This window comes from Miniopterus schreibersii (assembly GCF_964146895.1).
Source record: "Miniopterus schreibersii genome assembly, chromosome: 17".
Lineage (NCBI taxonomy): Eukaryota > Metazoa > Chordata > Mammalia > Chiroptera > Miniopteridae > Miniopterus > Miniopterus schreibersii.
Genome location: NC_138117.1, coordinates 2,811,581 through 2,883,376, shown reverse-complemented (window position 1 = coordinate 2,883,376; position 71,796 = coordinate 2,811,581). Strand labels below are relative to the sequence as shown.

Sequence of the window (71,796 nt, the reverse complement as noted above, 5' to 3'; positions counted from 1 at the left end):
TAAAAATAGCTTGTATTTCTCCAAATGTTTATCATACCAAGCTTTACAGTAATCACTTTACACGTATTTTCTCATTTTTGAGCCATAGAAAACCCTGAGGAGCTCCTGAAGATCGATCAGAGAGAATCTACTCAAGGTCATAAGCACTAAGCAGCCAAGCAGAGTTTAGATGTAAGTGGTTTGAATAAAACCCTCGTCACCACCATGATTTACTGTTGGTTAATAGTCTACTATTTCTCATAAGCCAAATATCTTACAACTATTGCGACGGTCTCTGACTCTTTTCCTCTATTAAAAGTGCTCCTTGGAATTGGGGCTGTTTCAGTCTTATTCTCCTCCACTGACAGAACATCTGCTCTGCGCCTGGAAGCTGGCAGGATTAATCAGACCGAGCGATCCAATGATAAGGACTTGGAGGCCTCTGAAGACCTCAGCATTCGTCCAGATGCATCTGTAAAGATGTAAAAATAGGCATTTGTCCTTGTATCCATCACAGAGCATCTGGATTAGAGGATCTGAGGGGAGACGTGGGAGACGGTTTTTAAAGCTCCACGTGCGATAAACGCTTCTGGTTTAGAACCACCCAAGGCCTGCGGAGTTGTGCAGGACTCAGGCCTGCCCCCGTGGTGGTGAAATGGCCCAGAATGGAACCCGCAGCCGCCCTGGGAGCCCAGGGCCGGGGGCGCTCGTGGCTCTGTCCTTGGTGCTGAGCTGGCTCCTTCGGTGGCATCTGCTTAGTCCGCCTGCTCAGGGGCTCTGCTGAGCTCGGTGTGTGGGCATGAACGCTCCGCTGGCATTTACCACGACAGCTTTTCCCGACCCTGCACTTGCACTTAAAACATTTTTTTGCTGGTAATCCCTGGCTCGGTTACGTCTAGATAGCATTTACCACGGAAAAGAATTGGGATTAATTAAGTGTAATGGCAAGACGTTAAGGTGAATATATTGCTAAGAATCAGATTTTCTGTGACCAGAACCTCAGTCTAAACAGATAGTAGGGTGCATGAGGACCACCTGTGTGTCTGTGGCAACAGTTAGGCCCCTGGGTCACAACCTCGGGGCTGGAACTGAAGCACGTACGCCACGGTTAAGCAGCGCTGCCTTAACAATAAAAATGACGGGTCACTATGGGTCAGGCTCTCCTAGAACTTGACGGCTGTCCTTTCAGTGTCAAAGCTTGTTTTCTAGGTAGAAACAAGGTTCCCCTGGGAGTTTTTCAGCAAAGGGACGCATGGACACTGTTACTTTACTTCTCTTTTCTGGTTTTATTTTTTTGTTTTGTTTTTATGAGAAATTTGATAGACAAATAGATTTGGTTTGAGCTTTGGGGCTGTTAGATTAGGAAGACGAAAAACAGCTGAAAGATATCCGCCAGTTCAGAGCAGGGCAGTTACCTCTACACAGCCCTCACCTTCCCTTGGTTATCAGGCCAAGACCCAACCTGTCGTGTTATCCTTGGGAGCATAATTTCAACAGTGATCGTAAAATGACATGCCGTAGCGCTGTGCATTAAAGCGCACGGCTTCGTCATTGACCCGTGTGACACACGTCAGTGCGTGTAAACCCAAGGCCCACCTCTCAGACCCTGAAGTCTCGTCGTGTGCAGAGCGATGGAATTGGGACCTGTCCTCGGGAGCCATGAGGACAGGAAATGCTTTGAACCTTTTAAAAATGTAGCCATCGGATCCCCTGTTAAACTGCTTGAGTCACTGCAGAGAAGGTAGGAAGCTAAACTTCTATGAACATATCCCAGATAATCACTAGACGACAGTCACAGGCCGACTTGCGGCCCAGGGAGCATCAGCCCCCGCAGTCGTGCTCAGGCGGGAGGACGTCCTGTTGGCACCGTCATGGGCCCCGAGTCCTGAGGGGTCTGCCTGAGCGAGAGGGCCGAGCCGTGCCAGTGTCCAGGCTCTGAACTTCCACCACTCCTCAGGGCGAGGGATGCAGACACAGGGCATCACCCCTGCTGTCGGAAAGCCACCTAAAAATACTGTGCTTGCATTCCACACGGTGAGCTCCGCCTGTGGCGCTTCTCGGGGCACCTGACGGTGTAAAGGGCTGAGCCTGCTGCTTGTTACAAACGCTTCCGAGCACATGTGTTTGGCTTCCCACCTTTCCCCTTCACTCCTCACTGAGTTTTCAACTGATGCAAACACAGTTTAAACTACTACTTCTGCTTGCGGGTTGGCAGTTTTATCCATTCACTGTAAGAGGTGCCGAACTGGGCCTTGGGAAAAGCCTGGTATTTGGTACAACACTTTCCCAGATGGATCCAATGTGTAATAAATAAGTGAGGACCGCTTAGGTACAGAAATCGGTATTCCGGCATAATCTTATCCAACTACTTGTTTTGTCTGCCTTTTCTATAAGACCATGATTTCAGAAGGGCCGGGTAAGAGAAGTGTAGCTTTACCGTTCCGTGGGGTCTTGTAAATCTGTCCTGTAGTATTGGACCAAAAACCTATAATTCAGAAGCTGACGTGACATAACTAATATTTTTCCTTTCCCCCTTCCTTAGGGAGGTAAAAGGGGGGAGATGGGTGCACCTGGTAAGATGCCTTACTTTCCCTCTCTTTTACCTAAATTTGGTAAGGTGCCCGAGAGATTTCTATTTAGTTCCTTTTGAAATCTGTTCCTTTCCGTCTAAATTAGCCGTTTCCTCTGAACAGCAGCCTGAGAGAGAAATATCGTTGAATAATTCTTTTCCACGCCTGCTCACTCTCGGAGCCAGAGCTGACTAAGCACGTGAATGATTAACACCCCTGTTTATTCAAAGAGCTTTATCATTTGCCATCAGTCTCCGCCGACCCCAGGGGCTTCCTGAGCACGGCACACTCACTGAGCACACGGACAGTTTAATCTCATCGGAACTAACGGATGTCTAAGAATGGGGACTTTTGGCTAAAAAAAAAAAAAATCTCAATATTTAGATAAAATTGGAGAGAGAAGCCAACAGTAGAGTTTCTCATGGATTGCTTATTTATCTAATAGATTTAATGCTCTGACGGCTTCTCTCAGAGTGAATGAAATCCCATCATTATAAATAATTAATGTTTCTCTAGGGCAACACTAAATCTAGCTATCATTTGAGGATCCAAACACGCAATAGAATCTAATAAAACACATGCCTCAATATTATTACTAAATCAAAGCCAAGTGAAATGTCATTGGATACGAGCCTCAGGAAGATGCGTGGTGTGAGTGGATCAATTAGAAAGAAGGAAGGACGCATGGATTTTTTTTTCTTGCATAGGTCTTTACACGGAGACTCACTAATGCGAATTCTTTTCATCTTGCAGCAAATCGAGATCTGCATGGCCCTCAATTTTTCTATTTAAATAGGTAGCATATTCCCTATGACTTCTGTAGCTCATGGTAATTTCGCATACGGAAAATTGCAATATCCTTCATATTCAACGTAGATCATTTTCCCGGGGAAAGCTATCTAACATTAACCTAATAGTACACTGTCTTGCTTGACAGGGGTCCCTCCTCAGTCTCTTGTGTCTGCCTGCACTTTTCATTCTGAAGGAACGACTGATTGATATAAGGAAAGAATGGCAAAGACATTTACCGTAACTTCCAGATCCTGAAAAAATTGGTCCGTACCCAGGAGCAAATTACTAGCATGTTTTCTGGTTAAATCAAATACTGGGCAGCTAGAGTTCCAAAAAGGGTAGTCGAGTTTCTCTAAAAGGCAATAAGCACAAATCTCTGTTAGAAATGCTTAATTTTTGGTATAATTAAATTGCCAAATTATTTTATTGTATAAATGATAATTCTCTCCTTCCCATTCTCTATGCGTGCAGAACTTTTATAAGGAGCATGCAGTCTAATGGCAGAGCTTCCCCTTCACGACATTCTGAGTTAGTGCCAATCGCCTGAGCAGCTCCCAGACATTTAGCTGCGTGTGCGTGTGCGTGTCTGTGCACACACATGCATGTTCAGAATATTCTCCGATTGACTCTTTGGATTTCAGGGGATTCTCATCAAGATTGTGAAACCGATTTAACTGAGGCTGCCCTTCTAGGAAGTTTTCTTTAATTGCTCACTCCCTGTATAAATCACAGCTTTCTGTCTGTCATTTCTCAAGGCCCGGCTGCGAATCCAAACCAGGTGACTGTGTGGATATGTTGGAAACACACCTGAGTTTCCATTTTGCTCAGGGCAGTGATTATTAATGTGAGAAAACTGTAGTCATACGAAGTGGCCAGACCTTCGGCAGAATTTATTGCTTACAGCTTTGAGGTCCCCTGGCCTTTACCAGCTGCTCTCCACCTGAACATAAAGAACAGAAACATCCCCCCTCCATTCATCTTTCCCGGACTTGTTGCTTATGGGACTCAGATGTCAGGTGACAGGGCTGGGAAGCGGCAGTGAGAGTCCACCTGCAGGGCCCTGGGTTCCTCAAAGAGCCCTTGTTCCGACTCGCGCGGACACTAGCTTTTAACCACGTGCGCGCTTTCAATCCGGGGGGAGGGGAATTGATACAGAAACTTGGGGTTTTTTTAGTGTGTGGTCTTCCGTTTATTCTAGGACGAACTGGTAATGAGCGGGAGACTGGCGTCTCCTGAAGGGTCGAAGGGCTCTCTCGTCCAGGGGACAGGAGTGCGGTCGGCAGTTCTTTTTCTGTCCGGTTTCTGCAACTTTAAAAGCGTTTCCTAAGCCCCGAAGTGTTGTGACTGGTGCACGTTAGGCACTAAGGAAAGGTTGCTCACCAAATGAACGGAAAAACGAATGAATGAGAACAACATCATCTGTCCGAGCTCTCAGGGGCCGTGTCAGTGGTTAAGGGCAGCGGGCTCTGGAGGGACAGGACCCGGCTTCCAATGACGGCTCCGCTCCTTGTTGGCTTCAGGCGAGTCCCTTAGAGGCCGAGTCTTCATTTCTTCACTCGTAAAACGAGGTAGGAAGGATTAAATGAGGCAGCGTGTGCCTGGCACGGTGGCTTTCGTCTTCCCCTCCACACGGTCCCCGGAGCGGAAAAAGGCCGCTTTCCCTAAGAGGACAGAGGAGCCGCGCCGGCGGGAGGCGAATCTCGGTAGCACTGAGATCGGATTTTCACCCGGCCGGGCGTGACTCAGCGGTTGAGCGTCGACCTAGGATCCAGGCGATCAGGGTTCGATTCCCAGTCAGGGCACATGCCCGGGTTGCGGGCTGCAGCCGATCAATGACTCTCATCACTGATGTTTCTATCTCTCTCTCCCTCTCCTTTCCTCTCTCTGAAATCATTAAAGATATATTTAAAAAAAAAAAAGATCGGATTTTCTTTTACACGTAAACCAGCGACCAGCCTGTGCCGAGGACTCTTCCCCAGCTTCTCTTCCTCTCAGGACCTGCACCTGTTAGTTATTGACGACTTTCAGTATCTACTGTCATTTAATTGGGCCTATGAAGCATAACATAAAGGCCTCACGCCTGCAGGAGGAACCGTGGCTGCCACCCGGCGCTCACTCGGGAGCAGGCCCGTCGCCAGACAGGCCACCGTTCCATTTACACCGTGGCAGAAGCCAGGCGGGGCCTAATTAATTCGGGTTGTTTTCATCTTGGCTCTACGGGACGGGTCTCTCCATAGAAACAATGTGTAAACAAGGAGGACCCAGGAAATGATGTTCAGGATGGACGGTGGCCGGGGGAAAGGCGTCGAGGGAAGGCCCGCAGCACCGCCTCCCGGGGAGACTAGGCGGGAGCGAGGACGGCTCTGGGAATAGACGCACCGCAGCAGAGACAGCTCTTCAGAATGACTGGCGGGCCGCACCTGGTGGCGACAACCTGAGGAAAGTCGTCAAGGCGGTTATTTCGCACCCGATCCGTCCAGCGAAGCTGCAACCCCCTTGCCTGTTGTGAGCGACACGCTCCTTAGTCTCGAAATGCCAGTGTGGCTCGCTCGGGGTTTTTCTCTAATAAACAATGACTTCAACAGCAATTATGTTGTGGTAACATCATCAATAATTTAATCAGAGACAATTAACTCAGTGTATTAAAGTTTCGAACATGTGAGGCTAAGGTTCAGTGAACTTATGAGATGTGCTCTGTCCCAACATTAAAGCCTATGTTCTGTTTTTAAAATTTTATTTTATTGTTGAGAGCATGACAGATGTCCCCCGTTTTCCCCTCTTTGCCCCCCTCCACCCGTCTCCCCCGCCCCAGGCTTTCACCTGTCTATTGTCTGTGTCCATGGGCTGTGCATTTATCCGCACCGATTCTTTGGTTAATCTCTTCCCGCCTTCCCTCTGAGGTCTGTCAGTCTGTTTCTTGTTCCATGTCTGTGGTCCTATCTCGTTAAAAGCTATGTTCTTACCACTAGTTAGTTATTTCAGAAAAGCAAACCAGCTGACAGTAAATCAGGACAATGTCCTATTAATAAGGTATTGGCTGCTTTATCATGACGTACGTAGAATTTCCCAGTATTTCTCTAAACTCAGTCATTTCTTCTGTAACTACTGACGTTCATCATCACCCGTTCATTTCCTTCCGTTACCCCTCGCGTGCCCTGGGTTTTTCTCTTCTCACTTTCCCAGGCCTTTCAGATCAAAGACCCCGCTTAGTTATGTAGCTGTCAATTTCCTGAGGCTAAGCCATAGTTTTATGAACTTTTTAGATCTTCATCGGACTTCTGTGTTAAAAGTTATGTTATTTGATTTACCCACTAGGAACACTTTTCCTGAGACATATTTGCAATGTGGTGTTTCCTGTGAGCTGTAAACAAATATTTGCAGTGGGTTCGCTTACCCCTGGGAAACAGGTCAGGTTTTTGTGACCCACACCACCGGACGGGTACTCAAGGGTGAATTGTGCTTCGTCAGCAAGTATTAATTCAGTGATAATTACATGCGCAGTGAAGACAAGGTATGGGATTTCAGCGGGGAGCCTCGCTCAGCAAAATAAAATGTTCTTTGAAACTTTAAATTGTGCAAAAACAATGCATTTCAGACTTTAAATTGAGGCTGAAACAATTTCTTGACCTGTAGCTTTGGCATATTTCTTCTTACCCTCATCTCTACCTTTAGATACTGTTTCCTGGCTACATGTTTTAGGAATCACTGGGAAAACCTTGACAAAGGACAGCTGTTTAGATGATACTGTTAAGTTTTTGTTAATTTCTCAGGTATGATAATTATGACTGTAAATAAAAACTTCCTCACCCGTTGGGGATACATACTGATCCTCATGACGCCTTTCACTGGCTTCCACATAGTTCATTTTCAAAAAAGAAACATGCACCCGTTTATAGCTACGTTAAGCAGACGTGGCAAAAGTCACCCATTACCGAATTTAGATTTTTGAGTCTGTGGATAACCCCTGTTCCTTTAAACATTTCAACATTGTAAAACATATACTATGAATTTGGAAACAAAAAAATAACATTTTTTGTGTCTTATGTGTTAAATTTTCCCCGTGGATACACACATGATTTAATCTCTAGCAAGTCAGTAAAAATCCTTTGTCGGAGGATCCTTTGTATGTTCCCTTTGGAGAGGCTCGGCGGGCCCCGGATCAGCGTGTGACGCGACGTGAGCTCATTCGGATGGACGCGCCCCCCCTACCCCTAGAATTTGTAACGTATGCATGAAATTTATGTGGTGTCAGCAGAGTGATGGATGTTCCCAACACCCCGAAGAAATCAGAGACATATGTTGCGACGCTGAATCTGCAGACGGCCACGGAGGGAGAAAGGAGAGGGCACGGCCGTGGAGCCGGGGCTGCAGGCGGAGGGCAGGGGCCCAAGCGCAGCGAGCACTTGCCCAGGTGGACGCGGGGATCGGGAAGCCGGCGAGCGGAGGCGGCAGGGTGCGTGGGAGCCATGTGGCCCGGGAACGCGCCATATGGTGCTGAGAGGTGGCGAAGGAAGGGCAAGGGCCCTGGAGAGACGATGACGTTACGATGACATTTACGAAGACCAGACGGAGGTCGGCGCCGCGGGAAGTGGGTGGCATGCCTATCGCGGTGAGCGGGCCCCGAAACGGCGCGGCGCGGGGCAGTGAGCCAGGGAGTCGGCTGGAGCCTTCGGCGGGGGTTTTCGAGGTCAGGAAGAGGCAAGTGATTCGCAGGCGGTCACCTTGGAAGAGTGGAAGCCAGCATTTAGGGAAGTTGGGAAGGAAAAAGAACCCGCAGAAGGGCCGGGGGGCAGCGGGAGAGCTCTGTCCGCTCCGCTGCTGCTCAGAAAAGCGTCAGGTGCCTCTAAGGACAAAATGCTCATTTCGGATTTCAGAGTTTTTGCTGCATGGCCTCCTGGAATTAGGAACGGCAAATTATTCGTAGACCGGTGCCCTATGTGATTTTTTTCTTGTGCCTCATGTGCTCTGGGAAATAAGTACTATTACGTCCATTTCAGCATTTTTTAATTTTGCTTTTGGAAGAAGGTTGCATTTGAAGAGGTGTTTCGAAGTAGGCATCCGGGCTAGATCCCAGGCCCCAAACAGAACCTGAACGCGTTGTGTTCAGGGTCCCTTCTGTAGCCTCCGCCTCGTGGAGTTAAGGATCTCTCCTGACGCTCGGCGAGCGGCGCTCAGGCAAAGGAGCCAACGATGTGGCTGGAGAGGTGCCTGGGGCCGCCCGCGCTGTCCCCCCGCGGCAGACGTCGCCGCTCCGCAGTGGCCGGCAGTCCTGCTGAGCCCCGGTGGGATCGCTTACGAGGCAGCATTTGACGCCATCAGCAGCAGTCGGTGGGGGCTGACAGGGGTGGACATAGTCACATGTGATCTTAGTGAACCATCAAGAATTATAAAATAAAGAGAAAAAATGGCAGAGACAGTCAGTCACACAGAAGACAATGTTCGTGCCGGAAATTCTGAAATCACGGAAGCCTTGGGCTGTCGTTCCTCGAGTCAGACGATGTGGTCAATGATTATCTCGTGCGTGAGCTTAAAGGGGAGATTGTGAAACATCAGTGTGGCCAATAGTCACGTTTAAACGTGAACTATGACAAACTGTTTTGGGGGAAAAAGTCAAGAAACAGGTCAGAAAGATTAAAAACACACAGGATAAAACAGCAAAACTAAGAGGAAAGCGTGTGTGAGTGAGAGTGTCACAGGTGAGAGGGAGGATGGCCTCTCTCCATGGCTAGTGAGAGAGGGGTTCTTGGGGTACCGCTGGCATAAGCATTTCCGGGGGCCCCCCTGGGAGCCCGAGATGTGGTAGCAGCTTTATTTGCCTGGAATTACACCCTCAGTTTCCAAAGTCCTGTTTCCCGTAATCCAGTCCTGGCGGATCTGCAGCTGGGGACTCAGCCGAGCTAGAAGCAAAGCCCGTGTCCGGAGTTTCCGTTCCACGGTGGAGCCGGGTCCAGGACAGCATCAGGCTAGTCCCAGTCCATCGGTCCATTGTGTGGGGGCCGCATGGCTCTGAGCCACGTGGGCAAGTGCAGGGGAGCCAGGAGAGTGCACCCCCGCAACGAGAGTCCCAAGAGTCCTGCATGAACCAGGAGAGCAAACTCCTTTGTTCAGGTGCTTACGTATCTTAAATCTTGTGGCGCTTGCGGCGGCCACGCCTGCTCTGGCCAGTGACGTGTCCCCAGGTGTGACTGAGAGGCAAGGACCTTTCCTATGTCACCCAGACGTTATTGGGCGTGCCTGTAATATTTGCCTTCCTTTTGCTCCCTTTCAGTTATTTATAACTGGGTTAATTACAACCGTATCAGAAGAAGTGAGACAGGTAGAGAAGAGTCAGACACCATAATCGTCTGCTCCCAGTGAAAGCAAACATCAACGTCTTTCTGAATTTCACAAAATGTCTGTGATCCTGTACTCAGGCACTGGCCCTCAGCCCACTGAAGATGCTTAGGTGATCCTGCTTTAAAGCAACATTCACTTCGAAGGTCACAAAAAATATGTATCCATCCGCCTGGTCACACAGACTGGAAATTAGTTTTTACATTAAAAATAACACACACACACACACAATGCTTTTAATTCTTTTTACTAAAGTTTATGTTAGACGGGCCAGGTACAGAAACCTGGGTACAGAGACTCACCAGGGCAGGAAGCCCCAGGGCCTAGCCGGGGGGAAACTGGGAAAACAAGAAGCTTGTCCCCAGGGTAACCTGTCCTCCCCTGGCTTATCTCTGGTCATGCGGTTTAGACCCCCTGAGCTTTTCCTCCCTAAAAATAACATCTAGGCCTCAGCTGTATTTCAGCGGCAGGCCCAGAAAAGCAGCAAAACCAGACCAGTGTCACCTGGCTGCCTCAGACCAGCTGCACTGACTAAGGAGCCCCTGTCCTGGCACCGGCCAGTCAGCGGAGACCAGGACCCTGAAAGGGCACCTGGAGAGCTGACGCCTCTCCTATTGAGACCCTCCCCTGAGACATCCACCTGCAAGAAAGAGAGAAATAGGCTCAGGCCAAAGGACCCCGCGCTTGCTCCCCACGAGGGGAGCACGCCAGCACCCTCTCCATCTCTCCGAGGGGCCCCCACAAGGCTGCAACCAGGGGAGCAATGGACAGCAGCAGCTCGTCCTGGGCTTGTCCCTGAGCCTGTCCCCTTCTCTCTGCGACTGCTCGGGGCCCCCCAGCAGCCCAGCCTGGGCTCCCCTGTTGCCTCTTCTGTGATCTTCTCGTCTCACTGTCCCAAGTGTATTTTGGTGCCCCCATGGACCCAGTACCCTGTGGCTCAGCGCTGTGGGGCCCGTCCCTTTGGGTGTCCCGTCCCTTCTGATAAATTTAATTGGTCTTTGTCCGCCGTCTGCGATGGCTATGTAGCTGCCTGCGCACCACCTACCTTCACCTTTCAGTTTTACTTTCAAGTAAATTATTTACAGCCGATAGCTTTCATTTGGCCTGGGGGAGGGGCTCTGAGACGTGTGGTATTCCGCAAACACTGCAGTGTGCTGAGGGCTTGATCGTGCTTGTTCTTCATTCACTGAGCCCGCCACTTGCGGGCATGCATTAGTCACCCGCACCCCTCAGCTAAAGCAAGCAGGGCCGTTTGTTCTGAGGAAGGGGAGGGAGGAAGGTTGAAACGTCATCAAGGGTGCCCCTAACATGTCTCAGAATCTTTTGCAATCATGCCTATCATGAAAGGGCTACTAAATGTTGATTTGAGAGTCTCAAATGACTATTTTCACGCCTTCTACCACATGAGAAGTATCCAAAAACCGTATCCCGATAGCAGTGAGAGGCGAAGCGGGGCACGGATTCTTCCCCTTATCTGGCTGGGATGTGGGCCTCCCACCACTGCACTGAGCCGAACCCTGACAGCCTCGCCGTTCACAGGCTTAATGGAAGAATTTAATAACCCGTCTGCCGTCCTGGTGTTTTCCGGTTGCTTAGGGCTGGCTGTCAGCAGCACATTTGGCCGCGGTGGGAGAGGTTAATTAGCGGGAGAGCCGCAGAGTGCGGCCCGGAGGGAGCGAGAGCCCCGCGCCCCCAGAGCCTGGAAGGCAAACAGAGGCCTTGGGAGGTACTGACTCTCTCCGTGGGGGGATCGTCTCTCCGCAGGACTTGGGTTCAGACAGGGGCCAGCACCTTGCTGCCTCCACATGAGCGACACGGAATCAAAGTGCCCTGAGAGTGTCTGTTGGTTAAAGTGGGGACGAGAGATCTGAGGAGCAGCCAGAAAGCCGGGACAGCTGTGTTGCTCTCCATGGGGAGAGGCTATTGAGGGCTGCGAGCAACGGCCTCGCGTCCCCCGAAGCTTACATTTACTCGGTCTCCTGCCTTTGGGAGAAGCCCCTTGTTGTTAAGGACGGCTATGGAATTTAGCACTTGTTTGATAGCAGATGCTTTATTTGTGGTTTTATTAACCGATGTCACCCCAATAAATTCAATAAGAAAAGAAAAAATAATAATGAAATGATTCGCTGGTGATCACAAGTATGCTGTGGAGGTGAAAGTGAACACTTCACATAACGTAGATTTTACAGAGGGGCCCATCTTCAAGGGCGTCTCAGCGCCACACGTACTGGCAGGCTCATCCCTGGTCCTACCTTTGAAACTGAGGGGTTGGGAGCTGGAATGGCAGAATACATACATATATATATATATTTTTTTTTAAATATATCTTTATTAATTTCAGAGAGAGGAAGGGAGAGGAAGGGAGAGAAACATCAATGATGAGAGAGTCACTGATCGGCTGCGTCCTGCACGCCCCCGACTGGGGGTCAAGCCTGCAACCCGGGCCTGTGCCCTGACCCGGAATCGAACTCTGACCTCTTGGTTCAGAGGTTGACGCTGAACCACTGAGCCACGCTGGCCGGGCCAGAACTTAGATTCTTAATTGACCATTAGGGGCTCTGTTCCTGTGTCCTGTGCTGTCTTAGGTGATGTACCAAGTGCTGACGTAGGCGGTGAGGGTAGGGGGGTAAACATGACCCACTTCCTGCTCCCAAGGCGCTCCCGGCTGCTTGGCGGAAAGCGCTGGATGGATAAGTCCCAGACAAAGTGTAGCTGTAAGCAGGTGGGGAAGTACCAGGTAGGAGGGGGAGTTGGACCCTGGAAGGATATGTCAAGAGAGGACTGAACTGGGTTGACGAGGCAGAGAAGGGAGAAAATAATATTTCAGGCAAACGGAACAACATTCACAAAGCACTTGGCATGAGCCAGCCTGGTGTATTTTGGGATCTCTTAATAAAGAGGGTGGGGAGTCAGCATGGACTAATTGTGAAGTGATTTATATGTATTTAAAGAACTTAGATTATTCCTGTAGGAGATTGGGAGTTAGTAAAAAACTAAGTGAAACAGAACTATTATCCAATTTGTATCCTAGGAAAGTCACTTCTGGTGAAAACGTAGATCGTGGGTTATACCAGGGTATACATGCAAGGTATTGTGATAACTGTTATAGGAATTAGTTGCTCATTGAAGAAAGGTCTGCAACATTGTCTTTACATGAATTGTGTAATGAGACATTTTTACTCGACCTATTCTTTTGAGATCTTAACTGTTTTGTGCACATGTGTGTTTAGGTCTGTGGGGGTGAACTTTTGTAATAAGTTCTTTCCCAGAAACCTTTAAACCTGTAATTTTCTAGCATTATTGCCCTAAGCAACAATCAGAAAATTAGAATTAATGAATATTTCTTCCACTTGATCTTTTAAATAAGGCACCTCAGTGTAACTGTGACTAAAATCATTCTGGCTTCTGTGTTACTATTAAATAGAGTAACTGCCTCACTGCACAATAAGAAGTATCTCAGAAGACGATGTTGTCCACTCACTGTGAGGGATGGATCTTTGGGTGTATTTTTCCCCCTGGAATTGGGGACAGGCTACACTGACTCACTGATCCCCCTGTGTCCAGTGGCAACTTTGTCTGCTGATTTTTTTCATATGAGAAGCGAACCCGAATCCTTTGAATTGAACATTTATTTTCTGGGTAAATTGTATGAGTTCAAAAGAGGAAAAAGTCAAGACCTTAGATTCATCAGCCTCATATTTTAACCCACTGAACTGACCTCAGTCCAATCTCATAATTTCATATTAATATACTACCTTACTCTTGAAAACACCTAAGACCAAAATATTTGTCTTATGTTTGTGTAAATTATCCCACAAATATTTTGTGCAAACTATGCTGGTCTGAGTGACACAGTAGGTCCCCAGCCTTGAGATGGAAAGTTTTTAAGACAGGTATCCTGCTGTTCCAACCCTACATTGTATAGTATAATACCCCTTTCTTAGAACTTCCTAGATATCTTTAAAACATTTGTAGTCTTTACATTTGATGCACAGGAGAATATAAAATAAGACAGAGTAATGAGGTTTTGCACCAGCGTACTTCAGAGTGCAGCACATAAATCACCTCCCTCATTGTCATCACCTCTCTCATCTATAAAATGGGGACACTGAGAATACTATGTACATCTCACAGGAATGCTTTGAGTATCAAATGAGATAACTTATGCAAGAACAGCCTCCCTGTAAAGGACTTTATCTAGCCACGCTAATTGTTTTTACAATAGAAGAACATCCAGGGGCAACATTGTACATCTACTTGTCCAAATAGAAAAATGTCTTGGCAGAGGGTGGGACCATGTGAAGCGATGGCTAGATAATGCATGTTCAGTTACATGCAGGGGAGAACTCCCAACAGCATTGCCAAAGCATTTCTCCCTTACATTTGTGGGTAAGAGAAAAACCAGAAGCCCCTCGCCTCAGTGCCACCCATGTTGGGAATGCACCTGGCCTTTGCCCGACACAGCTTTAGGGGCACAGAAAAGACCGCTGAGCCCCAGAGCACACGATCTCAGAAGCTTAAGCATCCTACCTGTTCAGCCCAGCCCCGTGTGCATACAAGAAAGGGCTGGAACAGTTTCTTTTAAGTGCATGTATTAGGATCATGGAAATGTCTTTATTAAACAAAAAGAGTTCCAGGCATAAAATCTACCCCTGAAAAGCAGCTGCGTGGCCTGAAGCAGCAATTGCACTTTTCTGTGTTTCAGTATCTTCATCTGAAAAATAAGGGCCAGGATTTTAGATTTTAAACGCAAATTATAGGGCCATCTTTAAAAGCCGTTTTAAGGTAATTCATAGTCAAGTCGCAGTCCCCTCAGGACCAGCAGCCTTTCTCAGTGCCACCCTTTCAGATCTGTGCTGTATTTCTCACAAGGCCAGCCTCTGGGCAACCACAGGGCAGGCTGTGCAATTTGACCTATGCAAGGCTGGGATGTATTCCTGAGAAGTAATGGGTAATTTGACCTAATTTAGCTGGAGCCTCTCGTGAGATGTGATGAGATTACCTATTGAGTACAATTATGGAGGGTGATTTGGTGCCTCTGACCTGCAGTCCGCTTGAAACTCGAGTCAGATCATCTCACCTGTAAAATTTCCCTGAGGACGTCCAGATAATGATTTTAAATGTTAATTACTACACGTAGTCGATGCTCTGATAAAATTTAGAGCATTTTGATTTATGATACATATTAAGAAAGGGAAAGAATTAAACTCAGTACATTGAAAGGATATAAACATACTTAGGAGGTTTCGGCACAAAAGGAAAACCGTGAAGGCCTTCCTTTCAACACTAAGAAAAATAAAATAAAAAAGATTCTCTGATTTCTCTGGAAACATGCAATAACATGCCCCCCTTTTAAAAACAGACACACACACACCAAAAAAAGTATTATAAAAAGAAAAAAATACTGTGAGAGGCTAAATGTTACCCCAGAATATGGCAGCATTTGCACCACAAAGCTGCTAAAGACTCAAGCACGAGGCTTATAGCTTTTCTTTGCAGCACGGTTGCTTATCAACGAAGCGTGGATGTCGTCTAATTAGCATAATGGGTAATGTTATAACTATGCCATCATTTTGTTTACTCTGGCACATTCTGCTGAGGTGTGTGGGCAGTAATATGTGTGTTGAAATATCACCCCCTTGCCGCAGGGGCTTGTTAACCACCCCCCCCCCCCCCCCCCCCCCCGTTTATTCTGCCTTCCTCGCATCGCTGCCCTGCGTGGAAAGGTGAGGAAAGCGTTAAGGGTGTGTAGCCAGGAGAGAAAAGTAAGGAAAATAATGAAGCTAATCGGGAGCTTGTGGCCACCAGCCCGGGAGTGGGCGCTTTTGCACAAGCACAGTAGGGAGAGTAACACTCCCCAGGCCAGAGCGTTCAATCTAATAAAATGATGCGGGAAATGGATTTCCAGCAGAATGCATTTATCACGTGTGGTTTGACCCTGTTTTAAGCAATTGAAACAAGTTATATCTCATTTTGGAAAACTGAAACTTAATCCATGAAGGCTCAGTGGGGTTTTCCTAAAGATCCGTTACCAACGTGGTACCAAAATATTTTTTTTGCTCTCACCTTTTAAGTGAGGCCGCAGTGAGGATGGGAAAGTGATACTGGCTACTGGGCCTTCTCGCCCCCAGCTCTTGGTTTTAGAGGCACGAAGGATTCTTTCTCCTGAGGTCTCAGAAGGACCAGGCGGGAGGTGAGACGTTTCCAGGCCATTAGGACCCTGTGTGATCCTTTCCAGCGTCTTCAAAGGCAGGGAGGGAGCAGAGGGCTTGATCTTCAAACCAGCGCATGTGGCTGTTCCGTGACGCAGAGCAGCTTGCACAGGTGTTTCGGGCCTTCGACGTTTTCTCTGTGCTCAGGCTGTTTCCAAAGAGAAGGTGTGGGCTGAGCGCTCCCAACGGTGCCACCAGAAGTGTCAAGCGCAGGCAAGCAGATGCCGGTGTCGCGGTCGCAGCCAGTGAGTGTAATATCTGGTTTTTCATAACTGCTCCTCTAAGCGCACAAGCAGAACAGAGTATAGAGATCAGTAAAACAGGGCGAGAGACGCTCTGTGCCCTCTTACCCGCCGAGCTCTCCAAATGACTCCGCATCTGCCTGTCTGCATTTCGTGAGCTCCGGGTAGGACGCCAGAGGCTGCTGATTTGCACACTGCTCCTTAAAAGCACATCACATATTCTTAGCTGAGGTTGAAGACCTGCCGGGATAAACTCTGGCCACCCAAATGAAATAGGCAGGTTGGAAAATTAGTGTCCTAATTGTTTTTGTTAATCTTTCTTAAATGCATGTATAGCTCACATTTACTTTAATGTTTCATATTTAGAAGGGTTTATGGGGTCTTCATTTAGAAGTTTGGTGATATTTTTGTGACCAGAAATGGGCTGTAGGAACTTCACTCTTGCTTATATCAAGGAGCCTACGGTGAAATCGGTTCTGTTATGCCTAGTTTTGCTTAAAGGAGCAGTTTCCAAGAACCTATTGATGACGTTAGGTGAGGCCTTACAAGAACTGAGTAGGAAGAGTTGGGGAGAGGCAGGGACTGAGAGATTTTCACTTTATTCTGTCATTATCAGAAGTAAAAGAACTATTTTATCCATCAATACTATAGAAGGGACAGATTTAGTCCTACTATGAGCAGTTTGCCAGAGTTTGCCTTGAACAGAAGCTATTATTTCACATCGATGTTTCTCTCGCTCTCTCTCCCTTCCACTCTCTGAAACGCACTGGAAAAAATATCCTCGGGTGACGATTAAAAATAAATAAACAAACAACCATCTGATCAGCATTGGCAGATTTAGCAAATAAAAATTACTGTTTATTCAAAATTCAAAGTTAACCTGGTGTCTGTATTTTACCTGGCAACCCTACGTCAGATTCGTTCCCTGTCACCACAGTCTTCAGTGTCCTTGATGTGGCACAATCAGTTATGTGCCACATAATTTATACCTGTAGTTAGAAAACAAAACAAAAATCAGGATTTAGAGCAAGGCATTAATTCAAATTCTAACATCCCACTAACTTCCCAACACTTAGTGTCTTTCTTAATCTGCAAACCACTAGCACATTCCTCGTCAAACCCGATGGAGAAAGGGGAAGACTGAATCCCGTTCCATTTACATTGGCCCGGCAGCTCCTCCGAATTGCTGGGCACTTGATGATTTTTCAAATCCTTCCTCATGCTTCCTCCACCCAGCACCACGGCAATGTCCGGGGCCAGATGACTCATGCTTCATGGCAGCGTAGCCCTCTCCACCCCTGCCACCCAACTCCAAGGAGCCTTTTCCACGCGTTCCTTGGTAGTAACCACTGGAAATGTGTCCACAAGCCATTTACAAACTCTTCCCCAAATGAGTCTTTCGGGAAAAGAGTCTAAGTTGTTTACCAACTTCACAAAGTTCTTCTGTAAATAATCCAGTTTCAGTTTTGCTTGTGATCTGCTTTTCCACTTAAAGGGCAGAATCAATAGTATGTTTTGTTATTCTGCTTAAAGGGGGACACCGTTAAGAAGTTTAACAGAGGCCTCGTAGGCCATGCAGCCGTCGCCTTGGGCTCCGTAGATGTCAATTAGCTCCTCAATGTTCCCTTTTAGACAGATGTTCTCCAGGAAAGTTGCCAAAACACATGCATATTCTGTTAGCAGCAGAGAAGTTAAATAGAAAGCCACTTCCTCCTCTCCCTGAATGCGTGCTTGGAAATCAGAGACTATAATTAAAAGCATATGTGACATTTTCACAATATGTTAGGTTGGTGGTTCTGATGATTATCATAAGGACCATATTTGATATGGTAGAACATGCGAAAATGTTTATATACTTTTACGTGATGGTTTAACAACACATATAAACATTTAGGTACAAAAGGATTGTAAATTCTGTTAAAGGCATGGAGTTACTGTCAAAAAGAGATAAATTTTAGCGACAGTCCCTCTATTTTTGGCAAACCTTTTGTCACAGGACAAAAACTGTTTCAAAAGTGAAACTGAAAGGAGAGCCCAAATTGTGGAGGTGAGACTGAAATGTGTCAAGTAAGCAGAATGTATTTCATCAGAGCCATCTTTTCGGGCTTTGCAAGGACCCGAGGATCCGGGGAGCAGGGCGGGTCCTAAGCTCAACTCTCGCTTCTTGCTCTGCACCTGTACCGTGAAGAAACGGGGACGGAGGTGGTGGGAACTGCCCGGTGGTGTTGGGGCAGAAATATTAATCATGCTGTTAGCCATGATTTTTAGCTTTAGTTACAAGAAATACTACACAGGCTCCGTTAACCGTGATTGTCCTTTTCAGATTAGAGAGCGCGCTTTCTAACCTGGCTGGGAACTGGCCTTGGAGTGCCGTCCCTTCCCCTTTCATCGTGGAAAGATAACACCTTGTTCCAGAAACAATGGGATCCCGAGGGGCAGCCCTTTTTGACTCCCCAGCCCGCATCCCCTCCACCCGGAGGTGGAGGTTCCCTACTGCCTCGCAAACCCCGAGCCCGAAATGAACCATTATATCCATTCTTAATCCTTTTGTTACTCCCCCACGCCTGTAATTCCTTTTGCCCATGTAACCTTTGTCCTTCTACCCAACACAAGCAGGTAGAGCAGATTCTATGTGGAGGACCTGCTGCTCTCCCCCACTGCCGGCATTATTGGAATAAACACTCATATACGATTCAACCCTGTCTCTGCTTAATTGGCTGAAGCAGTGACAGGCAGCCCGGACCCACTGCGTCCGGTGTCAGTGTCACAGAGCAGATGCCTTCCTGCAAATTATCAAGAACCTACTACATTCCAGGCGCTCTTCATACATGAATTCCAATCCTTACAACAAACCGTCTTGTACCTTAAGAACAAGAAAACCGAGTGAAAAGCTTTAAGTAGCTTTCCCACTGTTATTTACCTGGCTAAAGGTAGAACCTGTAGTAACAGCCGTACCCGGGCCTGAGGGTAAAAGCTTCTGTTTTCCAGGTCTGTCTTGGGGGGGGGGGGGGGGAGGCTGAGGGTGGGCTTAGTCTGAGCTTCCCCTCCAAAGTATTAGGGGTGTTAAATTAATTAAACTGAGGCGGCTTTCATGCCAGGGCTGCCTAAATAAGCAAACAAAAATCTACATCTGTAAATGCCTCAGGGTAATGAAATTGAAACCCAAGGAAAATCAGTCAAAAGCAGCCAACTAGGCCTGAAGCTGTAGCCAATCAATGCTTTTCTTACACTCTGCCTCTTCTCTACAGAAATCCCTGCCCAGGGCCCGTGGGCAGAACGCTACTAACCAGTTTGGCACGGCCTGATTCCAATGATAAATGCCCAAAGGAACTCTTAAAAATTTTTACTATGCCTCAGTTTATCTTTTAACAGGATGAAGGGATTTTGTAATTTTTATATCTGTGACTTGTACATACTTTGTATTGCTTGCTAGAAAGATGGCAACTAGTAAGCAAGTGATACTTGAGCAAATATATATGTCATCAGTTCATAAAATGTCCAAGCTAGAAAGCCTTCGACGGACATCTGGCCCGTTCCTTTCATCTTAAAGCTGAGGAATCTCAGGTCAATAGCTGTGTGATGTGGGCTCAGCCACAAGGAGAGTCGGTGTTGTGTGAGTACCACCCTCTGACGTCCTCGCATCTCTGATTCTGGGGCAGGGGGCTGGGCGCAGGTAGTTCGGGTTTTGCTGGTGGTCTCTCAGTGTTCATGTGTGTCCTTGGGCTGTGACGTCAGTGGGAGTGCCCTGCCATGCAGCCCAGTAACCACTGCAGAGATGGAGGCCTCTTTCCCAGGACGTCTAAGCGTGGATATAAGCCCATTAGGAAAGTTTCTCCTAATGGGTTTTGCGTGTTTGTTTTGTTTTGTTTTTTTGCTTAATGTAAGATCAGTTAATCAAACTCAAACTGCTGCAGCTATTGTCAGCTATCTCCTACCTAATTGGCAGTGTCCACTGGAGGGAGCCTCTGTAATCCCCAGTTGTGGCCACAGATGAACTTTGTGGTTGGAGGGAAGTTAAGATGCCTCGAAGTCTAGACACAGAGACTCATCTTTAAAGGTGGAATAAGAAGCTATAGAGAGGAACAGTTATAAAAGCACAGCTCAGGAGTCTGCTGCACTGGTAGCGACTAGGTGCCCCCTCCCCCCCCCCGGGCTCCCTTCTGACTTAAATTATCTGAAGCAACCACTTTGATTTGTAGAGAGATGGGAGTAGAGATTGGCTTCCTCCCTCCCTCCTGTTCCTCTAATGCATTTAGAAATTTGGTGATATCATGGGATCCAGTTTCACTCTTTCTAGCTGTGAAGTAGATCACAATTAGCCATTATAACTGCAAAGTAGGTTTTTAAAAAATCACAATTGAGAGAGTGTTTTTTGACACCGTATGGTTGGGATAGTGACAGGATACATCCCAAAGGCAAAGAGAAAAGTACCCAGGGGCAGAACATTTTCAATAAATCCACCTTTTCCCTCTCCAACTTCCAATTTCCAAGGCTGTTTAGGACAGGAATTAATGCCAGTGCTCAAGGAAGGCCAGAACCGCCACCACTCTCCCAGGGAGCGGGGCACCTGTGCAGAAGGTGGTGGGTGGTGTCCAGGGCTCCTGATGTTTGCATTGTGCCCCCAGTGAAGAATGTTTCCAATTCCTTCTCTTTAGCCGAGTTGCTCCTCAGGTTCCCACTGCCCATGGTCTTCTTTCTTTCACTCTTTCCCTATTAAATGCATCCACTGGGAAAAGGCTAATTAAAACAAGATGTGAGAAACAGCCTCAGCAGATGATTCCTTAAATCCCCAATCGCACCTCAAAATTAGGCCTATCAGCCCTGCCTGCGTGGCTCAGTGGTTGGGCATCGACCCATGAACCAGGAGGTCACAGGTTCGATTCCCGGTCAGGGCCCAGGCCCGGGTTGCGGGCTCCATCCCCAGTAGGGGGCGTGCAGGAGGCAGCCGATCAATGACTCTCATCATTGATGTTTCTCTCTCCCTCTCCCTTCCTCTCTCTGAAATCAATAAAAACATGTTTAGGAACCAAAAAAAAGAACCTGAAGCTTAGGGAAGCTGCAGTCAGCTTTCAGAGGTAGTGCTCACGGGCTCCAGCTGTCTGCCTCATGGTCCTCGGTTCCTCGCTGGCTCTGAGACCGGAGCTGCGGCTGGGTCTCGGGTGCTCCGTTGTCGCCACCCTTCTGCCCGGGCTCGCACTGTATTTGTTGCTTCGGTCCTGACACCAGAATTGTTCCAATTCCGACAAATCCTTTATCAGGGAATTGTTGCAGCTCCCTCCTATCTCATTTGTAGCCACCAGATTCTAACCATTTTAAGTTTCTATTCAGCACAACACTCACAAATTAGGAATCAAATAGGGAAAAAATAAAAATGCGATTTACATTGTAACTCTGAACAACGTAGTACACAGGCCTCATAGCCACCCAGGGCGCTGCAGAGCTGAGGCCTCCCGGGCTCCGGCGGCACTGCGTGCCCCTGGGGGGAGCGCGGGGTGACTTTTGGTTTGGTTTTGCAGTGTTGAGTCTGAGAATATCCATCCTCCTTTCTCTTGAATTGACGGCCCGGTTCTTTCGGCTTCTCTCCTTCTTGCCTGAATAGCAAGTCTGGACACTGGTAAGTGGTCAGTTCCAGGCTACCAGTGGAGACGCTGAGCTTGGACAGCACGCATAAACCTAGCGTTTGGAGGGGCCGACTGGAGGCTCGGTTAACTCACGGGATGAGTGATTTCGTTTTTAAGTAGCTACTCTTCCAAAGGCCCATTAATAAGACAAGTGCTTAAGCTCCGATCCCACATTTGACTCGGTCCCAGTGGGGCACCAGTGTTTTGTGTGTTTTTTAAAATATGTTTTCCCTGATGTCAGAGAGAGGAAAGGAAAGGGAGAGAGAGAGAGAAACACCAGTGATGAGAGAGGCATTGACCTGATGCCTCCTGCATGCCCCCTGCTGGGGATGGAGCCTGCAACCCGGGCATGTGCCCCAACCGGCAATGGAACCCTGAACTCTTGGTTCCTGCGTCGATGCTCACCCACTGAGCAACACCAGCCAGGCTAGGTGGTTTCCTAGACTTTAGGTTTCCTTCATTATGAATGTATCAATAGAATATTTTGGTTTGGTTTTTCTTTTAACTGTCACCAAATCAACTGCTTAATTAATTTTTTTAGGTCAACAAACTCCTAGGAGCTACCAAACCAGAATAGAACAGGCAAAGACAGGCTAATTATTCTGACATCAGAAACTGAAAAATGCTATGACTGCTCTTTCTCATTGAGTCTTTATGAAACACAAACACCACATTTCAAAAGCATTTTTTATCAGGGGCCTATCTGATCAGTTACCAATATGTTCTCTTCTAAGAAGCAGGCAAACCTTAGAGCATGGCTCACAAAATGTGTGTGTGACGTTACGTCAATACTTCTGAAAAACGGTGAAATTTGCCATCAGCAACTAAAATATCTTCAAGGACATCCTCACAATAAGAGCACCGTATTTCCAAACCTGAAACAGATGTGCAAGTACTGGCAGCTCCGTTCCTCTGGGCCCTTTTGAACTGGGAAGTATTACCCAGATGTTGCTACCTGCAAGGCCTTCAATGACTTGCAAACTCTGTCTAATATGATAGGACAGTGACCCAGCTCCTCAGTTCAGAGGTGCAGCCCGATGCAGCAGAAAATGCAAGTGCACCGTATGGCAGTGGCCAACAGCCCCTCCCTTCCCTTGGTCATAAACTGAATTGTGTTGTCTGACTAAAGATTGAATTTTCGTGTTCCATTTATTTTAGTCATGCTTCAATGACATATGGTTAGGCAAATGGACAGGAGTTAACCTCAACATTCCCATCTCCCCAGAAACATTTAAGTCTGTTTCATCTGATTTAACATCGGCACATATGTGCCTTACAAATCTTGGTTAAAGACCACTAATCTCAGTGTTCAGAAAAGGGCAGTGCTGCATCTGATGAATTTAAAACACGGAAGGGTGAAAACCAAGAATTTCATGAGAGTGCTTTCGTTAGAAAACGTTTTATTGGTCAGGACTGCCAAATGGGGGATGTATCAAAGATGATGCTACTACAAAGAGGAAAGTGCGTTTCTCTCCCTGACATATGGTTTGCAGCTGAGTCCTGCTCTCGGCTTTGAGTCTTGTTTCATGTGGTGCTCTGAGTCTCTTCTTTGGCGTTAAGCCCAAGCATCTCTGATGATTCCTTCCCTAACTCCCCAGACGCTAGATTCAGACCCCAAGACGTTCAACTGGACACAGAATAAAGTATTAACACGCAGTTGAGCCTCCCTGTAATCAAGAGTTCAGATGACATGTTCGTCCAAAGGAAAAGGTAAAGCAAAAGTCATTTTCACTACTTAGAAAAGCATCTTGGGGGAGTTGCATGGTTTTGAAGTACTTTTTCCCCCCAAAAAATATGTTTCTTTCTGTTAATTTCAAAAAGTGATCCCGGCTGGGCGTGGCTCAGTGGTTGAGGGTCGACCTAGGATCCAGGAGATTGAGGTTCGATTCCCGGTCAGGGCACCTGCCCAGGTTGTGGGCTCGACCCCCAGTGGGGGGCGTACAGGAGGCGGCTGATCAATGCCTCTCTGTCATTGATGTTTCTGTCTCTCTCTCTCCCTCTCCCTTCCTCTCTCTGAAATCAATAAAGACATATTTTACCAAAAAAAAAAAAAAAAGTGAGTGAGTGAGATGAGAAAGGAAATTTTAAAAATGGACAGAGGAGAGAAAAATTTTGAAAATCGACAGGACAAGATGTAAAAATTCCAGAATGTTGTTGATGAGTAGAGAAAGGAACGTCACAGCAGAAGGAAGAGTCATCAGCATTCACAGGCACTTTAAAGGTACATCTGCATTAATGCTAATTCCACTGAAAGATGTAACTATTTCTGAAGGAGAAAGGTTTGAGGTTGGCTCCTGTATGTCCTGCTCACCACGTGTCAGTGATTCGAGACTAAAATGATTGCTTCCGTGCTCCTCCACTCAGGACGAGAGAAACTGTGGAGCAAAAAAGCACATTTGCTCTTTCACAAGGCTCTGTCATTCCTAAGCAAGCCCGACCCGCATCTTGATGACTTCACATCTGATTTTTGCAAGTTTCTTCTCAATGTTCACAACTCTACTCAGTTACCGAGGAGAATGACCTCACTATTCCAGACCCACATTTTCTTAGGCTTTATTATCTTTTGAGTAACAAATGAGATCACACAAACGTTTGTACTGAAATTTCATTAAAACATTTGTACTGAGAATTTCAGCCTAGCTGGCATGGCTCAGTGGTTGAGCGTCGACTCATAAACCAGGAGGTCATGTTTCGAATCCGGGTCAGGGCACATGCCTGGGTTTCGGGCTCAATCCCCAGTAGGGGGCATGCAGGAGGCAGCTGATCAATAACTCTCATCATTGATGTTTCTCTCTCTCTCTCCCTCTCCTTTCCTCTCTCTGAAATCAATAAAAACATTAAAAGAGAGAGAGAGAGGGAGAACCTAAGGTCCTCCAGACTCTCCCCTGGGCCACCACAACTCTAGTTGTTGATGGGAGGTCTTATAAGATCATGAACAAGTCTGCTCAGGTGGCTGCATCGTGCTTTATAACAGCCGCCTCTGCTTTGTGAAAAACAACAGTCTCTCTACACTCCTGTGGACGTAGGAGAGTCTCTGCCTGTGAAAACCATGTAATTGTCCAACAGAGGCCTGTATTAAAGATCTGTAGGTGAATCTGAGAGAAGATAGTTATTATTGAACAACTCTAAATTTCATCAGATAGTTATTCGGGAACCTTTTTTATTTTGAGAAATTACTAAAACTGTTAAAACATGTACAAAGGCTTATAAAAGAGTTTTTCTGAAAAAAAAAACACAAAAAAAAAACAAGTGGAATAGGCATGTGTGTTAAATAGTAGATTTTACTATTGTTATAGGTTGTATATTCCAGAAATGGCCACAGCAACATCTCCCATGAGACACACACCTTCCTCCCAATTAGATGAGGGTCTACATTCCCTCCCCTTGTATCTGAGTGGCTCCCTACTGGGGCAGAAGCTATCATATATCAATTTCATAAAACACTCACTGTAAAAGACTATACAGCTCCCAACTTCAACATAGTTTTGCTAGAGGGCTGACTCTTGGAACACAGCCTCCATGACATGAGGAAGCTCAAGCACCTCATGGAGGGCTCATGTGGAAGAGACGCAGTGAACACTCTGCATTCCAAGCTGATGTTCAGGGCATTGGCCAGTGACCATCAGACATGAGTGGTGAGCCTCCAGCTGACTTCACCCTCCAGCTGATGAGTTACCCCCAGCCTTTCCCTCACCCCAGGTGATGCTGCAAGGAGCAGAGATGAGCCGTCCCTGGTGGGCCCTATCTGAATAGACAATTTCTGAACAGCATTAATGGTTGGGCTGATTTATTTCTCAGTAGTAGATAACTGGCACAAGTATTATCTCCATTTTGCAGAAGAGGTGATAGAATTTCAGAGTAGATAAAGGATTTGACTAATGACACAGAGCCAGTAAACTGTAGAGCTTGACTCCAAGCTCTGTCTACTATTTATTTTTTAGTCTTCACCTGAGGACATGCTAAGAGAGAAGAAGAGAGAGAGAGAGATCAGTGTGAGAAACATAGATTGGTAGCCTTCTGTATGCTCCCCAACCGGGGATCAAACCCGAAACTCAGGTATGTGCCCTGACCCAGAATTGAATCGGCAACCTTTTGGTGCATGGGGCCACGCTCAACCACTGAGCCACCCCAGCTGGTCCTGTCCACAGCTTATGGTGGGCTATTTTCTTCAAAAACAGAGATTTCAGGATGGTATTTCAGTACCACCTTATGTCTAACATTTTTCAAAACAGTAGAGACTAAAGGATTAACGTGTCTAAACTTTATCACACATTTGTCTCTGCTAGCAAGTCTAACAATTGTTAATATTGAAAATGAGATGAAAGATGTTCTAAATTTATCTTATCAGCACCATCTTTCCATGTAATAATAGCAACCTGACACCATCACATTGCTTTTCAGTCAGTTGACACCAAGTCTGCAAAGACACAGATTCATTCAAAAGTCATGGCTCAGAAACATATTGTAAAAAAAAAAAAAAAAAAAAGAAAGAAAGAAAGAAAGAAACACATTGTGATGCCGAATGAGACAGGTAAGTCTTCACTCACCTGGGAACCATATTTTGACTGCGTTATGATGGGAGTTAAAAAAAAAAAAAAGCCATGTTCACATCAATTAAAAATCATACTTAAAAGACCTCAGATGGTAACCATATATTTTTCCAAAATCCATATATAAATGATTATGCACCATCTGGATTACATCTGGTGACATAACAGTGTTGTCTCATGGACAACAAAGGTGTAAGAACCATCCAGTGGATCCACATTTGTTCACAAAGAGGGTCGTTCCTTATGTGGTGAGGTTTAATCTAGAAAGTAAATGGAAGTTTAAGAATTCCTTAAAGCGTACACAGTGTGATCAAATATATGGAGATGGACTACATTAATATTGATGAGATAACCAGATTGCATTCTACGTTAGAAGATTATAAAGGGAAAGAGTGGATTTTGGAAAATAAAGTTGCATTTGGATCTTTTGATCAATGCTTTTTGCACCCATTTTAGAAATATAATTTTGTGCACAGAAATTGTGATTCTCCTCAGTAGGAAAACCACGAATTAACCGGCAGCCTCTCTGCCTGCAGGTCGGTGCTCAGTGCCATATAAAAGTTCAGTGTGTGGCCCGGCCAGCGTGGCTCAGTGGCTGAGCATCGACCTGTGAACCAGGAGGTCGCGGTTTGGATCCCGGGCAGGGCACACGCCGGGGTTGCCGGCTGGATCCCCAGCAGGGGGCGTGCGGGAGGCGGCCGATCAGTGTTGAACTCTCACATCGATGCTTCTCTGTAAGTTAGTTAATGAATAAAACACATTTTTCCTTTCTGTTTTTATTTACACCAAAAAAAAAAAAAAAAAATTCACATACTAGACTGTTAGCTTTCCAACAGAAAGCACTAAACGCTTTCCCAGCCATAGGCATCCCTTAACGATCCCCAATACCTCCCTTTCCCTGACCCCCCTCACAGCCCCAGGCAGGGAACCTGCTTTTGGGGGGGTGTTGGGGGAGGGTCCCCATTTCAGATGTTAACAAAAAAAAGAATCGCAAACTGATAAGAGCACACGTCGCACCAAAGGCTAACCCGCTTCTAGACGGCGTGTGCTGGGGAATACAGTTCAAGGGGACTTTTTCTCATTATGACACCTCTGTAGGGGGCCGCTCCGGACAGGTGACACGCTCCCCGGTTTCATCTGGTTTCTTTACTGATCATCAGCTTTCATTCCACCGGCGGCCGATCTGCGTGGTATTTTCATAAAAACATCCTTGTCAGGAAGCGAGGGGTGGCTGGGGAGTGACCCCGTCTCCTCCTGCCGCCTCCAGCCCCGTCCCCGTCGCTCCTTCACCGTGGGACGGTCTCCGCGCGGTCCAACGCCGCGCCGCCGTGGCACCCGGCCACCAAGCTGCTCTGGGATCCAACCCGCTTTCTCACTCTGTCTCCGCTGGGTTTAGCAGCTTCGTGATTTTCACCTCTGTCAGCGAGAACCTCACTCTGCGGGTCCTAAGCATCTCACCCGGGAAAGGAAGGAGCAGCGCACTTGGTACTAATGAGGGGCGACGCGGCTGCTTTATCTGCGCGGCTGTTCGATGCCGGTGACGGCTCCAGCTTGGAGCCCTGGATGCCTCGCCGGCTGCCGCGGCTCCTCGCACAGCGCCGCGCAGCTTGGCCCTGGCCTGGGGTGCGGCTTCAGACCCAGCGAAGCGAGCCCCCGTCCTCCGCTCACACGGTTGCTGTGCAGGTGATAATACGACTCCGGTTGTTTTAGTTTCAAGCATAAACATGTAAAGTGAGTGTTCACCAGCCAAAGAAAATTAATCGTAACATTGCTCTGTGTTTTTCTACTCCATCCCTCTGCTGTACAATGGGTGGAACTGTCGACAATTTGAAATATTTCTCCAATCTTAATTCATCCTAATTCTTCCTGCCTCAATGGGACTTTCAAGGATCATTTACTTAAACAAATATTCAGGGCATAAAGTTAAATACTCCATACCCCAAACTAAGCATGACTGATGACAGCAAGTGTTGGTCTCTAAATGGCGAGGGTTTTGGCCTGGCCGGTGTGGCTCAGTGGTTGAGCGTCAACCTATGAACTGGGAGGTCACCATTCAACTCCAGGTCAGGGCACAGGCCTGGGTTGTGGGCTTGACCCCCAGTAGGGGGCGTGTGGGAGGCAGCCGATCAATGACTCTCATCATCGATGTTTCTCTCTGTCTCTCTCCTTTCCTCTGTCTGAAATCAATAAAAACATGTATTTTTTTAAAAGAGCAGCTTTTCTTTCTGTGTTTAATCCCTGAACTTTGAAAGCAAAGGCCACTCTCTGTTCACACTCAAACCTTGAGTACCTCTAAGGGATATTAATGAGTTTCTAGATGATTCTCCTACCAGCCAGCAAAGGAGAGACAATCCTCAACAAACCAGACAGTTGGTACCTTGCAACATGTGATGTCACATCCTTACTTCACATTTGTCTGTGTAAACACATGGAACTCAATAATGGATCATGGAACATGGTCTAATTTAACGTTAAATTTGGCATTGTAAACTATTATTCTGGAGTGCAATAAAAATGTCTTACAAAAACATAGTTTCTTGATTTGGGGCTGGTTTTGAAAAACCCACAAGTATAGTTTAGAAATAGCATTACTTTCTCTGGTTTGTTGTTGTTGTTTTAATGTTGGAGCTAGGATTTGAATCCAAGCCCACGCTTGTGCTCTTTTTTATTTTTATTTTATAGGTTTTTATCGATTTCAGAGAGAGAAAGGGGGAGGGACAGAGAGATAAAAACATCAATGATGAGAGACAATCGTCGATCGGCTGCCTCCTGCACCTCCCTACTGGGGATGAGCCCAAAACCCAGGCCTGTGCCCTGACCAGGAATCGAACCATGACCGTGATCCCCTTGTTCATGGGTTGACTCTCGACCACTGAGCCACACCGGCAGGGCCATTTTCTCTGGTTTTAATGGTTCCTTTATTCACACGTCTTTAACTCTATCTCTGATAGGTTGCTTATCTCCGTTTCATTTAGCTCCTTTTCTATAGACTTCTCTTGCTCTTTCATTCAGGGCTTGCTTTTTTTTCTCCCTATTTTGGCTGCCTATTTGGGTTTGTTTCTGTGTATTAGGTAAGCCTGCTTGAACTCTCAGTCTTTTGGGAAGGTCTCTGGTGCCGGCCAATGTCAGACGCTGTTTATGACTGGCCTTGAGTACCCTGTTTGGAGCTATCAACAATCCACAGCTTGAGGTCCCCTCTGCTGGGGCTGGGTGCGGTTGGGCAGGACCAAGATTCACACCAAAGTCTGCTTTTCCAAGGCCTGGATCCAGAAGCAGATCAGGCAAAGACTCAAAGCACCCAGAGGTCAGCCTCTGCCTGCAGGCTGATTAATCTGATTCTCTTAATGAGCCTCAGGCTGTAGAAATTCCACAGGGTGGGGCAGCTGGTTGTTATCAGTCTCTTAATGAGCCTCAAGCGGTAGAAACTCCACGGGATAGGGCGAGAGGTTTTCCAGCAGGGCAGGGCAATTGCTTCCCCCTCAGGCAGAAGCTGCTTGGAAGGTAAGTGCCTTGCTCTGCAGTCTGGGGGAAAGACTCACTCCGGAGAGGAATTCAGATGACTGCCCTGCCAGCTCTGTCTCCAGACCCCACAACCCTGGGTCCTCACACCGTCCAGGCCCCTCTGCCCTCCCTCCGCTGGAGCCCAAGGTGAGTGGCTGCCCGTGAAACTTTGTGCGCTGGCTCTTGAAGAGGGGGCTGCATGTCCAGGCGTCTCTCCCTGGCAGACAGAGACCCGGCTGCTTTTCAGAACCAGTGTTCTGTGGGCCCCTGTGTCAGGTCTGCGCTCTGGGCTGGGGAGCCCCGCCCGGGGTTTAGGCCCCGGAGCCCTCAGTGGGAGCCCCCGCAGCTGAGATCTCCCTCCGGGCCTTCAGCTGCTGCCGGTGGGAGCCCCGCCAGCCCTCTCGCGCCTCCACCTTCCTGCCCGTCTCTATGTGGTCTCCTCTTTTCCTCCTTGGTTATGGGGGTGCTGTCCAGCTCGTCTTCAGTTGTAGTTGATTATTCAGGATGGTTTTTCTATATTTTAGTTGTAATCCCAGTTTGGTCCAGGAGAGTGTCAGTGTAGCTTCCACTCAGTCGGCCGCCGTCTCTGATCTCCTCCAGTAGGAGTGTGTTCTTTTCTGATGTGAAATAACAAGTTCTTTTTTTATTTAATCTTATTTCTAAATTTATAGGAGTGACATTGGTTAATAAGATTGTAACAGGTGTGAGGTGGTATCTCCTTTTAGTGTTGTTGTGTTTTCAGAGAGAGAGAGAGAGGAGAGATCAGTTTATTGTTTCACTTCTCTATGCATTCATTGGCTGATTACTGTATATAATCAAACCAGGAATCGAACCTGCAGACTTGGCGTATGGGGACCATGCCCTAACCACCGGGCTACCTGGCCAGGGGTTACTGTAGTTTTGATCTGCATTTCCCTAACAGCTAGTGAAGCTGGGCATCTATTCATATATCTGTTGGCAATTTATTATGTCTTCTTGGGAGAGGTGTCTGTTCAGGTCCTCCGCCCATTGTTTGCTTGTTTGGTGATGAGCTGTATGAGTTCTTAATAGATTTTATATATTAGACCCTTGTCATAGCTGTGCTTTGCAAATGTCTTCTCCCATTCGGTTGGTCTCCTTTTTGTTTTGTTGGTGATTTCTTTAGTTGGTGATAATAAAAGATAGTTTTATTATCTTTGCATATATTTTACAGTTTGCAATACGTTTTTGCCTTTACTTTCTAATTTGCTCCTCACTAAAGTTCTGTGAAGGAGGTGTTATCGTCCACATTTTTCAGGTGGTGAGCATAAGGTTAAAAGATGATGCCGTTCATCACAGCCACACGGTGAGCAGGCGCCATCACCACTCAAATACCAAGTCTTCCGACTCTAAATTTATTGCTTTACACACAGACAATGGCGGGAAAGCCTGGGCATCGATTTTGTTCTGGGGGAGATATTTGGAAAGTTTTTCAGTCCTTGAGACATCAGATCGTCAGGACCGTCATTTGTTTTTCCTGTATCTGACCAGCCCTGGTTCTATTACTAGGGACATAGAGACTTTCTGGTCATTTCCCCTTTCTCCATTAACTTAGGCTTACTGTTTGTCAGAGTGAATTAAACCAGGAATAAAAGAACACTCCATAGGAAATCAACATTTAGAATTCAAGACTGGAACATAATTTGGACAAAGTAAGGATGTCAAGTGGTCTGCTGTTACTATAGCTGTCACTCAATAGGATTTTCATGCGGCGGCTAAGCCAAAACGGGACCAGCGATCACGCGGAATGACAGAGCTTTGGTTTGGAGACAGTTTAGCTCATTCTTGCCTTGGACTCTTCAAGATGCATATGGAGCGCTTAGTCTATGAGTGAGGCATGTGTGATCTTCAGGGGGAGCCGGCCAAAGTGCTAAAGTGCATGGATTTCAGTTTCATCGGTGTGAACATGTGGTGTTGTGTGAATAAAACGCGATCGTGCCTATCGGGAGCCGGCGTCACATTTGTGCTTGACACGCTGAGCAGAGCTTCCAGTTCTGGGCGTGCCGATGGTTCCATTTCCTTCACAATTGTTTCGTGATAGTTTGTTCTGAGATTTTTAAACCGAAGACTCTGTCTTATCCAGAAAGACTTAAAGAAGTACCAAACACTTACATAGTGTACTCTGTACCTCCAGGGCTGAGAATTAATCTGCTCTCGGCTTCACCCTAAAAAGCTCAGCCTGTTGAAAACTCCAGCCAGTATTATACTTTCCATGGGGCCCTCTACTGAGAATCCCATATTTGAATTGAAATACCACAGTCCTGAATTACAGTCCTCTGATCAGATAAGCACATAGGGGAAGACTGTGTGTATGTGTGTAGACTTGTTCATATGTACTGAGCTGAACAAATGCCGGTAATATCTATGTTTTTGTTTGTTTGTTGGCACCTCATTTTAAACCTCTGAGTCCTAGTATCACTTCTTTCCTCTATATACCAAAAACCTCGATGGTCTCCTCTTCCCCCGTGGCTTTAAATACCATCTTTATCCTAATGACTCTCGTTTATAAATCTGCTTTGATCTCTCCTTGAAATATGCTCATACTGAAGACTGTAAGTGCAGATTAGACAAATTTTACAACAAGTAGATTACTGAGATACCGTTACTTTTATTATTTTCTAATGAGCATTACTATTACTAATGCTCTTGACAAGTCAACAATGAGAGGTCAACAAAATGTGACAGGAGATGGAGATTTCAAGACATTTTCTAAAACCATCTCTGAGCCATTTGGGTGAGGTTTTCCGTATTATGTTTTCACAGACAGGATGAAAATTCTTGCTCACGCTCACCCTTAGGATTTCCTCCGCATTGCCTTTCTCATCTGGAATGTCCTTTCACCTCTGTCAATTTAAACTTGACCTTTACTCTAAGGCTCAGCTGGAACAGCACCCCTCTAATAGAGCCTTCATCAATCTTTCATTCCTGGGACTATTTAAAGCAATTATAGAGTGTACAGTTTAGCATGTGTATTTTGTTATATATTTTTCAGCATTGTGTAATAAATATTTTTTTCCTCAACCAAAGAGAGAAGAATGGTGTCCCTCACAGCCCCAACTGTGCTAAAAATTTTCCCAGTAATTCATCTTTGATTGTTTATATATTCAAGTGACTCTTAAAGAAACATCTAATTATATTGCTTTTCCTATTATTTAAATTACTCATCAATAAAAACTGTCTGAGCCAAAATTCTATTAACTAAATATGTGATCATATATATAGTTTATGTGTATATTTTAGCTATTATCTTCTTAATAATTTTTATTTAATTCATCATGGTCAATACAACATAATTTTGTAGAGAACTGGTGATTTTTAACTCAAAGTTTTTAGCACAGTCTTATTTTTAGAGTAGTTGCCTAAACAAATAAATAGGCCCTTAATAATAATTCTGACTACTTTAAAAGTAATGAAAAACACCCCTAATTATGTATCCATAAGAAATTCTAATACATGATATATTTTTTTCCTGCTTCAAAAATACAGGAAAATTAAGTTTTGGCTAAAACATCCTACAACTCCTTTATTGGCATTTTTCTTTTGTTAACAAGCTGTTGGCATCGTGTATACAATGCTAATGTCTTCTTGATGCCAAAATATTTACCATAACCGTAAGCTGACATATGGGGAGGAACCAACTTGATTTCTTCCATATACTTAAAGCTAAACAACTGATCTGACTTATTATTTAACATGGAAACAGCCACGTTAACCATTAGCTTGGAAAATTATATCCTAGTCCCTCAAATTTAGACTAACAGATGATGGAGGAAAATGTGAATAAATATTTTTCTCTGCCAGGAGACCCTTTGCCTCTATAAACCTACAGGGGACTCTTGGCTTAGAGCAAACAGGCTCTTCCACTCTCGGGTCTAGTGGCCGTGGAATCCTTGCTTTATCGAGCACAAGCAGAAATTGTTTCCAGAAGCTTCCACCTTTACAAATAAAAGCTCATCTGAAAACTGTTGTGATGCTGAACACACGGTAAATTGGTTCAGAGGAGGAAACAGACCATTTTTTTAATCAGAAAAATCTACTTTTCCCCCGCATTTTTCCTTTACTTAATGGCACAGAAAATAGCATTAATCTAAGCAATCATTAATTATGTCCTGCCATATTCTAATTACGCTGTAATTATTCCTTGAGTTTTATAAGAGCTTAGATTCTGACAGTTTCTACTGAGGTGTAAAAACATGAAGTTATAAACTCTAAAACACATTTTCCAAAAAGGTACTGAGGTAAAACTAGTGTCTAACACTGAAGGGAAATACATTTTGGAGCCAGAAAACTTGGATTGAAGTCTTTGCTTCCCCTTAGCCGGTTCTGCTTTATCATTAACTGGTTTTGCCGCCTCGCCCTGGCTACTTTAGCTCCCGAATCTAATCATCCTCTCCTTCCCTGATTTGGAGAAAGCATTATTCGCTATATGTTATTGAATCAAGAAGGTTATTTTGTTGGTTAGCATAAGATTTCATATTTCCTTCATAACAACAGTGATTCCTTAAATGTCATGACAGTTCCTAGCTTTCTTTTGACTTTTCTCTGTTATCCTGGCAGTTCCTGGTGTGAGAGATCAGAGAATCTTTTAGGGGTACAAGGAGTGGGTGGCATGGAAATAATAATATCTTTTGTCTGCTATTTAGATTACTTTTAAAATAACAAATATTTTCCACTAATGTAGATGTACACAATCCTAAGTAAAATACATTTCATTTCTGCTTGTGAGTATTTATGTCATTATACAATTTCTTGATTAAATGGTATTTCTAGAAGATATTCTTTTTTATTTTTTATATTTAGTTTTTATACACTTGGTATTTTCAAACTATAGTTGTTTATTAAAGTTCTGATTGGAATTCATAAATAGAGTTGAGTTTGTTTTACACATAAAATTAATGCATATATATTTATATATATATATAACATGTTAACTTCTATTCAGAAATTTATAAAAATAATGTATTTTCAATTTTAATTTTTCAAGTGCTCTACATCACTGTTTTTCCTCTTGTCCTAAATTCTTTTTCTCAGATGTAATCAAGAACTTTACTGGAAAGCTAAAACTGTTTTTCCACTTACATGTGGAAAATTTAAGACATTTGTTTAGTCAGAAACTGGATAAAAAACAAGAAAAACGGAAAAGAGAAAATAATTTAAATATGTTTTAACTCATATTCTCTAGCCTTAGAAAACTTTGACTGCAAAATGAAATTGTACTTTTTTTTTAAACCGATTTATTTTGGCACAAGCACTCATTCTGTCTGACTTCGCGATGCTAGTCTTTTATTAGGTTTCCACCTCCCAAGTGCCTGTGAGAATCCTGAGAGCATTTGTTCTGTGCTCTCAAAATCTTTTCTGGCACTCACCAGTCTCTTGGAATGACCAACATCTGACCCTGGACCCTTTTCTGTTCCCAAGTTCTTAACTGAGGTTCATTTCATGTGTGTCTAGGGGTAGGGGATGGTTACCTCTCTTCTTTCGCTTCACCAAGCATAGTGACAAGATCATCCCGCAATTCTCGGAAGCACAGCTGGACTATGTCAAATTTAACAAGACTATTCCTAGAGAGAGAGACAGAGGAGAACTATATTACAGGAAAATTAGAATTGGCCTGGCTTTCAGCATCTACCGTCCTAAGGCACAAATCAAGGCACCATTTTTCCCCCCTTAAATCTTGGTCAGCTTCGCTCTGGTCCTTTTCACGGCCAGATGTCATGTGGGCACATTTCCTGGTTTTGTTACTCTGGGCTGGGGAGCCCAGTTTGGGGTTTAGACCCCAGACTTCTCAGGGGTCCCCCCCACAGCTGAGATCTCCCTCTGGACCTTCAGCTGCTGCCTGTGGGGGCCCCGCCAGCCCCCTTGTGCCTCCGCACTTCCTACCCGTCTCAGCGTGGCCTCCTCTTTGCGTCCTTGGTTATAAAGGGTCTCTCCAGCCGGCCTTCGGAACCTTGAGGGGATGACTGTTGGAAGCATTCCATGCAGAATTCCAAAGTGAGGGGAAGTCGTATGACTGAGATTTCAGGTGAGGAAGTGGAGAGGGGTGACACCAGTGACTAAAACAGGGTATTTAAAAAAAATATGGAAATAAGAAGAGCGGGTCTAATCCTGCTTTTCACATGGATTTCTTTTCTTCATCTGCTTCTTCATCATATAATCAAAGGTGCGTAGAATCAATATTTCTACACTTGAGATTCTAATCCGAGTGTTAACTTCATTTAGACTTGGCCCCTTTGCTGCCTGGTTACCTCCGCTGTTTCAGGTCACCCACCTAGTTCCCGGGCGTCTACATGTTCTTAAAAGAACAGACGGCGCTGTCTAGATTCTAAATCACGTTGACTTAGAACAGGCAGAAATCCTTTCCCGGGAAACAGCGGGCCAGGGCTGTGTGGTGATAAGGGGAAGGGGACAGCGCGACACGCTCTCTAAGGCAGTCCTCCCTTTCCCCGTGGCCTGCCTGGCCGCTGGCCACTCGGCCAGGTGCAGCGAGGCTGTCCCGTGCTGACTCGCTCCAAAGCCAGCCCTGGGTGACTTCTCAGAGGAGTGGCCAGTTCTGGGGCAGAAATCTCCTTCTAGATGTCAACACGGACATTTTACGCAGTTGTGCTTGCTTCTTTTTTGGTGTTATAAAAAGTCAAGAAGATAAACATGGCTGGTCGTTTATCCTAAAAACTTTCTTTGGGTTATGCTTGGGTGACTTATTCAATGAAGGACATTATCAATATTACATGTGTCATAAATGAAAAACTTCGCATTTGAATGGATCTGACCCACCCATTATTTTATGAGCCTACCGGCCTCCGGAGAGAATCACAAATCCAAATACTGTCTCTGAGGGATGGATTTTATGTTCTCTTCACAGACATGACTACAAATATTTGTAAAATTTTTATCCATAAGGACAGTCCCTCTTTGGCCAAACATCAAAAGAGTCTTTTCTAGAAAAGTTTCATGAGGCTATTTGGAAATGTTTCTGACCAGCTTCAAACATTATAATAGGCAAGGTGGCAAATACTAGCTGGGCCAATATAGCTCAGATGAGTGGAACTGCCTGGAGCCTTTTATTTCTTTCCTACTAGTTCTCATCAAATTATTGGATAAAAGTGCCTGGATTTGGAAGTCTAGGCTTCCTCCACTCAGTGAATATTAATTCTCACCCATTGTGCTTTGTAACAAAGCCTAAGGAATTAAAAAGTGCCACAGTTTCATTTCCTTAACCAAATTCTGTATTATATATGACATTTTCTTTAATTTGTCATGCTTAACTTTTCTTTGGTGAACTATAAATGTCTTCCATCCAAGACACTACCCATTTTGTGTAAACCGAAGTCTAAAATAAGAACAGAGGGCTGGCATTGTCCCGGAAGCTTTACACACACTACATTATTTAATCCTGTAAGACATATATGGGGTAGATTATATTATTATCTTAGTTTTTAGGTAATAAAACTGAGGAACAGAGAAACATTTAAAAATTGCCTCATGTCAAGCAGTATGCTTCAGTAGTCCAGAACTCTCACTCTTCTTTTTAAATATATTTCTATTTATTTTTAGAGAGAGAGGAAGGGCGGGGGGGGGGCGATAGAAACATGGATGAGAGAGAAACATCCATCAGCTGCCCCCTGAAGCCCCCCTACTGGGGACTAGCACGCAATCCAGGCATGTGTCCTGACCGGGAATCGAACTGGTGACCTCTTGGTCAATGCTCAACCACTGAGCCATGCCAGCTGGGCCAGAAGTCTCACCCTTAACCATTAAATATACAAGCAAATCTCCCAGAGTCAATATACATTATTCTGCTGGTTGAAATGACTCATCAAGTTCCCAGTCCAGCAGATGAAAAAGAGATCTCACCAGATCATATATTTTCAAATTTTCACAACATGAGCAAGCTTCAAGAAGAATAAACATCACTTTGGAAGGATTGTCGAATCATATGACCTGAGTTTAATGCTAGAAGATCATAGAGAACATTCTCAAATTTGGGGGAAACAAATTTTAGCCTAGAATGTCATACCCAACCAGCCTGTGACCCGTTAGACAGTAGAACAAAGACATTTGCAGACATGGGTGGTCTCGGAACGTTTTCCTGGTATATTCTTTCTTGGGGAGCTCCTTGACCGTGGCCTGCGGTAAAAACAAGCGAGTAAACCAAGAGGGAGGGAGACACAGGACTCAGGAAATCATGCCCATGACCCAGGCTCTGAGGGAACTAAGCCAGGATTGGAACCAGAATAATGAAGAGCTTCGGGAGAGAGACAGCTAAGAAACGATGCCATGTTTGTGAAAAAAAAGAAGACGACTATTTTAAGTCATTGGCATGGGCAAAGGGAGGAAAGGGACATTTCAGGAGGAATTAGTGGTTTGATGTTGAAAACACTGGGGAGAGACTAGGCTGCAGCGAGGAAAAAGTTATTCTGATTCCCCCACTTCTCCCCTCCTTTGGCCACCGCCCCCCCTCCCTCTGGCCATCCCCGCACCGCTGTGTCTAGGGGTTACGCATGTGTATTCTTTGGGGAATCCCTCCACCTTCTTTCATCCAGCTCCTCCGTCCCCCTCCCTCCGACAGCTGCCAGTCTGTTCCACGTACCCAGGCCTCTGTGTATTTTGTTCGTGTTTATTTTGTTCATTAGATTCCACATATAAGGGAGGTCATGTTTTAGTCTTTGTCTGACTGCCTTGAAATACTAAGCGTAATAACCTCCGGGTCCATCCCTGCTGTCGCAAAAGATAAGATTTCTCTCTTTCTTTCTGGCCGCGTAGTATTCCACTGTGTAAACGTACCACAGCTTTTATATTCACGCCTCCACCCAGGGGAGTTTGGGCTGTTTCCAGATCCTGGCTATAGTCAATGACTCTGCTGTGAACATAGGGGTGCATATATCTTTCAAGTTAGTGTTTCAGGACTCTTAAGGTATATTCCCAGAAGTGGGATTACTGGGTCCAAAGGCAGTTTCATTTTCAATTTTTTGGGGAAAAAAAAAAAACCCTACATTTTTTTAATACATATTTTTTTAAATATGTCTTTATTGATTTCGGAGAGAGGCAGGGAGAGGGAGGGAGAGAGAGAAACATCCATGATGAGAGAGTCGTCATTGATCGGCTGCTTCCCTCACGCCCCCTATTGGGGATGGAGCCCACAGCCCGGCCTGTGCCCTGACCGGGAATCGAACCCTGACCGCCTGGATCCTAGGTTGATGCTCAACCTCTGAGCCACACCGGCCGGGCCTGAAAAAACTACATATTGTTTTTCACAGTGGCTGCACCAGTCTGCATTCCCACCAACAGTGCACTAGGGTTCCCTTTTCTCCACATTTTTTCAGTTAAACAGACATTGAACCAGGCTCGAATTCCTCTCTCTAAAACACATATCAACCCTGTAGACATCAGGCCCTTTGCCAAGAAGGCTACACTGGGCCGGAATCACACTTGACGTGCGGGACTCAGTTAAATACTAAAATGTGGCTCTTTGTAGACAACGTGCTGTGCTGTTGTTTGTAAAGGAGAAATGCTGACATCTACTGGAACCATCTAATTTTACTCCCGAAGCCTAGTCACTGGCATTTCTTCTGTCTCAAAATAAATGTTTAAGATGTACACTGTCTTCCTGGGGGATGCCTCCCGAAACATGAGGGTCGGCCTAATCAGGGGTGTCAGGAGAACATGTGGTAAAAAGTCTTGTTTAAGGGGAGTCTTGAAGAACGGTTCTTCAGGTCTTTTATTAAAATAGAGAGGAATGCGTGTGCGAAGATTTCCGAGGCGGGGCCGTGTGCATGCGGTGCGGGTGGCAAGGCACTGACTGTGTGCGGGGTGGCGGAGTCCGCACTCCTTTGGTTGCAAGAGACTGAACTGCAGCTTAAATAAACGTCAGCCAGAGCTGTTGATTAAGTACCCAAATTTCAAAATGGTCCAGGCAGCCGTCGGGATCCTGGAACGGAACCTCTCTTCGGACTCTGTCTCTCCATCTCTGTCTGTGTCTTTGCTTCGTGTCCTGTTGTTCTTTTTAGTGATACAGCGGCTTTCTCTGCACAACAGAACAGGGCCCCTGGGAGGGAGGTGCTCGGATCCCCACCATCCCACCAGGCTGGAGAGGAAGGCCATCTCCAGAAGGAGAATTCCCATGGGCGGACTAACCCTAAAACAGGCCCAGGCTGAGTCTTGTAAAAGGGAACAAACATCAGGATGGCAGATGAACATATTTACAAAGTCAGATGGTCAGATCACTGACCATCTCTGTGCTACACAAAGTCTGGTTAAGGGGAACACGTGGGTGGTTTTAAAAAGTCACGGGGTCAGATTTCCATGCTTAGGGCACAGATAACAATGGGGCGGCATTTGGGAGGCGGCTGCCATGTGCGTCTGCGGTGACGCTGACGCCTTGGAGCAGCACGGCCGGGGCCCCCGCTGCAATATTAGCAGAACCAACGGGGATTCGTGTTTGCGTCATAGGCCTTTGCGAGAGGGCGTCACATAGAATGACTACGGGATTTCTGGTTTGAGTGCTGGGTAAATAATGGTACCTTTAGCCAGAATGAGGACATACAAAGGTGAGAGAGGCAAGTTCATTTTTAACAAGTTGCCGGTCATGTAAAATCTCCCAGTGGTGTCTGGCAGGCGTCTTGGATACCTAAGTCCATAGCCCTGGAGAGAGGCCAGCTGAGCTGGGTATATAAGGCTGGGGAGAATTCACAGAGAGTACTTGAAATCAATAGAGAACTGTGGTTCCTTCACGATATAACCTGCTTAACATGCTCAGTCTTCAGTACAAAGCCAGCATTGACTAGGATGACAGGTGTATCTTCTAACTGTTTAGGGAAAAATCACACGCACACACTTCAGAAACATCCATATATAAATATACAGAGATACGTGCATCATGTTACATTGAGTGTCTCTGTGAAACAGGAAGGTACCCAACTACTGTAATCTTACTTATATCATAATAGCACAAAGCTATTACCACTTGCTGGTGGTATTTTCTCATCTAAAAATCGTATCTGTGAAAAAAATATAAAATGCGCAACTTCCACATTCTCAGCCTCTAATAAAAATTCAGCTGAATGCAGAGGTTTTATGGGGTGGGGATGTGGAAATTAGGGGTATCAGGGCTTAAGATCTCCTAAGCATTTCCAGTATTCACAGCAAAAGAGATTAAGGTGAAGAACTTGGTTCCACTGGGACGCCAGCTATCTTGAAAATATTCCTGAAGATGGCCTTGCATGGAAAAGTAGAGAGAGCAAGCGTTTCTAGTTTGCCACTTGTTTTTGTTTGACTTATTTTCTGTGAATGTCCCATCATAGCCCATAAAATAACATTTAACCTTATTGATATTTAATTGGTTGGGTTCCCCCCCCCCCAAGGGAAAATGGCAATTTGCTAAGTTTTTTTTGTATATTAGCTACAGATGACCCGGGTTTTTACAAATGGTTTGCAAATGTGCTAAACCTCTCATGACAAAGTGTTTCCCAGTTTTACAAATTAACTTACAACAAAAGAGAAATCAAACAACACAGGACACTGGGGGGAAGGAAATAAGCTCATGTTTACCTTTCAGGACACTAAAGCTAAATGCATTCCTTGCTGGCTGGTTTTCTCAGTGGTTAGAGAGTCGGCCCACAGACTGAAAGGCCCATCCCAGCCAAGGGCACGTACCAAGGCTGGGGCTCTCCCCGCCCTGGGGGGGCTCGGGCGGGAGGCATCCAGTCGATGTGTCTCTCTCACATCGATGTTCCTCTCTCTCCCTCCTGCCCACTCTCTCTGAAAAGCAATGGAAAAATATCCTCGGGTGAGAATTGAAAAACAAACAAACAGACAAACAAAATAAATGCATACCAACTTTATAAAATAACTATAAAACAACCTACTCAATGAAGCAAGCTGCTCACTAACACAAATGAGAAAAAAAGTTGTCAGCAAATCTCGCCCAGGGACCCTGCGGTGAATGAGCCACGTCACACTGGGCCAGCAGGGGTCCCTGCAGGAGCTCAACACAGGGGGGCCCGCGCCGTGCTGGGGGGGCCCCTCGGGGCGGCGGCTCCTCGGGGCGGCGTCAGGCTTCACTCTGGCCTCCGAGCCTGCTCAGGTTCTGCAACTGAAGAGCGAGAGGTGAGCACCTGCTGCCGACAGCTGCGGCCCAGCTAAGAAGGCCGCCCGCGGGGCGTCAGACCACAGCCGCCTAAAGCTCCGAGCCCACGGTCAGAGGCCTGAGTGGAAACCAGCTCGACCGCTTACAAACCGTCTAACTCCCGGGCCTCAGTTTCCTCGTTGCTTTTGGGTGTGTGTTTTTAAAAAATTTTTATTTCTTTATATTTTTGGGGGGGACATGATGAAACAATTTTATTCTTTCTCACCACACTGTTAAGCTTGCTTGATGGAAATTGACAACTTTTATTTCCCAGAAGGAGCATTTCTGGGGCTTCCCCCCTTTTTATTGAATTTATTGGGGTGACACTAGTTAACAAAAGTATACAGGCTTCAGGTGCAAACTCCACAGCACATGTCTGTGCGCCGTACCGGGTGCTCTCCGCCCCAAGTCAGGTCCCCGCCGGTCACCATTAGTCTCCCCTGTTCCCTCCTCCGCTTTACTCCCCACCCTCCCCCAGCAATCCCCGCGCCCTTACTGTTGTTTCTGTCCCTGAGTTTTTTCTCTATTTTTTTTTTTTTGGTGTTTTTCTCAATCCCTCCACCACCCCCACCAAGTTTCCTCATTTCTAAAAAATGGCTTAAATAATAGTACTTTCCTCATAAGGTTGCAGCAAATTTAGTGAATTAATGTGGGCAAAGCTCTTAGCATATTCCGAGAACATGACTGGCACTCGAGGATGTTAGGGTTTAATTGTAATAACAGTAGTAGTAGGGTTATTACTGTGTAAATACATACAGCTCGGATCTAATATAATAGGGATGGCCCTGGGAGGCACCAAATTCTGTTCTAGGGATGACAAAAGGCAACATGACTTAAATATCAAAGAAAAGGTGCAGGAAACCAAAGCTCTGGGAACAGTTCTAAGACTAATCATAAAGCCCCGTATTTGGAGCTTAACGTGACAATTCAGATCCTGTGAGTGTTGGGCTTTCTAAAGAGTTTCCAAAGATGGTGACATGAGTAGAGAGTCAAGGGTAAAAGCCATAAGGCTATATTTAGAGCAGGGGAAAAAGCCATAAGGCTATATTTAGAGCAGGGGAAAAAGCCATAAGGCTATATTTAGAGTCCTTGTATTTGACAGGGGGGATTCAAATTCCTAGGATCGTGGATCCTGGAAGAGGCCTTTATTTTACAAGCAAGCAGTTTGTCCTTAGTAGGTGATCCCCAAATCCTCTCTGCCATGATGCTACTGGAAAATCCCAACTAGCAAACAATGTTCATAACTGGTCCAGAAAAGGAATGGCACCATTTCTTTACCTGTGGTAGCGGACTTTGGGGGGGGGGGGGGTGTTAATAGAGTCTCAGATGCCAGGGGAGTAATAAGCTATTATTAAAAATACGAAGCTCTTGATTTCACATTCTACTTTTTCTTATAACAACTGTTGCAGGCCAACTTACTTGTCTCACTTTGCTTGAATGGATGTGACTTATTGCCGTGGATACCGATTTAAAAAACACTGGCTTCTCTGAGTCTAGGTTTCCGTGGTACTTCATCGCTTTTATCAAGGAAGCTACAGGGAAGCACAAGTGGTATAAGGTATGCAGAGCAGCCGGAGGGGAGCGTCCGATGGTTCTAGGATTCATGTTAGCCAAGGACATTCCCCCTCTTACCTGTGCAGTGGGCTAGTGACACATCCACACCCCTGCTCTTGCAGTCCAGGTAAACCTGGGAGAATGAACACAGTATTTCAGCGATGAATGCAGGATAGCCAGCCAGAAGGGATAAGACAGGCTTTTTTTTTCAGAAGCAAGGTGAATTTCTAGCAAAAAGCCAATTTTTACGTCAGACCCGCAGAGGGCAGTATTGCTACACAGCCGGGCGTGCCCTGGCCCGCTCCTGAAAGGCTGTCTCAGCCAGATGAATGCATCCGGGCATTTTACCTTTTATGCAAATACATTTGGCCGCTTACATTTTCCATTTCGTTTAATGAAAATTTTAAAAATTACCTTTCCTTCCCTGTAAGAATTATATAAAAATTTTTCTCAACCTTCTTTTATTGGAAGTCAAGGACCCATTTATAAAAGTGATGAAAATAGCTGACTTTAATATTTTTACAACAACTTGTTCATATTCGTGGGCTCTCGAAATCCCATCCGTGATGGGTAAGTTGAGAACCTCTCTGGACTTGAAACCAAGCTTGAGTGCCCTGCTTCCATTTTTTAGGATCCATCGAGATAAGAGATCCTAAGTAATCTGCTTGCCATACTGTCAGGCCTCGCCTCATTTAAGTCCAAGAAAATCTCAGGTAGGAACAGTGTGTTCAAGGCCCTGATCTTAAATTTACCCAAACCAAAAATCAGCCTGTAAAAGGCAGCCCAAGTAAATCTAGACGTTTTAGTAATTGTAGGGTGGATTTTGTTATATAACAGTGATGTATCTTACATATAAAAAAGAAAACAGCATTTAAACGCATTCTAAGGTTACGCATAATACATCTAAAATGTCCCCTTATATTCTTGTAGCAGGAGCCAGTCTGTGCTAGAAGAATTGTAGGATAGGAGATGTGTCGCTCTGAGCATGAATCTGCTTGCAAACAATTAAATAATTAATACATGAACTGAGTGTGGCCGTTGAACCAATGGCTCCTGCATCTGTAAGTTGAAATCGTTAATTCAAGGTGACCTGTCAGTGTTTGACTTTCTCTTAAGCTCAGTAAAGCACACACACATTGCTGGGGGTGGTTTGTGGGAGCCGATAAACACAATCTGCAGTTCACTGACCTCTCCAGTGTCCCAAGTACAAAAATAAATAAAAGCCGCTCCATTTCCTTCAACGTCTAACTCCTAGGCGAACGTTTCTTATGCTAAAGCAACTAAGAAAATAGTCAAGGAAATGTTATTAAAAAGGGGAAGAAGCGCAGGGCTGAAGGGACCCGGCGGCTCTTCGCTGTGGACCTTCTTTCAGGATGGCCACAACGAAGACACAGTGTTAGTTGCAATGATAGTATTTGCATTTTAACAAATGACTATTGCACCCAGCCAGTGTGGCTCAGTGGTTGAACATGGGCCTATGAACCAGGAGGTCAGGGTTCGATTCCTGGTCAGGACACATGCCCGGGTTTCTGGCTCCATCCCCAGCAGGGGACGTGCAGGGGGCAGCTGATCAGTGACTCTCATCACTGATGTTTCTCTCTCTCTCCCTCTCCCTTCCTCTCTCTGAGATCAATAAAAGAACTTTTTTTTTTTTTTGAAAAAGAGAAGACTGTTACAAAATGAGAAAAAATAGAAGTTAGCATTATTGAGTATTTACTAACTTCTACAAACTTCGTGATCTTTCTATAGAACATATCATCTCTGAGCTTCACAACAGCCTAGTGCAGTCGGTATTTCTACTTCCAGTTTGCAGAAAAACACACTTAATCGCACATCGTGGTCGTGGGGGGCCCCGCGCTCTCTGGGCGTCGGAGGGGACGGGGAGATGAGCATTGACACGGGAATCAGGGCCCCGGGGCTCAGAGTGGGCGGTGAAACCCTGTGACTGAAGGGAGGGGGGTCATCAGTCCAAACACAAGCTGTGTAAATACCTCAACAAGCACGGAGACCCCGGAATAGTCAAAGAAGGTCACCCCGCTGCAGTCCAGGACCACACGCCACCCCTCGCTGGGGCAGGACTGTGACGCTTCCTCTGCAGAAGGAACACAGACCCGGGTTGGGAGACTCCTCAGGTTTCTGCTGCGGATTCTGTGGAACGTGGAGCAACGGCAGTGGCCTCGTGCGCAACACGACCGGCTCCAGACGCTCTGAATCTTTACATGGTCAACTCAAGACTCGTTCTGTCCTAAATCTTTGATTTTTTATTACTTACGTGTTATCTCGGGTAATTATTATAGACCTCGGGGAAGCAGACAGGATAGGGTAGCTACCAGAATCGTTTCACAGGAGGTGAACTCCAGCTCGGCCGTTTAGATCATTCTGGAAAAAGCATCTGGCCGGGGGGGGGGGGCCCCCCGAGCAGGCTCGAACCGAGGCCCCAGGACCTGCCGCAGCCGCCTCGGGCTGCTTCAGGTCAGAACCCTGTGTGAAACCCGGACTCACCACTGCAGGTGCCATTGCACAGAGAACTGAGCAAGGTGTTTTGTTCACACTGAAATGAAAACAAACAATAATAGCATAATAAAAATTCACCCCTTCCCATTCTTTTCTCCATAAATAACAAAACGCTGGCCTCCGATGCCTATTTTCCATAGTCTATTTATTTCAGAAGAGTAAGTACAACAAAGGGCAGTAATAAAATGATAATTAGCTCTAAGCGTAAGCTCGCTCAGCAGATCATTTACGTTGTCAAGTAAGACTGTCTTGTTTAGAATATTTTATGCAAGACTAAGTTTGTTTTGATTTTTGACCAGGAATTAAACGTTCCCACACATTGTCCTGTAGCGTATCCGATCAGAAAGGGACCTCGTTCACACGGCACTCTTTATACTTATTGATTTGTTAGGGAAAGCAATTATTTTTCCACTTTAGATGTTACATCCATCTTCCACTCGGACTTATCTTTAATGCCCTATTTTGTGCTTTTCGGTAAACAAACGCTCTTAATAATCTAGGGAAGTTTGATGGCCATGGTCTCTGTGCTTAATGCTTTTCAGTTCTTGTATATCCTGTCCTACATGCTCTGCTAAATTTATATTCATCTACCACTCTTTGGCCTTCAGTCACCTTGGCATTGATATAACCATATATTTCGTATGATACAAAAGTTAACTGTTTATCTGAAGATCCACAAAAATGCCTGAGGAACATTCCTGATTTATGGAAACGCTGAATAATGAAAATGACTCCGTATCCTACTGTTAAACTTAAAATCGATGATCACGGACGCCCTGAGAGCTAACTGTAAGACCATCTAAAAAGCGTAATACAATATAGCGTTTTGCTGAGGGAGAGGCCTCTGTGCACTTTTATAGTGTAATTCTGCTGATGCACGTTTCTGAGTATCGTGACATAAGGTGACCTGTGTCACAGCGTTGTAATCATGAAGCAGTTGGTCCTACCTTGCTGGTCTCATCGAGCGGCTGGTGGCTGGCCTGCTCTTTTCGGATTATACGTATGAGATCAGCGTGAAACTTCTTCGCATTCAGAAAAACAAGCGGGCTGTTGATTGAGATAATTTTCACCTGCTGCAGGGTTTCCTTTGGGAGGAGAAATGGGTTAGATTCAGGATCCTGAATAATATAAAACAGGGGAACTCAACCCAATGACCCTCAGCCTCACGAGTCTGAATGTCACGCGGTCATGAAGCAATCTCTTCGCTAACATTTCCATCATTAAAATGTACTCGGAGAACTTAATATACTATCGTGTTTCTCAGGGGAAATAGGTGCATTTTCTTCACTAAGAAACATTAGTAGCCACAAGATGAGTCTGAAGCATTTTAGAAAACGGCTCTTTCTCACTGCACACTTGTCCCTCGGAATGAAGAAGCCAGAGCAGAAACACAATGGGCCTGATCATCACGAGCAGGGAAAACACGTCCGTTTTGTTTTTAATAACTGTGCCCTGCGCGAGGAACTGACTCTTTCGTCATTCCATAACCATGGGATTGATTGCCACCTGCCAGTAATACAACCTCATTGTGTGTGTTAAAAAACAAAGCACAAAAACACACACTACCGTGGCCTGACGTCGCCTTCTCCCTGTCCCAGTCCCCGTCTTTCCTCACCGCTACTTGGGAGAGGCTGGTTGGGTTAGTGCGACTGTCTCATGGGCCCCAGCAGCGGGAAAGCGGTTTCCAGGCGCCCGAGTGAGCCTGACTATGACCCCCGGGGCCTGTGGTTCATTGTCGCGCGTGGACGCGAATGCAGCTTTCCCTGGAGTGGTTCTGCTGGTTTGCTGCATGTCAACTACCATACGTGTGGTAGTTGCAACTTAAAGTTCAAACTAATGAAAAATGCAATTATAATGTTTTTCAGTATCATAACTTATCCGCTTTTAATGATATTTTAAAACCAACTAAATCACAAAAATGGTTAGTAACTGCCCAAAGGAGAAAAGAAACTAAACTTACGCCATCTACTTCTGTCTTCACGTAAAATTCCATTTCTTTTGTGTTTTTTATACTCAGTGTCTTTGCTCTAGAATTAAGGCAGATGGAAAACAACATGTCATTTCCTAATTTCTACATTAACCACAGAGAAATTAAAAGGATGTTTTAACAACAGGGACGTATCTAAAATGGTTTAGGGCCTATGTCCCATTTGTTAATAAAACACTGGAAAGTCCGTATTTCTCCAGGATCCCCAGGCATAAAGGGTAACAACAGGGACTCTTAAGTAGTGATTTAAAAATGTGATTCACCTAATCGGGGCTCCCAGCCAACACGTAGCCAAGCTACAGGAGGTGAACGGACAAATACAAGTTATAAAGCAAAAGGTTAAAGAGTCTACAGATTTTGAGAAAAATCTTTATTTCACAGAGAATTTCAAGGGAAGGATAAGTGAGCAAAACTGTTACCAGATGGAAAACAGAAAAATCTGCTCACAGGTATTCAGTAAAAAAGGCAAAAAGAGAGAACGTTCTTTGATAAATTACCTAAAGAAAGGTCTATGACTAGATAGACTAATACGGCTTCTGAAAAATTAAATTTCCTGAAGTTATTTTATTTTCTAAAGTACTAAATTGTTCCATGGTTTGTATCTCATTGTAAACTTTATCTCTTTATTTAATTAAAAATAGCTCTGTAATACAGTGTATGGCAGGGAGATTATTTACTTCAATAGATGTTATATATTCTATTTTACGGTACTGACAACATATTTATCTTCAGGGCCACGTTCTTACACACCACGTGCAGATAAGCCTTTTCCCGCTGTGGCCCACGCTGGTGCGAGTTAAAACGGGGGGCCCGGTGCCTTGTGGCCACAGCAGCAACAGCCGCCGGTGGCGCCACGGACGTCGCGGCTGTGTCCCCGGGACAGCACATCCCAGTGAGAGCTTACCTTGAGAAGCGGCCGAGGACGACGGCTGTGGTGCAGACGACACCAAACAACAGCCCCACGTTGGCGGCAAAACATATCGTGAATACGTACGTGCTGACCCACACGCCCTGAAAGAAGCAGAGGGGTCCGCCAGCGTCCCCAGCCTTCCCGGGGCCGCCGGATTCCTCAGCTTGGCCACAGCGCTCCAGCAGCAGGCCCCCCGCGCCCAGCGGGGCCTCCGAAACCCCTTCGTCACGGCCTCCCCGGGGCAATGTGACCCATTTAAAACCCAGTTCATGAGACTTTTTGTATTCAGAAGGAATGCGGTCGCTGTTAAGATTTTCACCGTGTGTTACTGTGGTGAACGTATCGCAGCAATTAGTGCCGATTTCTCGCACGGTATGAATTGTCATATTTCTGTGTGTGCTTCCTGATGGGCTTCACTGCCTAAATTAATTCAGAACAGAAATGAAGAACCCCCGATCCACTCAAGCGAGTCCGCATTTCTTTAAAGGTTCTCAAACAACACATCCATCAGAATTGGACTAAATTCCATGTCTATTTCTTGTAAAGACATTTCACGTCTTAATGCACTTTATTAAGATTTTGAAATAAGTTTATGGTAGTTAATTTCTCAAATGTAAAGTGTCTCAAATGACTGAAACTACTTTCTGCAAATAAAACTATTAAAATCCGTTTTGTTACATGTGTTTAAGCCAAAGGTGAAAAATTTAGGCTAAGTTTCTACTCACCCAATCGAATTTATCCACATTCCAGTACTTTTTTAAATCCCGAAACTGCATGAGCATTCCCTTCAGTCCCACGACGATGACACTTGCAAGAACACACTACGAACGAGAAACAGGTGAATGAAAGAGCAGGATAAATATTTTACTCAAAACTTAAAAGAACCAAGGTATTTTTATTTCTTTCTTTGTCTTCAGAGTACTTACTAGAAAAGAAGCATCACCATTTAGAAGACTAGTGTAATATTTATTTTGTCTGGAACTAACCTACTATTGCACCTCAGGAATGTAATACCAGCCCTAGAAAATCACGGGTACGATTTTTGTCATTCTAAAAACTTAGAAGGAAGGGTAAAGGAAAGTATTGATAAGGGTGAGTGTTATAAAGCCGACTGTCCTCTTACCTTCATAATCATTACTTACCACCGTTTGTTTGAAATTTGTTTGTTGCAAAATTAAATATTTATATCAGGTATTTCTTAATTTTTTATGTATTTACTTGAGAGAGAAGGGGAGAGAGAGGCATCTGTTTATTGTTTCACTTATTGATGCATCATTGGTTGAGTCTGGTATGTGCCCTGACTGGGGATCGAACCCGCAACCTTGGCACATCGGGACGACACTCTAACCAACTGAGCCACCCAGACAGGGCTCATGTATTTCTTTATAATTGCCTTTTGCGTTAATCATCTGGTTTCACCTAAAGATATCACTCTCTTGAAACGTGAACTTGATTATTGAAGGGCCCTCCGGGGGAAATTACATAATCTCACCCTATGGATGAAGACTTGTAACAAGGCAGGCCTGGCACTGTGTCTGGTTCCCTGGAGGCCAGAGTCTTACTTGTGTAACGTGGGTGCCTCAGGCCTGTGAAAGGCAAGATGAACGCCGGGGGCTAGTATTCTGAGTCACTTTGTACAGGGATGTGTCAAAGGCGGTGAGATGTACTCTGCGCCCTACTGTCTTTCCCAAACACATTTTCTAACAGTACAAGTTGGAGTAAAATTTCTTCCAAGTCTATTTCTTGTAACAGAGATCGCCTAACTGCACTCTCCACGTGAGCACAGAATGAATCTAACTCCACTATGGCATTTTTATACAAGAGCCTGATAATTAGAAAAGTCCTGCTCCTTCCCCATCAGAGGTGGTCTTTTCCCACCTCTCCTCCATTCAACCATTGCTTATGTCACATGAATGACCCGTGGATCGTGAATGATCATTGAAGTTAGTAATTTAAGAAAATCTAATATATAATGCTTCTCATTAAAAGTAAACTTAAAAAGTAGACCGTGAAAAAGCACTACTGTACCATCGGCAGCCAGTAAAGCAGAGGTCCTATGGCATAAATGACTATCAGGACGAAAACACAAGATATGAGACAAGCCACCTGTAAAACACAAAAGACATAACAAAAGAAAACCTTGAACTTGCTAATAATTCCAATGTTATAAGGGGGGAATATAATTCCTAGTTCATCTCAATTAGAAAAAACAATATGCCGGCACCTGGTTGTTAAGTTACAGAGACTATTATTATCTATATCTTGCAGTCCTGATTTCATCTTCACTAGTTCTACAGATCACAGAGTCTCAAAGTGCAAGATTTGGAGAAAATCTATCTGGGTTAAAATCTCAGCCCTGCCAACTCATTAGCTCTGTGACCTGGGTAATTTTTTTAAGGCTCTTCTCTTCAACTTTATCATGTGGACACGGAGAATAATAATTATACTTCCTTCAGAGTTGCCTAGAAAGGGTTAAATGAGCTCACTTACATAGAAAGTGTGACACACAATGCCTGGCACATGAATCGCTAGGTGTTTCCACCAACACTACCACTGTGATAATCATCACAGATCATCTTCACTGTCGTTACTGTCATCTCACCAGTACCTGGCACAATACTTGGTATATAGCAGCGACTCAAATGTTGAGTGGACTTGAGTCCTAAAAAAATCTGTCATTGTTTCTTTAACCTCGAATGTGCAAAACATCTTATTGCTTACTGAAATACTTGTACATACATTCATACAGGAATCTCAGTGTTAATGACTAATTTTGCATAGAATTGATATTATTTAATTTAAAGAAAGTGAGCAAAAATGGAAAAATTTCAAATTGGTTGGCTTAGCAAAAACACAAAATCGGAGGCTCCACTGGCGGGCGCTCTGGTCAGAGGCGGCCGGCAATCGGGCTGCTAGTGATACAGTATTTTTTTTAAGTCCGCTCACTGAGCCGCTGGCTTTTGGAAGGAACGTCCACAAGAAAGAGAAGAGAGACAGACTTCCTTGAGACTAGTTAGAAAAAATTGAAGAAGTAAAAAGATTTTCTGTACTTTAGATAGAAGCTCGTAATTAAACCCCCTCCCCAGAAGGGCAGGAAAAGGCGGGCGCCGCTTTGCTGCCCGCGGGAAGCGAAGTTACCTGCGTCTTCGCGCCCGTGCTGTACAGGCCAGCGGAGCGCCCCTTGGCGGCGGCGCTTGGTATGCAGAAGAAAAATGAAGAAATCACATTGCTGAGGCCGTGAGCCAGAAACTCCTGTAAGATCGATGGTATGAGAATATATCATCTCTCAGTGACAATCAGCTTTCAGAGGCCCCAGTTCAACCTGTCACACACTGAGACTTGTTTACATTCAGTTTCTGTTCTCTCCACTGCTTGTGACTTAACCATGAAAAAAAAAGGCAAACATATACTGAGTGATTTAATGAGCCAGACACTGTTCTAAGAAACTTTACTCACTTAATACCCATAACAACATTATAGGAAAGTACAACTGGTCGGTCAGGGCACAGGCCCGGGCTGCGGGCTCCATCCCCAGTAGGGAGCGTGCAGGAGGCAGCCGACCGATATGTTTCTCTCTCCCTTTCCCTTCCTCTCTCCGTAAAAATGAAGAAAAACATATTTTTTTTAAAAAAAAGGGATGGTGGCAGGTCATGCAGGGCTTTGTAAGCCTTGGTAGAGAGATTTTTAATCTGAGTGCAAGGGCAAACCCCAGGGAGGTTCTGAGTTGAGAAAGGACATGGCCTGTGCTGTGCGTGGCTGGTGGTTGTATCCCTTGCGCTTAGACCAGCGCCGGGCACATCAGGAGGATTCAATACGCATCTGCTGAATGAACAAATCTTCTTTTACACAGATGACGAAGCTGCGGCACAGAAATAATTAAGGGCGCGCAGTGTGGGAGCGAGACTCAGACCTGGGCGGTTTGACATCTGTACCCGGGCTTGCTGCCGTCTCTGCAGAGCTGCAGGAATGCAGGGCCACGGGCTTAAAGCAAGGCCCTGGGAGAAGGAGGCTCAGAAACACGACCAGCACCATCCCCACCCTTTGTCGTCCTATAAACAGATGCTCACAACCTTTGCTTTTTCACAAAGTGCAGTAATATGAATGGTTTTTGTACTTTAAAATCCATAATTTTAAAAAGTAACTACTCCACGTTAATATATTTAGATTCTCGCCTAAAAGCAAATTAAAAAGAGAATCAAGATGCCCCTTTTTCTAAAAATGAAATAAACCGACCCATTAAGGACAGATACTCAGCCATGAATGATTTAGAGGTTTTTTCCTTTGTTTTATCTATTCTTGCTGCACACGGAGGGAAGTGATATTTTTCATAAGGGCACCATCTTCAGCCCCTGGGAGTACACAGCACAATGTTACCATAGCTGTGGAGAGGGGCAGGGCATACTCCACCTGGTTGTCATCAACCGAATACTTGAATTTTTTGGCAGATTCTTGAGCGAGAGCCAGCGAGGCCGCGTAGCCTACAAGTGCCACTCCAAAGGCCTCCGTGATTACTGCAGAGAGGACCCTCATCGGGGGAGCCTCGGGGGGAGGAATTCTGTACAAAGAAACACCGTAATGAAGTCGCCGCCTTCCATGTACTTTCTGTAACAGCCTGCAATGAGTTCACCTACGGCAATGACTCCGAAGTTCACGCAGAAAAAGGAAAATACCCAGTAGAAAACCAAGCAGCCTTGACCTCAGAAACCCTCTGACCGAGATAATCACCATTAGCCTCTAACTGCATATAGGCTAAACCCAGTTTTTAAAAATTATCTTTTTAATCTATGAAATTTTTCTATTCTCCCTCCATTTAGTGTGGTTAGAAACCAAAATTTGGGACTGGAATATAGAGGACTCAGCAACGAACATTGCCCCAGATTTATAAACATTGGTGCGCGGGTCATTCAAAGGAAGTGACCCGTAGGACGCGCCGCTCTCCGGAGAGGCCCTTGTTTTCTTTCAGGCTATATTTGGAACAGCCTTTTGCCCTCTGAGGGTGAACCCTTCTTGTTAACCTTCCTCTCCGTGTTCAGAGGGAAGCTCTACGCGTGAGGAAACCGTGCCCTCTTCTGCACCCGCCCTCTGCCTCACCATTGTCCAGCCCCCGGGCCCATGGGTGTGCTGCGTCAGACCGTGCTTGGGTACTTCTACTATGTTTTAAGTGAAATAAAAATAGCCCTAAGACTATGTAAGTGAAATGGGCAAGACTGAATCCCAGAGCATGACTCTAATTTGGAAATGTAATGCCTTCATTTTTTAAAAAAACAGTATTTTTGTAAATAACTTCCAAATCTTTTCCCTGAAGCAGTGCTGTATAAAATAATTAACTGGCAGATCTCAGAGGGAGGAAGGGGAGGCAGGAAGAGGTTAGCCAAAGAATTTATATGCATGACCTATGGACACAGACAATAGTTTGGGGAAGGCCTCGGGTGGGGCAGGGGCTGGGTGGAGGGGGCAAAGAGGGGGTGGGAAATTGGGGACACCTGTAGTACTGTCAACAATAAAAAATAAATTTAAAAAAATAGTTATCACTCGGCCAGTGTTGCTCAGTGGTGGAGTGTCAACCTATGAACCAGGAAGTCGCGGTTCAATCCCCAGTCAGGGCACAGGCCCGGGTTGTGGGCTCGATCCCCAGCAGGGGGCGTGCAGGAGGCAGCCGGTCAATGACTCTCATCATTGATGTTTCTCTCCCTCTCCCTTCTCTCTGAAATCAAAGTCAGGTTTTTTTTAAAAGTTAACATTCCTAGTTATAGGTAAACAGACTAAGAAGTTAGTCTTTCTTTACATGTGTATTTTTTGTTTTTATCACTTAAAAATAGAAATTAATTAGAATATTCTCCTTTGAAAGAAATAAAATCCATACCACCTACCTCCATAGTCCCTTACTCTATCAAAAACAAATAAACAAACATACAAACAACAAAGGAAGAAGAAAAGACTGCCTTACCCTAGTGGAATGTGACCCACTACGTCCAGTCCATATCTGTTTTCCATGCTGGTGTAATAACAAGCGAAGGACGCAGCAATAATCTGTGGTTCCATTTGAAAAAAAGAAAAGAAAATTATTAGTAGCCTTTTGAAAAACTAATTTTAAAAGTAAACACTATTCATGTGTCCCATGATTGTCAAGAGTAATGTAGCAGCTTTACAGATTTTTAAAAATTAGGAAATTTTAAAATTCAAAAACTCCTTCTGAGATTTGAGAGCCCTTAATTTGCAGTCTCAAAAATTAAATGGAATTACAGTATGTTTTTTATAATATTCTACTCTATGTAAACCCAATTATGTCTAATTCTGAAGGGGAGAAAAACACTATAGGAGTGCGTGTGTATGTGTGTGTGGTGTGTATAGATACCATAATCTAACTTTAACAACTGGTAAACATTATAGGACAATCCTAATTTTTTTTTTAAATATGTTTCTATTGATTTTAGAGAGAGAGGAAGGGAGAGGGAGAGAGAGAGAAACGTGAATGATGAGAGTCATTGATCGGCCGCCTCCTGCACGCCCCCTGCTGGGGATCGAACCCACAACAGGCATGTGCTCTGACCCGGAATCGAACAGTGACCTCCTGATCCTAGGTGGATGCTCAGCCACTGAGCCAGCCGGCCAGGCCCTAAATGCTGATTTCATACTTACCAAAACTAAATCGATAGGGAGAACAACTTTAATTTTCCTTTTAAACCGTTCATTTAACTCTTTCACCATGACAAGCAGCACAATGCTCAGCAAGGAGAGGAGGGGCGCTTCCAGTCTAACAGACTTGATGTTTTCAAAGACATATGTGTAGATCTACAGTGATGAGAAAAGATGCAGAGAAAATTTAGGGTCACCCACCATGTAACAACATCTGGCTCCAAATGAACTCGGTGATGTTTTACTAAAACATCTTCATGGCTGTAGGACGGAAAGGTGGGGTGTGGGCGGGTGGCCAGGGCAAAGCTCTAATTCGTTTGCACGTACGAAATCGCCTTGCCCTTGGTGCTTCTGGTGAACTCGGGGTTTGCTTCTTTCTACGTAAGAACTCTCTGTATGACTTCTCCGTCCCAGCCCCTTCAATGAGAAGAGATGCTGAAACTCATGAGGGGACTTCATAGGCTCCCTTGGACACCTCCCCACACACACACTCTTCCTCAAGCCCAAGAATCAAACATAAAGGAGTGAAGTACTGGTATTTAACTGACATCAGATATTTGACTTAATGTAAAATATTACTACATTCTCAGTCATTCAGTATTTCTTTTATTTTTTATTGCCACATGCTTTATGCCAACCACTTTGCTCAATTCTAGTCTACAAAGGTGAACAATTTAGATAAGCCTCAGTATTTATAGAGCTATCCATCTAGAGTACAAATTAGGAATGAAAGCAACAAATTAGTGCAGTAGGTGCTATAAACGTAGAAGGAACAGCTGAAGCACGTGTGTCTCAGAGGGGTTAGTGGCCAGCAAGCCGCCCCTAAAGAAGACAAACAGGAATTAGCCCGATGATGCGATGATGGGTTAGAGAAATAGGCTGGGGCAGGGGGGTTTGTTTTGCCTAAAATGCACAGAATGTGAGAAGACCGTACGCTTTCCAAAAAAATATATTCTTTATTTTTATTTGAGTGTACTTTTTATTTTTTTTGTATCTTTATGTTCAATTTTATTTCATATTGGTCTCAGTGTACAGCTTAGTGGTTAGGCAATAAAATACTTTACATAGTGTTCCTCTCAGTATTTTGAGTACCCACCTGGTACCATACACAGTTATCACGAAGTATTGACTGTATTGCCTGTGCTTTATACCCCCAGGACTGTTGAGTAACTACCAATTTATGCTTCTTAATCCCTTCACCTCTTTCACCCAGCCCTCCAAAAACCTTTCCCTCTGGCAGACGACCATTCTGCTCTGTTTCTATGAGTTGGTTTCAATTTTGCTTGTTTGTTTGGAATTATGTTGCTTCTAGGACCAGTTCCAGTGTTCTTTTTTCTTAGATAAGTATATTATTGTACTTCCATATATTAAGCTACTATTCAGCTATTGAAATCAAAAAAATTAAAAACAGGAAAACTCTTGTTATAAAACATTAATGTTACTTATATACACTGCATATAAATGTGTATATATACATATATATATATATATGCAGTGCAGTATATAGCATTACACTGTAGGAGATCAGAATATGCCACCCTCAAAGTACGCCTTTTTGACATAGGAATATTTTAAACTTATTATTTGGAGAAAGAGTCAACACAGTAAGTTTTGGAAACAGAGTATAACTTACACTTTTTTAAGGGAAATTTACATTTATAAAAGAAATCTCCATTTTTGTAAGGTGTTTCCCTCTCTGTGTTAGAAAGGAAAAGATGGCTCTAAATCACGAGACCCCCATCAATGGGGAAGGCACCCACTTAACCCTGCGTAACAACCTTACCCTGGTTTACTTTTCCTGGTCACCGTCTGGTAACGTGCCTACCCCCCACCCTTCTTCCTTTGTATTAGGTGAAGATAGTACGTAAGCCAAAGTCCTAGCCACCTCTGTTGAGATACTCATCCCTGAGTTTTTCACATGCATATATCATATAGACATGTTGATAAACTTCTGTTTGTTTTTCCCGTTAATATGTTTTTTTGTTACAGTGGCCACAGCTGAGAACCTAGAAAAGTAGAAGGAAAATATTTCTTTCCTCTTCTACAAAATAAAATTAAATAATATGATGTTTGGTAGCCTTCAAGTTTATTAACAAGACTTTAATTTTCATATAAAAACTCCAGTAAGATGTGACTCCCTGAACAGTCCTAGTTAGGCCAGCTTGCATTAGACCAAGAACAATAGACCACTATGAGGATGATATGCTTAGACTGTCCCTACGTTCCCCTCTCAGGTTCAAGTGACTTTTAATTACTGATTGTCTACTGTTGAGACTCCAACCACCCATTTTGACCAGGCCTGTGATCTGATCCAGGGCTCAGAATACTGAAAGAGTGTGGTCGAGTGTACTGTTGTTAAGCTAGGCCACAGTCCCAGTAGATGGCTCCCATTAGAAATTGGTAGCACATCTGGCTCACATACAAAAACACTGTTATTTTTTCCTAATTAAGCTCCCAAATTATATCATATTCAACTATTTACTATAATGAATTGCTTCCAAATTAATAGATATTTTTTGTTAAACCACATCCTAAACTGCATTTAAAAATCTTATAAGATTATATTTAAACCCAAGTTTCTTTAATATAGAAATAGCTCAGTATTATAATTAACCAATTCTACTTTGTGAAATACACGCCCAAAATATATGAACAAAAAAGACATGGAAAACTCACATAGAAGAATCCAAGTGGTCCTGATATATAGGGTATTTTCATTCCCAAGAGATACTTGACTTGGGAAGTCACCACATGGGTGGCAGCCCCAGTTGTCATTGCACTGATCACGGGCTCCGTAAGCAGGAATGTGGTCCTGCCCAGTTGTAGCACATACATGGCCACCTAAGAGGACAAAGGAAAAGAAATTCCCCAAGGTTGCTGGATAGTTTACTATCCAACACACTTTCATTTCACGCAGACCTAGAGATCTAACATAAAGTGGGTTTCTACAATTTTATACATCCAAGGCTCTACATGTTCTTAAGAACGATGGTTTGTTTTCCAACAAACTGTGAAGATTTGAGGTCCCACTCATTTCACATCCAGTTGTCTGTCCTCTGAACAGAGCTGGAAGGCAAAGGCAAAGCAATTCTAAGAAGTTTAATGTTCCTAACTTTAAGGTCACATCGTTTCCTCCTCTCATCCAATTCCAGGTGGTCATCAACTATTTTTCTCTCTTCTTGGTGTTTACATCATCTTTGACCTTGTGAATAATGTAATGTTGTAAAACAGAGCCTCTACCCACCCAGAAAACAGCCACCCAGGGAGTTTAGATGCACGCAATTCAGTTTAAAGTGAGGGAGCAGGCCAAAGTAGCTCAAAGCAGGCAATCCGCATCTAATGGTCAGCACTTGTCAGCATGTACTTTATATTCACTTCTGAGTTATCTGATTTTGACAACTGATTAGAAAGCACAGACTAAATAGTCCAATGTTTTGAAGAAATAGGCTAGAGCAGACCTGATGCTAAAAGGGGCAAAGATTGGTGATTGGGGGGAGGGCACATAATAAGAACAGGACCTCAGTGTTTCATAATCATTCACCTTATTAACTACAGATAAGAGGTCTTCTTACAGACCCTGGGAAACTGGAGGGTGAAACAAGGTTGTAAAAAGATAAGATGCCTCAATGGGTCCATTACTCAGAAAAGAAATACATTTTGAGAACAGACCAAGGACAGGACATGCTGTGCACTGACCCTGACGCCCTCCCAGAGTTTGCCTCTGGAGCACTGACCATTGTTCTGTCCCAGGAACAGGCTGAGCCATTTGTAACATCATAGAAGATTAGCCACCTAGTTATCAGACTTTGAGCTCCTGAAGGCCGGGCTGCAGACCCCCCCTCCCCTCCCCCTGCTCCACTTGCAGCTCGTAGCTGCACGGAGTTATGGTCTCTCTTGCCAACTGGAGAGCGGAGTAAGAGCAGAATTTCCAGGGTGACCGACCACTCCCCCCAAACTGCCGGCATTATTGGAATAAACGCTCATATATGATTCAACCCCGTCTCTACTTAATTTGCCTCAAGTAGTGACAGGAGGCTTTGGACCCACTGTGTCCAGTATCACTGGTACAGAAAGACCTGTGTTCCAACAACCTCACACCAACAAGCCTATGGCAAAACTAAATAGTATTTTTTTACTGATGTAGGTGGTATTATCATAAACTCTGAAAACTGGGCAGGATCCTAGAAATCTAGTCATGTCTTCTCCCCATTGTAGGAATTTCTCCGACAACATTATCCCACGGTGGCCCCGAGGACTGCCTCGTGAGGAAGTTCATTCCTTTTTGCAAAACACTTTTTAGAAAGTTTGTTCTTCAAAAGTCAAAAACTGCTTCTCTATAGCTTCAGTTTATTAATTCTAACTCCTTTACTCAACTAGCACTTCTAGAGTCACTGTTCCATGGAGTAGACCATGTTTTCATAAAGACACCTCATCTGCCCCTATCCATCTAGACAGACACCCCCACGGCCATGAATCAAACTAAAGCACCAACTGCCCGCCTTTGACACTGCCTCAGTTTCCTCACCCCACATCTCAGCACCACGTACCTGAATCACACCTCCCAAGAAGGACACAGATGCAGCAACGCCAATCCTTTTCATCTCAAAGTCAGATAAGCCCAGGACGCTCGTGTTACTCTGTTGGGTGAGGTTCTGGCTCCCGGGAGGGACAAGCCGTTCCACTGCATTGGCTGATATTAAGGATGTCAAGGCAAAAGTGCCTAAAGAGGGGGACCGGCAGGGGAATCTCCTATTAGGAACAGGCTCAATAAAAATTGTTCAAGTCCACCATTAAAGTTGAATCCATATGGTACTCTTTTTTTCCAAGACTTGTTCTTTGCAAGTCACAAGAAGTAAAGCGTGGTTTGTTCCTTTTTAATATATATTAATAGAAATAGAAATACCTCTATGGATATTTTTAGTTATAAGTATTTTTATTATTATTACCTTAATAGGTACGAGTAAGGCATTATTTTGTAATAATAGTAGCTTTTATTAAATCTCATTGTGTAGCAAGGACTAAACCAGGCACTGCGCATGCTCTCATCTCATTTTTACTACAACCATATGAATTTTTTTGCATTTTAATATTAAGAAAGCAGCAAATAAACCTTTAAAACTTTGCCCAAGGTCATGCAGATAACAAACAGCAAGTGAGACATACACTCAGGACTAACTCTGAAGCCCCTGATTTTAACCACCCCGCTCTATTACCAGACCACCATATTTGGGACAGTTCACGTTATATTTGGTAATGCAGAGCTAAGCAAGGAAAAAGATATATTAATTAAAGAGCACTAGGGATTATAGCTTAGAAGAAACTTAAAAGGTCGATTATGTGGACAATATTTTTCAATATTTAAGTCACTAAGTTTTAGATAGTCTTTTCTTTACCCCCCAAAGTGCTTATTTTCTCCATTTCATTGTAAATTCAGAACATTTGTCTTCCTTTTATGGCCTTTTCACATCTAAAAATGCAAAGAATTTTTTAACAATAATCTGGTTGCCTAGTAATATAGCAATAAATCACGATACGTATTGAGTAGCTGAAGCAGAGAAAGTTAAATGTCTTGGCTCTAATATTTGCTGAGGTTTTCAGTAGTCAAGTTAGAAATGCAACCAATAACTAATGCTCACTTCGGAGGTCCCTTTCTTTAGTAACATGAAAGGCGTAATGGGAAAGGGCAGTTACTACCTGTGGCTACGTGACGTCCCATTCCAAAGACGGCGTAGACGATGGCCGGAAACAAAGACCCGTAGAGGCCGAACACCGGGTGCACAGCTGAGAGAACGGCAAAGGCCAGCCCTGGGGGGAGACCAGCGTAATTAAGACCGTCTCATAACCCCAAAACATAGTCCGTTACAAAGCAGAATGAATATTGGTTTATTTAATGAAAAAATAAACCATAGTTTTATTATTCTGTTTGCTCCATGAGAGACTAGCATCATGGTCCTAAATAATAGAAAATTCACTCAGTTTATATTTCATTTCTAAAAATCATTATTTCTGGAGTCCTGCCTTTTTCCTTGGTTACAGAGACAATACATGAAAATATTTGCTCAGAGTGTCTGCCTGTAAAAGTGATAACATCACAGCAGAAGATCTCCATGCACACTTAGCAAAGCACTTTCCCGGGTATCCTTTTATTTGCTTAATAACATCTGAGAGACGGGCGGGATATGTAGCTTTACCCCTGATGGATGGGTGAGAAGCCTGGCATGAAAGGGGCCTGAGGCTGGGCCAAAAGAAGGCACATTCAACGTTGCCTCGTTGGCGGGTTGACTGGCTGGCCTAAGGTGGTGTGTTCGAGGGCAGTAAGGAGCTAGGAAAGTTCCAGGGCAAGTGGAAGAGGGAAACCGAGACAGCAAAGGTAAAACAAGGCCAAACAGGGCGGGCAATTTGCAGCGGGCTTGTAATTGTAAATAACAAGCCATTGTCTCCCCCGGCCAAGGGCACTTGAGAGCAAAGGGTTAAAAGCCTCCCGAACCAGAGAAGGCAGGAAATGGGGGGCAGGGGACAGGAAACAAGGGCAGATTCACTCCCCAAGCGGGGAAGCTGCAGTCTCAAGGCCTGGAAGATAAAACTGCCAGGTGCTTCTCAGGAGTTCTGGGAAGGCCACAACAGAGTCAAAAGGGACCTTGAGAATTCATCTGTCCAAGAATATTCAGCAGAGGAATTCCGAAACCGATCGGCGGGAGGGTCCATGATGCCCCGATCCCCCCCAGCTCCCCCTTCAGATCCCCTGAGAGCCCGCCTGCGCTTCATAAGCCAGGTGTACAGATGGGCTTGCTTTGTTTTTTAAATAAAGGTGCTTCCTCTAATTGCTTGAATCAAATTGGCTTTTCGTAACACAATCAGGGTCTCTCATATAAATTCATTGATATGAGAAGACCAGGGTCGAGGTTGGGGACAGCCCTCTTCCTCTGACTAAGGGGCCATCCGATGACACCTCTCTGGTGTCAGTGAGAGGTGCCTCCGACACGAGTCCCCAAGGTTGAGAATCCTGGTCTAGGGGGACTCCACCCACGGATCAGCCTGAACTCCATCACTGGAGCCAAAATTAAAACCTCATATCAACCACATATACTAAAAATACAAGAATTATTCCCCAAAACAAATCTAAAGCATAGTTACTAAAAAATCAAAATAAATAGAAAACCAGGGCTGGATCTTAGCTGGCAGAAAGACAAGCCTACCACTACCTAAGCCACACGCTTTATTTTCACGCTCACTACCTCTCTATTTTGTTGCAAATCTTGCAAAGTTCTCACCCCCCTAAAAAGGGAGGTCACAACTCTTCTACATCAATGGGTCTAAATATTATAGGAAACATTATTCAAAGTGCAGAAATATGCAAATGGCCGTCCAATGTACAAATCACCATTATTTTACATTTACAAAAATAAAAGAAAACCAGAAGTGCTGAATGAAGGAAGCCTGGAACTCTGGTGGGGGGCGGTCACAGGACGAGGGGCGGTGGAGAGAAGGGGAAAGCCAGCCGGTGGTTACTAGCTCCTGGGTGTAGTTTTATGGGGTCGGGGCAAGTATCCATTAGATTACTTAGCAATACTTGGCTGTCGTTGTTCCTGGAGAAGAGAAAAGTTACCAGCAGGAAGACAGTGATTAAGAAAGTCAGGGTAGAGCTAGCCTGAGACCATGCCGGGGAATATTCCAGAAAAACCTTTAATTCTGCAGCCTCATTTGCTTCAGGAGCTCCCGCTTACCGTTCCCCAAGTCACTAAGCTGCCCCGGGGAGTGCAACGGGGCTCAGTTTCCCCACGTTTCCGTGCCAGGGATGCCACACCTCCTGCATAATTATGAGCGACATCCCTCTTTGCCCTGCGACCCAAAACGCTATGGCAGCGTAACATTTCCCAGGTTTAGGAACAAAATCCTGGGTGACCCCTTAGCTCACAGACCAACACCCTCATGTGCTCTTCAGGGCTCAGGCTCTCCTATGGCAGGCCACGCACGTCAGGGCTCCCCTCGGTCTCAGCGCTCGAGTCGCAGGTTAGGAACAAAGAGGCTCTTTCCCCCCAAGTGGCCCCCCGGGCCAGCCTGTGGCTGCCGATGCCCACGGACCAGAGTCCTGTGCCACTCAGCTCGCCCACCGCATTGCCTCCCGTACTCTGTGTTCCTCTGCGCCCGTTTCCCTGGGAACTTCACCTTTCGGCCTAAGAGCTGCAGGGGTGAGAGCTAAGTGCAAAAGTAATTTGAAGGGAAGACTGTTCGAACCTTTCTAAAGAAATGTCTTCTATTATTAATGGCATCGGTGTTGTGAATAAGTCTAGTTGTTTTGGCAGCACAGAGTGTAGAGTAGGAACTGTGAGGTGTTGACTTTGGAATTAAGTCCTGACCCTATCACTTATTAGGAATGAGGGCGAGGGAAAGTCACTTAATTTTCTAGGCCTCCATTTTCTTATGTGGAAAATGCAGAAGAGACAGCTGTCTCTTGGGATTTTGTTAAGACAGGGAAAGATAACCTATATAAGGAGCTCAGTCCAATGCTCCTTACAGCAATGGGGTGATATTTTACTTTTCATATCTCCATAGTGGGTAAGCATGAGAAAGTTTGAGAGAATTGTTTTTAAAAGAAGAGGCACTTTTAGTCTTTTCTACACCAACATTCCTGGGATTGGAAGATGGAATAGGGAAACTGAGACGAGAAAATAGGGCCAAACAGTTTGGGCAGCTCGAAGCCAGCTTGGGAATCTCAAGACCTTATCTTCCCTAACCAAGGACACTTGAGAGCAAATGGTGAATACCCTCCTCCGTAACCAGACAAGGCTTAGCTTAAATCGCCCTGGAATTGCTAAAGTAGGGGGGAGGGGAAGGGGCGTTTTGTCTCATTCACTGAACAAAGCAGCAGCAGTCTCGGGACATGCCGGATGTTCTCATAAATTCTGGGAAAGTCACAACAAAGTAAAAGAGGGACCTTGAAATCTAGTCTGTACCCAAGTCGGGCAGAGGAACCTTGAAACCTGTAGGCAGGAGGGTATAAAACGTCTTGAACCCCTACCAGGCATGCTCTCAGATTAGCTGCGTACCCCCTTGTGTTTTATGCCAAGTGTATTTTTAATAAATTTGCTTGCTTTGCTTCCTTAATAAATTTGCCTGCTACAAGACTGCTCCAGTGTCACTCGTTAGAAATCTTTCCTACGAGATTGACAAGAGGTGAGGGGGAGACAGCCCTCTCCCTCTGACCCAGGGGGCTGTCCAATAACGTATTTTCTGGTGTCCTATAACAATGTGATACACAATTAAATCAGCATGCACAACAAATATAAGCTCTAAGGGCATACAGGATTCTCTCTATATTTATACAGATATTCAGTATACAAATATTCAATGTGTTTCTTCTCCCCAAATTAATTATTTATTTCATTAGCTAAATTGTAGACCTGAGGTCACAACACTCTTCCACTAAAGCAAAGTGACATCTATTCTGCATAAAACAGGAAAATCAAATGCAGTACATTACCTTGTGTCACCTGTTGAACTGCCAGCATTATCCCAGACACAGTATCTGGAAGCAAGTTTTCTTTCAGATTGTAATGTGGTGCCCATTCCAAAATAGGGAGCCGCCTTCTACACCACTGTTTAAAGTCTTCACAATGGGGAGTATTTATCTTGCTCCAGAGCACACTTTTCTGTTTCCTCTTTGCCCCTGTCATTTTTCAGATCTTCTCTTGTAGAAATCAAGAAGGAAAAGCTGTTGCAGAGCACCTCCTTTCAACGCGAGGCGACAATTCTGTGGTTTACAATGTCAAAGCTATCCAAAAGATAAATCAACAAAAGAGAGGCAGGCAGAGAGATTAACAGATGCCCTTAAATACATGCAGCGGGCTGTATGTATTATGGTGCAGCTAATCATTCTAGATAAAAATATAGATTAAAAACTTGAAATCTTATCTGAATGAAATGGAGAAATGGTTCCTGTGAGTACAATATTTTTCCAATCTTGGAAAAGTTATAGGTTCAGTGTTAAGTTGGTCTAGAGCTCTCTCACCAGTAAATCCCCTTATATTCACTGCAGTCTTAAATGTTTGGCTGCAATCCCGATGGCTAATGTCCGGGCATGTGTTGGAAGTAGTCTGGGTTAGGCTAATGAAACCAGGAAGCATTCAGCTAGTCGAGTCTCTCCCTACAAGCTATGCAAAAAGATAAAACTGCCAGAGGGGTCTGCCCTGCAAAATAAAATCCGAGAATCTTGATTTACCTCCTTGGGAAGTGTACATTTTCAGTTCTACAAAATTCAGAAACATAAGAGGGCATTGCTAAATGTCCTTATAGTTCCTGGGAGATAAGATTTTCATTCACAAACAGCAATACTTATATTTGTATTCTATACTTCATTGAATATATAAGCAAATAATTCCAGAAGCTATATATGTACTGAGTATGTATTACTTTTATAATCCAAATTCACAATAAAGAGTTTTTTCAAAACATATCTAGGTCATAAATTCAAATCTATGCTGACAAAATAAGAATTGAAAGCTTGACTGAAGTCACCGATCAACAGCAATGATTTGTTTAAATCTAATCCTTTAAATTCATATTTTTAAAAGCTTTGCATTACATATTAGTAACATAAACAGAATGATGAGAATCGAAAACGAATCTGAATCCCCGGACATATTAGTGCCAGCAACTGTCCTAAGACATCTCAAGACCGGGAGGGAGCAGAAATTCATTTGATAAAATATTGCTGTAGCTTCTCAATCAAAAGACTCCTAAAAATTTGAATTCATCTTTCCTTAAAGTCTTTTTTAAGTATAAATCTGGAATTCCATTTCCAGGTATTTTTGCAGTTTCAGGTGCTTATACATTATTTAAAATATGCCAGAATCTTACTCCAGAATAGGGTATCACTCCTACTTATCAGCAGCAATACCAAAAAACAACACCTTTATGAAAAGATGTATTCACATCCATAAGATTATCAGAGTATCTTTGACCCAGCCCACAAAATGCAAAAAGACTAACATTTATTCGAAAGTTTCCATGGCTAAATTTAGATTAATGGTCAATCCTATGGATCGTCTATCTTTGGAATCTGTCCCCAGATGTCCAGACAACACCTATACGAATAAAAAGATAAACTCATCTTTGACCCACCATGTGAAGTACAGAAAAATTCTTCCTAAAGCATTGTTTGGATAACATCTCTAACATGTTGGAACATCCCGTGTTCGGCATCGGACTTAAACTCAGCACAAGCATGTGACGTCTCTCCCCTTCCCCTCTGCCCCTCTGCTGAGCTTCCCATCAACTCTATTTAAATAACCCCCTAATTATTTACTGAAAACCACGTTTTGCTAGACTCTGTGAAGTGATATGAAAGAGAGGGTACATATTGTCTTTATTTTCCAGGAGTCATTTAATTAAGGAAATAGAAAAATGTATAACCAACTCAAGGCAGAATGAGAGAGATTAACGGGCAAGTCCCACAGGAAATGTTCCAGGAGCTCGGAGGAGGGGCGGCTGCAGGCCGGCGGGAAAGGGCTTTGCACAGGCCCGTTCGCTCGCATCTGCGGCCGGCCCGCAGCGCGGCTCTCGCTGTCCCCCTGGTCCCTGGGACTTTTCCCTTGGCCTAGACATTTGTCCAGTTCTTACCTCTGCCATGAGTCTTTTTCTGGTTTGCCCACGGCGCCTGCTGCACCCCCAGCACCCAGGGACCCCTCAGCTATGCGGGTGCAGGCTGGGCTCCTTCTCGCTGCCTGTTGGTTTTCTTCCTTGAAATCTGCTCCACGTGATTTTATCCGGTCACGCAGATGAGATTGTAAATTCCTTGCGAGTAGGGATTACTCACATAACTCGCTTTGCTACTTTCCTGACAAAAGGTTAGGAAAAAGACCTAACAGAAGGCTCTGCAGACGTAGGATCCACTCGGCAGGAATTAACATGTGACTTGAATGTCCCTGCTCCTGAAATCACCCAAGAGTGAGTGAGTGTGTTTACTGGGCTGTGCTGGTAAAGAGCCGGGGAAACAGGTGGAGAGAGGAAATTAGAGACGGTCCTGGGGAAAAGGGGGACTTCGCCCCCGGCTCTCACAGCTGGCAAAGGCCTGTTTTCCACGCAGCGCTTTCTTGTATTATAGGACCTGGGTCATGGAAAGGAGAGAAACTGGGTGGTGGATGCGAGAGAAAGGGAGGAGACAAAGCAGGGAGAGATCCCCATGGGCGGGGGGTGTTAGGCAGGTTTCGAGGGTCAGCATGTAAGAGCTTCTGGGGCATGAAGACTGAGATGACTGAGCCGCGGCTCATGTGAGGAAAGAGCCTCTAAGGAAATACTGTGCGGCCCTGGCCAGTGTGGCTCAGTTGGCCGGGCATCGGCCCATACACCGAGAGGTTGCCGGTTTGATTCTGGGTCAGGGCACATGCCCAGGCTGGGGGCTCGACCCCTGGTAGGGGGCGTGCAGGAGGCAGCCCATCAATGTTTCACTCTCGCATAAGTGTTATGTTTCTCTCTCTCTCCCTTCCTCTCTCCCTAAAAATCCATTTTAAAAGTCATAAAAAAAAGCAAAATGAAATGTTGTGTTCTTTATGCTTTAGTGCACCAAGAAGTCAAATTGGAATGGAAGTATAACTCCTACAGTGGACTCAAACAGAAAAAGAGAGTGGATAGTTACAAACTTTTAATTTATTGACGATATAGACAAATACTCGAACTATTTTAGTCTATTGAAAATTCACCATTTTAAGGGACGGTTTAGGCCTCCCCTAAAGCATTTCTGTCACTGTAAGAAGTAGCGTACAGGAACCAGAAAGAGAGTTCTCTCTCCCCATCGATTTAGTGGCACAACTAAAATTCACACCAGAAGTTGCAAGGTTTACGTTGCACGTGGATCTCGGTAACGTTTTACACTAGCCACTATATTATCAGCAGTAAAATATACACACGCCAGAGCAAATACACCAAGCTCCAGGGAACATTGTTATTTTTTATTCATGTCAAACGGAGGACAACAGCAACAACAACATGTTTGACCGGTCGTGCTGCGGAGCCCAATAGCCGACCAGCGTATTGGCAAGTGAGGCCGAAATTCCATCCCAACCTGTCAAGGTCCTTGAGGGTGCGATTTAGACAAGTAAGGGAGCAAGGGCACGGCCTGGCGTGTGGGAGGAGCACCGAGAGATGTTAGTTGTCAGTGAACATAAATGTATTTCATTCATTTCTACGATGATTTGAGTAATGTGTGTATTTAAACAGTTTTAAAGTGAGCTTTTGATACGCCTGGTGCCTGAAAAGCATAGCGAACACAGTATGTACCTTACCTTCTAACTTTATTGAATAAGAACAGAATGTTTTCTGCTTCTCCTGGATGGGCAGTCTCTTATCCAGGTTGTGATGTTTTGCAAACTGGTCTCCTTACTCAAACGCCGCATTGAATAACAACCTAACCCTATTTCCGCCTCCTTTTTCTGAACCCGAAATTCTGGTTTGCACTGCAGCATTATTCATCCTCAAAAACTGGTCATGTCCTCCCGTCTAGCTTGGAGGTCGGCACGCCAACTCCATTCTCCCCACTCAAACCCAAAACTTTGCTGTGTCCTCAGGTGGTCCTGCAGCTTCTACACTCTTGACTTAGTTGTATCTCCTGGTATTTACCCTCTGCGTTTTGAGTACGATTAATATAGAGGCCCTCCGTATCCTGTGCCAATACAGATCAATTAGTCTTTCAGTTAAGTTACTGAAAGGAGGAGTTGAAAAGAATTGTGAAGCAGTGCATCCATATGCGGCAAGGTTGCATGGATCTATTAGTGATATCTTGCCTATGAGCGCTAGCAGAAATATTTTTCTCCTATTTGCATCTCTATATCGCTTTTAACAAGTTGATTGTGGGCCTCAGTCCAATCTATAAAAGCAAGGTTTTATTGTACCTAGAAACTTAAAACTAGTGCAAAGTAGTATGCCGAGCAGTTCTTTCAGCTGTCCATAGAGAAGGAATTACTTTTGATGGGCAGTCTAGTAACCTAAAGAAAATGTCCACTTAATTAAATATATGCTCCAACAGTCTCCAAAGCAGTGAACGCTCTTAGTAGTTGAAGCTGCCGTTTTAATGGGTTGCTTTGAAAATCACACAGGGCGACCGGAATGTTTTGTAATACATCTCCACGGGTTACCCGCCCCCAAGGAAGTCCCAAGAACAAGGGAGCATTATATTTTAGAAGACTTACCATAGTTAGGGTTGTAAAATTGAGGGCAAAAGATTTAAGAGCCCAAGGTCTCACCTGTCCTTCTGGACTTGATCCCTGAATTAGGAATAAGGATTATCTTTCCCACGTTCTAGCCAACATCTTGAGCAGATAGTGCTCAAAACTGATCGCAATGAAAGCGCCTATATGACACTCGCCAATAAAGCAATTTTTGAGCCTGATGGCCCATCTCAAGTATAAGATCAGTATTTTCATGTCCCACCTCCGTCCTCAAGGCACGATAGCTACCAGTTAAAAGCAGAGGGCTGATTAACTTACGCACAAGTCCCACAAAACCAAGAGCCCCACCACAAGAACATGCCTTGAATTGCCATCAGCCCCAGAATAATCAGCAGTGAAGGAGACTAAGGTGGGAAAGAGAGACAGAATACAATTCCTTCCTGGTGAACCTTAGTTCTTTGGACAAACCCTCTTCCCTGTTTCTGTTGATAATTTAATCAGATTGGAAATAAAAAGGAAGGGATTGGTGCAAGAACGTAGTGAAGGTAGGAGCCCCATAAAACAAAAAACTGGAGGCCGAAAAATGTCCAGAAGAAATATTTTTCTGTGGCAGGGTATACGGTGATGCCATCTTTATAATCGAGAAGATTAAATATCTCAGAATTGATCACCAGAAGGTGGTGACCTATCACAAGAAGGGGAATAATACAGAGAGGCTGAAATTAAGGGGCTGGAGATGAAACAGTCAAAAGAAAATAGGGGCTACTCTTTCAAGAAGTATAACCAAAGGAAGCTTGAGCTTTTTCAAGGTAGAAATCTCTAATCACTTTTATAGTTGGGAAATGACATAGAAATCCACACCTGAAACTATATGCTCTTATTAGTCAGTGTCACCCAATAAATTAAATAGAAGCATATGTGCACACCCATGGACAGACAGTTTGGTGAAGGCCAAGGGGGGAGGCGGCGGGAGGAGGTGGAGGTGGCAAAGGGCAGGGGAAGGGGATGCCTGCCATTACGTCAGCGTTAAACATTTTTAATTAAAATAATATTTCCCCATATTTTTCTTTCTGAGCTTACCGGTCTGTAAGGGGGTGTTTGGGAGAGCTCTCCCTCTGGGCTATTAATTTAGATCCTTTCTGAGTAGGATCCTGATGATGGGACAGCAGGAGAGCTCGCCCGTAAGTGACCTTACACCTGTTTGCCAGGCCTTCTGCAAAACGCTTCTAACTGGCCAGTAACTCAAACTGACCAGTCAGTGAAACGAGGACCCCCTAAGGGACTGATGGAACCCAGACCAGCCGCTGGCTTCAAAACAGAAACAGAAACAGAAACAAAATCTACGGCAAAGAAACAGTTAAAACAGAGGAGGCACGAAACAGCCCTGATCAAAGAAAGTCCCCGAAAGACACGAGAGCCAGCAAAGAACAATGGTAACCGAAGTTGCATTTCAGACCGAGGCCGCCCTCGGGCAGAAGGGGCTGCCCCCCCCCCCCCCCCGGAGGGCTGGGGGAGCCACGGAGCCCTGCCAGCCAGAGCCCGCGGGTGGCGGGCTGAGCCCCGCGGCTGGGCCCGGGGCGGCCTCCGGTCCGCACCCCGCTGCACTCACCCAGTCGGGCTCCCCGAGACCTGCTTCCTCACCAGCGGGGCCTTTCGGGGAGCTGATGCCTCGAGAGGGCGATCGGGGCGAGTCCCCAAGATAAAGGGCTCTTGGCAGGTGCTGGGATGTTCCTGCCGCCCTGCCATGGGGTCCGCCTGCCACAAGCAGCTGGGACCCTGGCTGGGGGGGATGCCCCCACCTTAGTCAACAAGACAGGAAGGGCTGTGTATCTGCGAGCAGGGTTACAGTGTCGCAGAAATGTACTGGCTTAGAGAACTATCTCGAACGCCCAGAGGCGCAGCTCCTGGCTCAGGCCCCGTCTAAACCAGACGGGCGGAGAGGCCTCTCACCCTCTGCCACCAGAAGAGTGCTTTTGACCTGGAGCTGGTTAGGCTCAGCCTGGGACTTTCAGATTCAGAGAACAAACAGGCAGACGCAAGCACACACACAAAACTCCTCCGTGCACCCCTTCGACTCTCAGCTAGGCGGTGGGG

The 71,796-nt window shown here is 44.9% G+C and overlaps 1 protein-coding gene across 2 annotated transcripts; it reads right to left on the bottom strand.

Annotated features, from left to right (window-relative positions):
* Positions 1 to 41,635: 41,635 nt before the first annotated feature.
* Positions 41,636 to 71,567, bottom strand: SLC26A7 (solute carrier family 26 member 7). Of its 2 annotated transcripts, none has more exons than XM_081116576.1 (19): positions 71,312 to 71,567; positions 65,022 to 65,312; positions 61,235 to 61,345; positions 60,088 to 60,260; positions 58,217 to 58,381; positions 55,544 to 55,696; positions 54,852 to 54,934; positions 53,312 to 53,459; positions 52,043 to 52,156; positions 50,933 to 51,010; positions 49,630 to 49,725; positions 48,899 to 49,005; positions 47,968 to 48,034; positions 46,955 to 47,092; positions 45,996 to 46,044; positions 45,485 to 45,585; positions 43,572 to 43,626; positions 43,359 to 43,471; positions 41,636 to 41,906 (listed from the first exon to the last, which is right to left on the bottom strand). In XM_081116576.1, exons 2-19 carry the CDS (start codon positions 65,212 to 65,214, stop codon positions 41,865 to 41,867), a joined length of 1,986 nt encoding a protein of 661 aa, XP_080972702.1. In that variant the 5' UTR covers positions 65,215 to 65,312; positions 71,312 to 71,567; the 3' UTR covers positions 41,636 to 41,864. The 2 variants fall into 2 exon arrangements, with proteins under 2 accessions (XP_080972702.1, XP_080972701.1); XM_081116575.1 differs by lacking the exon at positions 71,312 to 71,567 and adding an exon at positions 67,160 to 67,478.
* Positions 71,568 to 71,796: the final 229 nt, after the last annotated feature.

Coding starts and splice junctions, on each gene's coding strand:
- SLC26A7 (XM_081116576.1), bottom strand. CDS start 65,214: ATGACAGGGGCAAAGAGGAAACAGAAAAGTGTGCTCTGGAGCAAGATA. Junction 55,697..58,216: donor GACCACTTGGATTCTTCTAT/GTGAGTTTTCCA, acceptor TCATCACTGTAG/ATCTACACATATGTCTTTGA. Junction 45,586..45,995: donor GTGCAATGGCACCTGCAGTG/GTGAGTCCGGGT, acceptor TTCCTTCTGCAG/AGGAAGCGTCACAGTCCTGC.